The sequence below is a fragment of the Phoenix dactylifera genome, chromosome 4 (assembly GCF_051530095.1).
Source record: "Phoenix dactylifera cultivar Ajwa chromosome 4, Ajwa_hap1_PhDact_Kaust_v1.1, whole genome shotgun sequence".
Taxonomy (NCBI): domain Eukaryota; kingdom Viridiplantae; phylum Streptophyta; class Magnoliopsida; order Arecales; family Arecaceae; genus Phoenix; species Phoenix dactylifera.
Genome location: NC_143193.1, coordinates 26,381,916 through 26,454,004, shown reverse-complemented (window position 1 = coordinate 26,454,004; position 72,089 = coordinate 26,381,916). Strand labels below are relative to the sequence as shown.

Here is a 72,089-nt window from a genome sequence, read left to right as displayed (position 1 = left end):
GGGTTTAATAATTTTTTTTTTGAACCCATGTTGCCCATTTTCTTCTTTGAGCTCTCACCAACAAGAAGGATCGGACCCTTGTCCTTCTTGATGTGAAATTCTGCTGTTTTCAGCATATTTAGAAGCTCAGGCAGGGAGAAATTCAGTTTGTTCATGTGATAATTCACAACAAACTGTGAGAATGAGTCGGGTAGTGATTGCAGGATCAAATCCTGACTGAGCTCACTGTCCATAGCAAAGCCAAGTTGACTCAATCGAGTGATCAAGTCTATAACCTTTAAACAGTGGTCTTGCACAGATGATCCCTCGATCATTCTAGCACGGAACAACTGCTTAGATATCTCATATCTAGCAGTTCTGCTCTGCTCACCATATAACTCCTTCAAGTTAAGGAGTATGGAGTGAGTATCCATGCTATCATGCTGTCTCTGCAATTCATTATTCATAGAAGCAAGCATGATACATTTGACAGTCAAACTGTCATTTTTCCACATACGATATGTGGCCAATTCCTCCTCAGTTGCATCTTCCCCTGCTGACCCTAGGTCAAGGGTTTCAAGAATGTAGGAAAGTTTTTCTTGTGTGAGAACAATCTTTAAATTCCTCAACCAGTCCACATAGTTGGGACCAGTCAATTTGTTTGTATCTAAGATACCTCTAAGTGAGAGTGAAGATGCCATTTTTGTAGAATTAATCTATAATTACAAAGAACACTAACATAAGCAGACCAATCATGATGACATGTATTCAATCAGACAAGGACTTTTATCTAATTGTTACTCCCACTATTTTTATCGAATATCATAACCCTCAAGTATGATGAACGAGAAAATACTAATTTTCTTAGTGGGGTTGAGATCCAAATTCCTTATAAAAGACCTTGTGGGAATCACAACAAGCCCTTATAAGTTCAAAGGTAGGAAACTCTTTCCAATTGCATCCCATGCAATTCCCAAATTTATTCTGTCCTCTAGCACACATATAGTCTTGTGGGAATCACAACAAACTATTGTGTCTAGTTAAGTCAAACCCTTCATTTTTATACAGTCATATTTGAATAATGCTGCCCTTGTGGGAATCACAACAAGGCAACATATTAAAATATGCCATATGCATCATATGCACCAAGATATTACAATATCAATCCCTAATACTAGCCTTGTGGGAATCACAACAAGCTAGCGTAGATATTTACATAATAATATCTAAGCATGAAGGAAGGACCTTTATAGTGTTATATCAGCAATTAGCTTTTCCATGGAGGTCAATCAAATAGTTGGCCAGGTAAGCAGATGGGAGGCTCTCCTTACTTAGTAAGGTCCTAATTAAATAACCACCTGTAGCCTCTTTCCTAGACACCAACTTAGTCAATTGATTCAGAATGGCTCAGCTTAAAGCAATTAACACTATGACTTAATTATGAATTTAGTGAGGGCTTTCAAATAGTAGTATCTTACTAACATTAAGCTCAACCATAAAGGACAATCAAATAATTGGCCAGGAAAGCAGGTGGGAGGCACCCCTCACTCAGAGAGTGAGGTCCTAATTAAGTAACCACCTGTGGCTTCCTTCCTAGACACCAACTGAGTCGATTGTTCCAGAATGGGTCAGCCCAAAGTTTTCATACTACTATATTGGTCTCATTGCACATTCTATAATTTAGTACTAGCAATTATACTGTGCTACAACATGAATATAACACTATCTCATAGCATAAACTAATCATGCATACAAACAACCTAGCTATCTCATAGCATCAAGATAATAGCATGTATTATCATTTGGTTAAACTGATTAAGGGTGGCTCTGATACCACTGTTAGGGTTTCCCAGTGCCCTAGGGCGTAGCGGAAGATAAGGGATTATAAAATTTTCTTATAAAACCCATTATATGAAACCCTAATAAGCCAAGATCGTCTTAATAGTATAACCAAATAATGTAGAAAATATAATCTTGGTATAGAAGAATACCTATCACGCTATATCCAATATATCTGAAGATGTCCTAAGGTGCCCAAATGTTCACCCTCCGATGTTGATCCACACAGGAATGGGTTCAAGACTCTAGCTCCACCAAAACTTGATTCTAATTGTTCAATCCTTCCAAAGGATTTAATTGGCTGATTTTTCTTCACTTCCTTCTTCCTTTCTACCTCTAAAACATTCACTAGCCTTTTTGTCCTAAAGCAGACCCTCTTATCTTGGGTTAGGACAAAAGAGAGAGGCTTGTAAGAAAGAAAGGATAAGGGAGAGAGAAGGAGAGACTTTTTCTTTTATATCTTTAGAACCCCAAGGCACCTCCTTATTTATAAGAGATGGAGGGATGCATCATAAAGGGATGCATCCCATCCACACACCTCATCATGATGAGGCATGTGCCAAGAGAGGCATCCCATCATGATGGGGTGCTAAGGAGAAGGGTGTATCAACTTCTTTCTCATGTCTCCCTCTTAAATCCTGATGATCCAAGGGCCCAAATGCAGTGAACCAAAGCCAATGGTCCAGATCTAGGCACCATCTAATGGTCCAGATCAAGGCATCATCATCCAAGGTGCCATCCAATGGTCCAGAAGCAAGATGCCATCACCGATGGTCCAGATTCAGGCGCTGAGCAACGGTCCAGATCTTTCATCCAGAGAGACATCCAGTGGTCCAGATTCAGGCGCTGACCAATGGTCCAGATCCTTCATCCAGAAATCCATCCAATGGTCCAGATGAAGGCGCCAACCAGTGGACCAGATCCTTCATCCAGGAAACCATCCAATGGTCCAGATGAAGGCGCCAACCAGTGGACCAGATCCTTTATCCAGGGAGTGATCCAATGGTCCAGAAGTGAAGGCCCTATCAAACCCAATCCAATTGGGTTTAACCAACTTAAAGAAAATATTAAACCTAATCAAATCAGGTCTAATTAAAGCCAAATGGGTTCCAACTCCTGGCTAACCCATATTAGGTCATGATCTAATCATATTAGATCAACCTAACCTAAGAATCAAATTCGAATTTAATTTGAATCAGGAGCTAGGGTTTGCAACACGTGCTAGCATGTTCATCTTGCAAACATGATCTAATCCAATTAGACCCTTGATCAATTCCCTTGTGTGTGACCCATTGGGTTCCTTATCTTAGCCAGCAGTAGGTGCAGGTGCAAGTTGACCTAACCTGATTAGAATACCTCTAATCCAATTTAGATTCAATTTAGTGCTAAACCTGACTTAGCAATCAGAACCTTTCTGATGCTTTGATCTAATCAAACTCTTTGATCCGATCAACCCACAAGACATGATTGACGTCTAGCAACGTATCATGTCTACCCGAAATATGAGGAATGTATTGGACAAATCCAAACATACCCTTCAATGGCAAGTTACTGTGCAATTCAATCCCTCAGTCATACTACATCCTGAATAAGTGCATGAGTATGGATCAATATCAAACTCAATCACTTATTCATGTCTCTCTCAATCTTTTATATGATAATTCAAACAATGAAACATTAGAAACTCTTTCTAATATTCATTTTGCTTTGATCAAAGGCTTCTTGAATCATCATAAGATTAGAGTAAGTAGGATATTACCTTCTCTTACTAAAAGTGACTGATTCCTTGTTGACCTACTCACAACCTTCGTACAAAATCCACCATATCCAGAATACCCCGTACACAACGCAATGTCGTGAATGAGGGTAAACCGAAACATAGCTTCAAGTGCACAAGGTACCATGGTGATCTCAGGTCTAAGGATCACTTGCACAACTCCCACTATGAGAACCATCTTTTGATAATTAAGTAAGAATCCATCAGATGTTCTCATGGCTGGTCATTTCAGTGAACTCATTCCTCTAATGAGCACCCACATCTTTGTATTAGTGTCTCACACAAGTGATTGTGAGATCAATCACCCTCTACATTGAGCATACATAAGATGTGTCAGTCTTTCCGGTAATATTGATCCCCGACTCAATATACCAATTTGACTGGAAATATTCTAAATTAGGATTTTAGAATTTTAGGTCTCACTGGTATGATCTCATTATAACCCTAAAACCAATGTCCTAATTTATGGGGTTCATCATCCAATAATAAAATAGATAAGCAGCAAATGATGAAACACAATGCCTTTATTGATATATATCGAGTGTCAAAGTACATGATTTAGAGGATTACAAAGAGAAACCCATCAAATGATTGGCTTATAGGGCATCTACTCTTTCACGAACCACTATAAATTAGTTTGTGTTTCTATTGGCCGCTGACCTCTCTCTCTCGTCATTCACTTCATCTAGTAACTTAACCAATTTGCTTGCAATAGATTTAGTTAATTACTAATCATAGTTTTTAATTGGTCGAGAATTAATCCAAACCCAATTCACCCTCCCCTCTTGGGTTGTCTTCTTGGGCAACAAGTGGTATCAGAGCCGGAGATCTTATATTAAAAGAGTAAAAGATCAAAATGACAACCCCTTTTGGATCTTCTCTTAGTGAAGGGCAATCCACCAATAGGCCTCCATTCTTCAATGGAACTAACTACACCTATTGGAAGGCTAGAATGAGGATATTTATCCAAGCCCAAGACTATGATGTTTGGAGTATCATAGTTAATGGACCATATGTTCCTTCTATCTGTGTAGATAACATTTTTATACCCAAGCTTGAAAAAGATTGGGATGATAGTGATAGAAGGAAGGCACAACTAAATGCCAAAGCAATGAATGTACTATTTTGTGCCTTAGACCCTAATGAATTCAATAGAATCTCTACTTGCAATTCTGCAAAAGAGATATGGGATAGACATAGACTTGAAGTGACTCACGAGGGCACGAATCAAGTCAAGGAATCCAAAATAAACATGCTAGTTCATAAGTATGAATTATTTAAAATGGAATCTAATGAAACTATCACTTGCACGTTTACTAGATTTACTGATATTGTCAATGGTCTAAAAAGCCTTGGCAAAAGTTATACTAACAGTGACCTTGTCAGGAAAGTTCTTCGATCTTTACCAAGGTCATGGGAAGCCAAGATAACGGCGATCCAAGAAGCCAAAGACTTGAACAAGCTGGCACTCGAAGAGCTCCTTGGATCTTTGATGACACATGAGCTCACAATGAAGCAACACAGTGAAGAAGAGTCCTCCCACAAGAAAAAGGTAATTTTCCTTAAGTCTACTTCTTCTAACAAGAATCCCTCTTGCAGTAGCAGCAGTGAAGAAGAAGACAATGAGGGAGATGAAGATGAGGCTCTTCTTGTGCGAAAGTTTAGAAGATTCATCAACCGAAAGAAGTCCTTTCATCAGAAGAGAGGTTCCTCAATTTTCTACAACAAGGACAAAGGTAAGAAAAGGGAAAGTGAGGGAATCGGTTGCTATGAATGCAAGAAGCCGGGACATTTCAGAATCGACTGTCCCTTGCTGAAGAAGGGCAGCAAATACAAGAAGAAGAAAGCTCTTGTCTCCACCTTGACAGACTCCGATCAATCTTCATCATCATCGGATGAGGAACAAGAGAAAAAAGCAAATTTTTGCTTCATAGCAAATGATAATGAGGTAATATCTGAAACACATTTAGATTTTACCTTTGATGAATTATATGATGATTTTAATGAACTAATGGATGAATATAAGACAATAAACCTTAAAAACAAAGAATTGAAAGTAACTAATCAATCTTACACTCATAAGTACGATAAATTAATTAAGGATAAGGACTCTATCATCAAAGAAAACTTAGAACTTAAAACAAGCAACCAATTGCTAACTTAAAAAACTAATACCTTAATTAAAGATAACGAAAGACTAACTAAGGAAGTAACAAAACTTAAAAACAGTAACCAAACTATAAAAGATAATCTTACACAAGACTTAAACTTACTAAAAATAGAAAAACTAAAGTTAACAAAAGAACTTGAAAAATACAAACCTATTGTAGAAAAGTTTATATATAGTTCTGAAAAATTGGAGATGATTCTTAATAGTCAACGAGCTGTATTTAATAGAGCTGGTTTAGGGTATAAGCCTAAGAATAAGCAAAAGTTTCTTAAAATTTTTTTTGTAAAAGCTGAGGAAAGTAAAACTAAAAATATAACCTGTTTTTGCTATGAAAAAGTAGGACAAAAAGCTAATGTGTGTGACCATAGGAAAATAGAAGCTAAAAGAAAAATTAAAAAGATTTGGGTTCCAAAAGGAACCAACATAGCTAACCTTGAAGGATCCAAAAAAACTTGGGTATCTAAAATTGTATGATTTCCTTGTGTAGGAGTGTCTTGCAGCCAAGGTCGACAAAAACTGTTGGTACTTGGATAATGGCTGCTCAAGACACATGACGGGTGACAAGGAGCAATTTTTCATCCTAGAGCCTAAAAAGAGAGGTGCTGTGACTTTTGGAGACGATAACTAAGATCACATCGTTGGCATAGGTAAAGTACAAATTACCTCTTCAACCTTCATTGATAATGTACGATTTGTAGATGGTCTTAAGCATAACTTACTTAGCGTTAGTCAATTATATGATAGAGGTTTTGATGTTCTGTTTAAGCCATCTCTATGAATCATAACCAACTCAATTGACAATAGCTTAGTATTCAAAGGAATAAAACGTGGCAATGTTTATATAGTAGATCTTAAAGATCTCGCCAATAATAGCCGTTGCCTTGTAGCTAGTGATTCTAAAGTCAATGATGCAAGTTGGTTATGGCACCGTAAATTAGGTCATGCAAGTATGGATACAATATCAAAATTAGTTAAAAGAGATTCTGTGATTGGTTTGCTAAAGCTAAAATTTGAGAAAAATAAAATTTGTGAAGCATGTCAATATGACAAACAATCTAGAAGTTCCTTTAAATCCATAAATTGTGTCTCTACTGCTAGACCCCTTGAACTACTTCACATGGAAACAAGTATGGTATTGTCATTGTAGATGATTTTTCTAGATACATATGGGTCATATTTTTAGCTCATAAAGATGAAGCATTTTCAGTATTTAAGAAATTTCATAAGAAAGTAACTAACTCAAGAAATGCTTCAGCTATAGCTATTAGGAGTGATCATGGAACGGAATTTGAAAATCATCTATTTGATGAATTCTGTAGTAAAAAGGAAATAACTCATAATTTCTCTGCACCTAGGACACCACAACAAAATAGAGTTGTGGAAAGAAAGAATAGAACCCTAGAGAAAATGGATAGAACCATATTGTGTGAAAGTAACCTCCCTAAGTATTTTTGGGGAGAAGCCATTAACACATCATGTCATATAGTAAATAGAGTTTTATTGAGACCAATTATAAAGAAAATACCTTATGAACTTTGGAGAGATAGAAAGCCCAGAGTAAACTATTTTCATGTTTTTGGGTGTAGGTGTTTCATTCATAATAATGGCAAAGATAACTTAGGCAAATTTGATTCCAAATCTGATGAAGGTATCTTTTTGGGATATTCTACATCAAGTAAAGTTTATAGAGTCTTCAACAAAAGAACCCTTATTATTGAAGAGTCTATACATGTTGTTTTTGATGATACTAATGATGTCTCTTCTAGCAAGAGAGTAGCTCTTGATGATGATGCAGGGATACTTGAGGAAAAGATGAATGACATGACATTACAAGAAAATGAACCGAAACAAATTGGAGATACATCAACAAACCAAGAGGTAATTGTTGATCATGGGCTTACTAAGGCTTGGAGGTATGCTTATGGTCATCCTAAAGAATTAATCTTAGATGATCCATCTCAACCTATTAGAACTAGAGCCTCTCTTAGGAACTTAAATAATCATCTTGCATTTGTTTCATATTTAGAACCTAAAAACATAGAAGAAGTTGAAAGTGATGTAAATTGGATGAATGCTATGCAAGAGGAACTTAACCAATTTACAAGAAATAAAGTATGGAACTTAGTTGAAAGACCCACTGAATACTTAATAATAGGAACTAAATGGATATACAAAAATAAACTTGATGAAAATGGAATTGTGATTAGGAACAAGGCTAGACTAGGAGCAAAGGGCTATAATCAAGAAGAAGGTATAGATTTTGATGAGACTTTTGCTCCTGTAGTTAGACTTGAGGCAATTAGATTGTTACTAGCATTTGCATGCAATAAAGATTTCAAATTATTCCAAATGGATGTAAAAAGTACCTTCTTGAATGGGTATATTAATGAGGAAGTTTATGTAGAACAATCTTCTGGTTTTGAGAATCATCAATACCCCAATCATGTTTATAAACTAAACAAAGCATGATGCAGGAGCACCACCCTCATTCTAATGGCGTGGGACATTGGGTGAGGGGTGAAGAGAATTTGAGTCCAAGAACAGTTGAGTCCAAGCTGAAATTAGATTGAGTTCCTGCAATAAGTGATTTGATTCACAATGGGTTAGCCTCTTCAGTGTCAATTAGATTGAGTCCAAGGCATGAATGGGTCCATGGCTAATTAGAAGTGGTCACATGTCAAAATAAAGAGAAGTTCAACCATGAAGACCTCTCACATGTGGAAGAAATTCAGAGTTCAGATCCAGTTGAAATCCATGACAGATTGAACACTGTATGGTATTTTGAAGACTTTGGGAGCTACAGAAGTCTGATTAAGTTGATTCAAATTTTGTTGAAAAGTAGACATCCTTAGCTTTCCAATGACTATAAGAACATGAAATTTTGATATCAGATGACATTTTAGGAGTCTCCCGAACTTCATGCTGATGTTGGTACCCGAGAAGGAGTTCCACCTAGATAAATATTCATGGCATGCGGCTGAATTCCTTTTGATGGGTTTCAATCCACACGCCATAGATATGGATCTTAGGTGTCTAGGCTTAGGTGTCAAGGCCTTTGATTGGTCAATTAGAAAATTTAAATTTTGAATTGAGTCCACATGTAATTAGGAGTCCAATTTAAAATTCTGTGTAGTCCTTATCCTTATCCTTTGCCAACCTTTTCTTCTATATAAAGGAAGGTATGATGAATGAAGTTAGTTTTTTTTGGATTTCGAAATTATGATTTGTTTGTGTGAAGAGAGGCTACTCCTCTTGCTGGTGCGATGCCAAAGGGGCTGAGGGAAGGTGGGACGCCTCCCCTTCACGCCATTTGAAATTGGGTTGGTTTTGGATGAGATTTCCCTAACCAACTCAAGTTTATCCTTATCCCTTCCTTTGTTCTCACGCCTCCACCCCTTGTGTGCACCCTCCTTGAGTGCCACATCAGCATTTCAGCGCCTCCCTCATGCCCAAGACTCCTTTCCCACGTCCTCCTCTAAGTCCTATTGACATTAGGACTCCACAAAACCCAATTCAGCCTAATCAATTGGTCTAGCCAATTTCAGCCCCCACTAAAATTGGTGTCCAATTTGGTCCATTGGCTGACCCTCCTTGAACCCAATCTCGCCATCCAGCAACCCATCTTCTTCCTCCTTCCTTCCACCACAAAGAACCCTAGCCTCCATTGCCATTGCTTTGAAAAAAAGAAGAAGAAAGATTCAGCCATCCTCAAAGAAGAAAAAAAATCTGCAGCCCATCCCGATTGCGTCAATTGGTATCAAAGCGAATCCTTGTCGCCATGAGTACCAGAAGTGGTCGCCCCTACAACAATGAACGACAACGTGCTGAGATGATGGCCGAGCTCATCCGGCAAGTGGCGGCCTTGAATCAGAAGGTGGAAGTTGTTTGGGATCGTCTCTTCCCTGAGCCAAACAATCTTGAAGATGAACATGCTGTCCTCGTGCAACCTGAAAATTCAGAAGTGCCATTTGGAGGAGACCCCGACGTTGAAGCATTCTCCCCTGGGGGTCTATCACCCTAAAGGCCACCTAGGGATCAGCGGATGCCCCCTCCAAACATTTCTTGTATGGGGAATAATTTTCAGAAACCCCTATGTTCATCAAAATCAGCGGGAGCGCAATGATCTCGACGATGTCATGAAGCGGGTTCGTGTAGAAGTTGCTGATTACAGTGGAAGCATGGACCCAACCCACTTCCAGGATTGGCTGATGTCTCTCGAAGACTACTTCGAATGGTTCAGCATGCCCAATGAAACCAAGGTGCGATTCGTGAAGATGAAGCTCAAGGGCCAAGCACGCATATGGTGGCATAGCGTTGAAGAGAAGCTTCATCGACTTCGACAGCCCCCTATCAATGATTGGGAAGAGATGAAACTTCGTTTGAAGAAAAAGTTTCTTCCCCTTGATTATGAGGAGACACTCTTCGAAGAACTTCTGAAACTTCGTCAAGGGAGCTCTTCCGTAGAGGAGTATACGGCCCGATTCCATGAGTTGATGATCCGCAGCAACCTCATGGAGACGGATCGTCAGTCCCTAACTCGGTACCGATCCGGGCTGAGGGATGACATCAAGAGGGAGCTAATGACGACGCGCATCTTCAGCCTAGAGGAGGCATACCAACTCGCCATTTGAGTTGAATCACAGCTACGACAAAGACACCCTGCGCAAGCACCGGTTGCACGAAGATTTCCCGAGCGCAGCACCAACCGAGGAGTTCCATTTCCTCGAGGTAACGCCCCTGCTTTCAGATCTGAAACCTCTGTAAATAGAAGCACATATCAGGAAAGGGGTGCTCCAAGGGCTAATGAAAAGGGTAAAGATCCTATGCCACAATCCACACCGCAAGGGAAGAATCCTGTTGAATGTTACAAGTGCAGTGGGCGAGGCCATTTCGCCGTTGTTTGTCCTACCCGAGACCAACGATTTGCATTGGTATGTGAAGAGGATGAGATCCTAGGACCCTCTGAAGTCACTCCTCCCTCTCAGCCCGCTGATGAAGAGGGAAATGAAGGGAATGAAGAACATGATGAAGAAGTTCCTGCGGTGGAACTAGAAGCTTCAGATCTACCTGTGTGCGTCGTGCGGCGGGTTCTTACGGGTTGCAAGCAGGAGGAGAACGTGGAGAAAGATTGGAGGCGCACCAATATCTTCCACACTCGCGTCGAGCATGCCAACAAGTTTCTAAACCTCATCATTGACAATGGAAGCTGCATGAACATCATTTCTGAAGAAGTGCTGAAAAAGTTGAATCTGAAACCGGTACCGCATCCAAAGCCGTATCGGGTAAGTTGGATCGAAGACTCCTCCATCCCTGTTAAACAAAGATGCTTGATCAGTTTTTCACTTGGTAAGGACTTCCGAGATGAAGTATGGTGCGATGTTCTGCCCATGAAAGCGTGCCATCTTCTTCTAGGAAGACCTTGGTTGTATGATCGTAGTGTCGAGTATGATAGTCGATCCAATTGTTATTCTCTATATTGTGCCAACAAAAGAGTTGTGTTAAAGCCCCTTCGGATCACTGATTTTACCTCTGAAAATCTGATAATCCAACGGGTTTTAACCATGAGAAAGTTTGAAGCTTGTAGCCGAGAGATTGGAGTCATGTATGCACTAGTATCTAGGGAAGTTGGGGCTGAAATTTTAGAAGTTGTTCCTCTTGATTTCAAGTCTATATTGGATAATTTTTCTGATGTAACCCCTGAGGACCTTCCCAAGGAGCTTCCACCGATGAGGGACATCCAACATGCCATAGATTTGGTGCCCGGTTCAAGCTTACCGAATCTTCCCGCATACCGGCTGAATCCGAGAGAACATGAGGAGCTTCATCGCCAAGTCCAAGAACTTTTGGATAAGGGATTCATCCGAGAGAGCCTCAGTCCATGTGCCATCCCGGCTCTACTTACTCCCAAGAAGGATGGTTCATGGAGAATGTGCGTGGACAGTGATAGTCAACTTTAAAGACCACGCAATAGCACGTATCTAGTAGGATAGTGATTACGGGTATCGATCCACAGGGATTGGGGTATAGTTATTTTTCTTAAAAATAAAAATATTTAAAATGATGAATTTGTGAAGACTATTAAACTAAGCAATTAAATAAAAAAATGTAATTAAAATGATATCAATTTGGGAGAACCTAGGGCATGGAATTCACCACTAACATCGGAACAAGGGTTATTTATATTTTAATTTATTCTTGGATTAACATGCAAATTGGCTACAAGCCTAATAAGCATTCAAATAAAATTTCACAGAAGTAATTTAGGCATAATCCATCTTTAGTTTAGCATGAAATGTCTACCCTAATCTAGGGTGGTAGCACATCGCATCTTCCTTAAGCATGAACTATCTTATTTTTACTTCAATGATCATGAAGAGCATTGTATAAACTTCATATTTAAAATCACAGAAATTAAATATGAGATGAAATAAAATATTCATTAGAAGCAGAATAAGGTTTATACAACTCCAAGAATAGAAATTAAAAATATAAAAACCCTTGGCCCTTTGTTAGGGCTACATCCGGCCCTGGAGAAGAGATCAGCCCTGCATGGAGTTGGAGACGGCAGCAGCAGCACAGCAGCAGGCTCCCATCTCTTCCTTCATGATTTCTTTCTTTGAAATATTCCCAAAATAACAAAACTCTTCTCTCTCCTCTTATTTTTTTATTCTCTCATGTTCCCGTGGCTCACTCCCTCCCCTGTTTCCTCTTCTTCTTCCCGTGGGACTTGCCTCTGAGAGATTGATGCCATGGGATCCGTCTCCTCCTCCTTTTATAGCCTTCACCAGCCGCTGTTATCTCATCACGTCATGGGAAGATAAAGATGACAGGAAGTAGGATAAGGCTCACGAGTGGTTAATCGTTGGGAGATAATCCGTGATGCGAGAGAGGTTGGTTTCGTTCATGGGATACAGGAGGAAAGGAAGACGGTTGGGATGCTGGGTTTATCCGTGGGAGGATGGAGGAGATACGTGGGGTGCTGGGATGCGTTCACGGATCGGGGAAAGATGATATGAAGTTGGCTTTGAATGACTTGGGAGATGAAATGCGAGCGTGGACTGAGAGGATCTGTGAGCAGGGGATGAGCTGGGAGATCCGTGGGATGAGGTTGGCAGTTGGGATATAACGGAGGATAAGCTCGGGAAGAAGCTATCGTGGAGAGGATGGAGTTGTTCCGAAAGCTTTGGAATCGGTTGTATCTTGGATGATGGAATGATCCGGAAGAAGATGGATAGAGTTCATCCAGAATGACGCAGGAAACAGGGGATTCGGAAGAAGATTGATGCTGTGAACAGATGCCTTGGAACTATCCCATGTATGCTGGATGCTTCTCACGAACAGGATGAACTGCAAGATCTTGGAGAAGGTTGGGAGGAAAGCTGCAATCGTGGGAAGATGCGGAGTAGATCTCGGCTGGATGGTTGAGAGGTAATCCGAAAGCAGAGGAGATGAAGATGAATCGGTTGAAGCTGGGAGCTAATCCGGATGAGGTTGAAGAAGCTGGGAGGTGACGTGGAACAGGGGAGAAGAACTGGTTCGGATTTGGAAGCTGGGGAAGATGGAGCTAATCCGCGAGGGAAATCTGGGAAGATGATCCACGGGATTCGGCAGCTCGGGCGTTGGATAAAAATCAGGGAGTGAAGTTCGGATGGTTATGATGATGAACTCCTTGATTTATTTTGCTGAGGGAAGATCTCAGAAGCCCGTGGATTATGCGGAGGATTTGGTTCTGTTTCTTAACAGAGCCCTGTTTGCTGGAACTAGGTGCTTGGGACTCATCCGGAAGGGAAGAAGCTGGGAATCCGGTTGGAGGTTGGGATGCACGGGATGGCGTTCGAAGAAGAAATCTCGGAGGATGTTCGGTTCGGTTGAAATGGAATGTGGGATGAAGAGAAGTTGAGAGAGAGGGCAACCATGGTCTTTGAATTTTGGGGCAATCTGTTGTTGAATGAGAGATGAGGCTTGTGTAGCCATAACAGCTTGCCAAGGAATACTGGTTTTTCTTTTGACCGTGGTGAAGTCTTTCAAGAATTTTGTATAGGAGGGAATTTGTCTTATGGCATCGAGAAAAGGTATATTTATTTGAACAGTTTTAAAGACTTCCATTATTTCATCAAAGTTAGATTGTTTCTTGGAGTCCTGAAGTCTACTAGGAAAGAGAACCTTAGGTTTGTATGTTTCTATGAGTTCTTCCTTTTTGTCTGATTTATCCTGTTCTTGACCCCTCTTCTGAATAGGATTCTTATCGGATTCATTTTATTTTCTTTTCCATGTTCAGAAAGTTGGACTTTATTGTCCACTTGCTTGCCAGACCTTAAAGTGGTAATTGCCTGGACTTCATAGGTCGGATTTTCATTAGAATCGATTTGATACTGACCTCTCTAACCTTGATTTTGTTGTCTACTAGGGTTAGGCACTGGTTGACTAGGTAGTTCACATTTCTTTCTATCCCCCTAGAGAGTTTGCTATTTGGCTTAGACTAACCTCAAGTTTTGCAATTGCTTGCGCATGAAATTGGTTAGTCTGGGCTTGGGCTGTATTGATCTGTTATTGTTGCTTGATAAAATCTTGTTGTTGTTTCATCATATTAGCCATCATGGTTTCTAATTGTGAAGATTGCTGTGGGATAAGGGCATTATAAGGAGGTACAGATGGAACCAATGGTTGGTTCATTTGTGATGGACCTATCCTGGGAAAGTTGTTCTGAAAACCTGATGGACCACCTTGATGCTGAATAGGTTCATTCTGCTTGTATGAGAAATTTGGGTGGAACCTATTATCAGGGTGGTAAACTGGGCTGAACGAGTTGGGAGTGGGCTTCTTAAAGGCACTATATGAATTTAGAGCATTTGCTTGCTCGGCCTTTATGGCGGGCAGATTAAGGCAGCACTCCACTAGATGCTCCGGACTGTTACACAAGACACACAAACTATATGACTCGTGATCCACTTTCATGACGGAATTTGACTCTTTGTATGAACTCGAACTAGTGAAAACAGTGAAAGCATCAAACTTTTTACTTAAGTTATTCATTCCAGTCACCAGATTGGACATGACATTTTTGAGTTCTGGATCTATTTTCATTTCATAATTACCTAGTTTTCTAGATCCGAACTCATCTCTATTTACTTCCTCACCATAGCTACTCCAATTTTGGGCATTTTCAGCTAAGTCAACAAGAAATTCATAGGCTTGATCTGGTGTTTGGTTCATGAACCTACCCTTGTGCATGGACTCAATCATGTTTCTATGTGTCGGAGTTAGTCCTTTATAAAAGAAGTGGACCAGATCAGCCTTATCAAGCCCATGGTGCGGGCACTTGACCAAAAGATCGTGGAATCATTTCTAAAGTTGGAAAAATTCCTCCTCAGATTTTTCTCTAAAAGTTCTGATGGCATCCTTAATTTTTTCAGTTTTTACCATGGGATAGAACTTAGCCATGAACTTCCTAGATAGTTGTTCCCATGATGTGATGGAATTTGAAGCAAGGGAATACAGCCATGCAGCAGCACGATCCTCTAAAGTCATGGGAAACAACCTTAATTTAATACCCTCTTCATCTAAGTTTTGATTTCTAAACGTTTGACAGATTGTCAAAAGTTTATTTAGATGAATGTAGGGTTGTTCACTCTCGAACCCATGAAACTTGGGTAACATGTTTATTGTTGCAGCCCGAATCTCGAATTAGGCTGCATTATTAATTGGTAATACTATGCAAGTAGGGGGACTAGCGGATGTGGGTGCGAACAACTCATTCAAAGTTCTAATATGTTCACCCATTGTAGAGATTGACGGTTGGTTTATAGTTCGCAGGTTGTGATGAAAAGTTCTGTCAATCTCAGGATCAAATGGGGTTAACTTATCCCTTAATGACCTTCTACCATGCATACATTATCAACAATTCATTAGATTTGACTCCTAAAATAAACGAAATCCTAAGAAAAGAAAAGGGCTAGACACAGATGACCACAACCAATACCACACAACAATTTGACCCTATTAGTCTTAGAATTAAGTGAGGTTTAGTAGCTTCTTAAATCTAGTTGCACAGAGATTTATCAGGTTAAAAAGTTTCTGAAATTCTCTCTAGATTAGACAACTCCTAATCTCCCTTTCAGATTAAGCTTGAGCTTACCAGTTAAGCAATCCAGTAATCAGTGACCAGAAAAGTTCCAGAGTGTGTGGTGGTGCCAGAAGGGATACACCGATACCACAATACCCGTAACAGTTCTCACTGTTGTAAAACTTTCCTAGACATCACCAATTACTAAATCCTCACTGGAGTGGCTTTCAGCCGCTTCTCTCCAAGAGCCTAATTGAGCTCGAAAATTCTAAGGCCAACGTCTAATTGATTTTAATTTAATTTGGCTTAGGATATGTATGCAAGGTGGTGATTTTTGGGCTAAGGACAGGTAATGACTTTCCGACCTTATCTTTTTAATGGGTTTTGCCCTTAAATTATTTTATGCAAATGCTTGATGCAACAAATAATCAATGATTTTTTTAAAGTTTATGCAATGTCATTAGGTTGTACTGATTAAATGAGCAAGCAATTTTTTTAAAAAAAATTTACTATTTTTTTATTATTTTTATTTTTTTAATTAATTTTTTTAATTTTTATATAGCAATAACTTGAATGTAAACTAGACACAATCCTTATGCGTCAGTCAATCTCCGAATGCCCGTTGAATAAGCTCTAGAGATTACTCCATGAGGAGTCCCAATAGAGGTATGATAACCTCGGGGGATTGCACCTTATCAATTACTAGCAAAAATAATATTTTTTTATTTAATTAATTTTTTTAAACTTTTTTAAATTTAAATTTCAAATCTCAGAATTCAAATTTTGAATTTAAATTTTTGAATTTTTTGAATTTTGGAAATTTTTTCAATTTTTTTTTAATTATCTCTTTTTTTGAATTTTAAATTTCGAATTTCAAATTTCAGAATTTAATAACTACAAAATTATTAACTAGAAATTATCAAAATAAGAAAAATTAATAAAAATAAAAGTAAAAACTTACTACCGGAGTGCGTTCACTCCAGGCATCCAAAATTCGATTTGATCTTCGTGATCGTTCTTACTTCTCGATTTGCCTCCCCGGCAACGGCGCCAAAATTTTGTTCGTCCGATTCCTGTTTACCTAAAAATATGCTAGACAGATCGTTGTTAGAACCGACAAACAAAGTTTAATTTAATTTTACTCTTACCTTTCCTACTTGAAGAATAGTGGTTGTAAGAGGTCGATCCACAGGGAGGTGGTTGGAGTTGCATAAAAATTAGAACATTCACTCGGATTCAAAATCGATTTTTGAATGATAAAGAAAAAACATTATTTCGGGGATGTGGAATGATTCTCGAGTCTATTAGAGAATGGTTTCTATTTGAAAATAAACAAAGGAAAGAAAGAAAACTTGCAATTGAAATTTGATGCAGAGTAGGATTTGATTTCTAAAGATAGAATATAAATCAAAATCGTCAATCGAACTGCAAAGATTCATTCCAAGGTTAAGAATTCTAGAATGCATATAATAAATTGTAGAATATTAAATTAAAACTTAGACATGTATTGCATAAAAGAAATTAAAAGATTGCATAAAAAGCAGAAATTAACTTGAACCTAGAACAAGAATTGCATAAAAGAAAATTTATTGATTGCATAAAAAGGACAATTACAAAAGAAATAAAATGAAGTTTGGAAGCCTAGTGCCTCCTCCTTCTACAAAATAAAACATAAAAATCAAAGGAAGAAAAACAAAACAAAACAAAACAACTCCTCTTTCTTCTCTCCCCCTAATTTTTTATTCTTCTCTTCTTCAAAACAGAGTGTGCTCTGTTTTTTCTGGGCGTCCATCCCCCATTGCAACCTATGGCCTTGCCTCCCTTAAATAGGTCGCGCACCCCCCTGATTGCATGGAGAGGGGGGGTATGCACGCTCGTGTGCCGGATCGCAGGGAGGAGGATGCCGCGATAGATGATTTTTGAAACGGTGAAAGAGGTGGACGCGGGATCTTTGGCATGATGCTGGAGGGCAGATCGCGGAGGAGGGGCTGCATCGCGGGATCTTTGGATCGGTATTGCTACTGGGGACTCTCGAATCCGAAAGGGAGACGCGTGATTGCTGGGGCGCCGGATTGATTGCAGATGGCTGGATCAATGGAGCTGGCCGCTGGGATTCCGGGAGGTTGACGTGCGGACAGAAGAAAATGGCTACAATGGGGGGCTGATTTGGAGGCTTGGATGCAGTGAGATGCTGGGGTTCTAATCGCGTAAGGAAGGAGACGCGGAAGAGATGAAGGAAAAATTTCCCGAGTTGTCCGATAAAATCGAACGCCAGGCATGAAAAATCAGTTTTAAATTTTTTTTTTATTTTATTTATAACAATTATAAATATTAAATTTAACTTTTATGTAAAATTACCTCAAGCCCGTAGCGGAAGTTGGTCGAGGTAATTTGAATCTGGATCTGGATCTAGATCCCTTAAGGTAGCTCTGCAAGGCCTGGATCTGCAAGCCCTCTACTTCGCACGCACGTCAAGCTTCGCAAGAAGGTTGGATGATGTCTTTACTCGTGCAAAACAATCTTTTGCAAAAGGACCCTTGGAAGAAAGAAAATCTAGAAAAAGGACCTTCCTATTTTTTTCTTTCTTCTCTTTCTTTCTTTCTTCGGTTTCTTTCCTCCCGTTTCTTCACAATACGCCTGAGCCGAACTCTTGATCTTGATCACAGAGGGAATGGAAGGAAGGAGAGGACACCGGCCCTAGACCGTACTCCAAACCACCAGAGGGAATGGAAGGGAGGAGAAAGGACTCCCTCTCTCTCTTCTTCTTCTTCACAGAAGCAAATCTCCCCTTCTGTCTGACAATTTTCTTCTCAAGAAAATTCTCATCCTCACATCTTCAAGATGATACGGTGGCCTCAAATAGGCCAACGCTAAGAGGAGTTAAGAGGCGTTATTGACCGAGCATTAAAGAATTCATTTATGGATGAATTTCATAACGCTTGTTTCAAAACAAATGGTGGGAAAAAACTAGTGAATCCATGAAAACGTGCCAGATTTCAAAAATCTAAATGAACCGGAATGTAGCCAGTTCAAAATCGAACATTCTGGTCCAGACGGCAAGCCGAACGGAGGCTAGACGGTGGCACGGTGTGGAGACGAAGCTGGGAGGAAGAAGGCTCTATTTTCTCCTCCCAGCATTTCTCCATCGCGGCTCACAAAGAAAAGTGTTAAGGGTCCATGAGGGAAAGTGGTCCACGGGTCCATGGGATTTAAAAACCAAGTCAGCCGTTAACCATTGAAATGGGTTTAGCCAAATAGGAAATGGGTTAGCCCATTTTGTAATAAAGCAAGCCTATTTGGTTCTAATCCAAATTGACAGCCGATTTAAATGATTTTTGACTCAGAAAAAATTTCACATGAGTCCGACTCATGGAGAATTCAATTGGGTCCAGTTTCGGCTCGATCCAAATCCGACTTAGATCAGAACAAATACGAAATTAAATCCCACTTAAATCATGATCAAGCCCAATTACACTAATTTAGACCCAATCAAATCCAATCTCAACAATTGAGTCCTGATCAAGTTCCATTACATTAATTGAAACTTGATTGACTCGAAATACGGACTTAATTAGTTGTTCATCCATGAAATTTAGCATGTACCTCATGTTCAGTGCTAGCGGAACATAGACAGAACTAAATTCCAAATGACCCATAATTTAATTCTTAATTAAATTGGGTCAAGACCTTCCTACTTGGTTTGTCTAATGTGCGTGACTCCGATAGGTTCGAACACTAAGCCGGTAGTACATGGATTACTCCATGCACTAATCGAGGTGACCATCTAGCAATGATACCCGATGTCCGGATAGGTCGAATAAGCAACATTCAAGAACCTAAACGTATGGTTATTGCATAATTCATCCCTATGACCATCGATGCTCAAGATGACCTCAGAGTGGACTGTCGAACTCTGGGTCCGGTCATCCATAGTGTATTTCAATTAATCAAATCAAGTGACCATCACTTGGTTTACCCTAGCCAAGGTTTTACTGAATTGAAATACAGCGAGACATCAACTCCTATAATCTGGAGCGGTCAATCCCATCTTGACTCGTACACAGACTTCGCGAGTACTTGCTCGCACCCAGCATCCTTCCGATCCCTGAATTAGAAATTTAGGTCATCCAGTGCCTAAGTACAGTGAGTTGCTTGCAAGTCACCGTGACAGTCTCAGGTCTAAGGGGTACTTATGCCCATACGCTTTGCAAGCTAACTCCTGACAGTAGAGTGCTATGCAGGTGAGTCACTGTTCAGTGACGATGTACTCCTACATCTCACCTGTATGCCATACAGTGTCTCCACACTCCTTGATTTAAGAGGACAACCAACTAAATGGCACACAACGACCTATACTTAACATAGTTATCGTCCAATTGATAGCTCATCATTTGGTCGCGAACTGGTTTAAGGACTAAATGATAAAACCTCTTTTATCCACTAAATTAGTCCTAAGGACTTCATCACAATACACAGGAGTTCAATTTGAAGATGCAACACTTGTGATGAATAGAAAATTGCCAGAATAAATTTTTATTCATTTTAATAAAACATATACATAATTCAATTTTTTACAACTAAAAAATTGGCTTTGGGACACAATTCCCAACAACTCCCACTTGGACTAAAGCCAATTTGTACAGTATCTTATACCCATCTTCGATTTATGATAATCAAACTCCTTTACAGAAAGGGCTTTAGTGAATGGGTCAGCTAGGTTCTGCTTTCCATCGATCTTTTGAAGATTGACGTCACCTCGTTCCACGATCTCTCGTACAAGGTGGTAGCGACGCAGAATGTGCTTGGTTCTATGGTGGAACTTTGGCTCCTTTGCTTGTGCAATGGCTCCAGTATTGTCACAATACAAAAGAACTGAACCGTTGATTGAGGGAGCAACACCAAGTTGATTTACAAACTTCTTGATCCAAACAGCTTCCTTTGCCGCATCTGATGCAGCAACATACTCTGCTTCGCATACGGAATCGGCTACTGAATGCTACTTGGAACTTTTCCAGCAGATTGCTCCTCCATTCAGGGTAAACACAAATTCTGACATACTCTTACTGTCATCATGGTCTGACTGAAAACTAGAGTCTGTAAACCCCACAAGTTTTAAGTCAGATTCTCCATAGATTAACCATTGGTCCTTAGTATTTCTTAAATACTTAAAGATGGTTTTCACCACCTTCCAATGGTTCTCACCCGGATCAGACTGATACCTACTCGCTACTGCTAGTGAGTAAGCAACATCTGGTCTTGTACATGTCATGGCGTACATAATAGAACCTATTGCTGAAGCATATGGGATTCTACTCATACGCTCTCTCTCTTCGGAAGTTGTCGGACAATCTTTCTTAGAGAGAGAAATTCCTTGGCCTATCGGAAGATATCCCTTTTTGGAATTCTCCATGTTGAACCGCTTCAACATAGTGTCAATGTACGTGGATTGGGACAATCCAAGCAACCTCTTAGATCTATCTCTATAGATTTTCATCCCTAGGATGTAGGATGCTTCTCCCAGATCCTTCATGGAGAACTGTGATGACAGCCAGAGTTTCACATTTTGTAATGCAGGAATGTCATTCCCAATTAAGAGAATGTCATCCACATACAACACAAGAAATGTGATCACTGAACCGTTAACCCACTTGTAGACACAAGGTTCTTCTTCGTTCTTAACGAAGCCATATGTTTTGATAGTTTTATCGAAACGTATGTTCCAACTTCGAGAAGCTTGCTTAAGTCAATAAATGGACTTTTGTAGCTTGCATACTTTGGACTCGTCTATGGATGTGAAACCCTCAGGTTGTATCATATACACCTCTTCTTCCAGCTCTCCATTTAGAAAAGCTGTTTTCACATCCATTTGCCAGATTTCATAATCCATATATGCTGCTATAGCTAGCATGATCCGAATAGATTTTAGCATTGCCACAGGAAAAAAAGTCTCATCATAATCGATACCATAACGTTGACGATACCCCTTAGCAACCAGACGGGCTTTATAGGTCTCCACCTTTCCGTCTGCGCCTCTCTTTCTCTTGAAGACCCATTTACACCCTATGGATTTTATCCCTTCGGGTGGATCAACTAGTGTCCATACACTATTGATTTCTATGGATTCCATTTCGGATCTCATGGCATTAAGCCATAACTCAGAGTCGGACCTCTGCATAGCATCCATATAGGTAATCGGATCCTCATTGTTCTCATCAAGCTCAATGGGATCTGCATCTTGGACCAAGAAACCATAGTATCTGTCCACTTGACGCGGTACTCTACCTGATCGTCTTCATGGTGCTTCTACATTGGGCTCCGGGTTTGATCTAATTGAATTCGGTTCTGTGGGTTCAGTAGTTTGTGTTAAATCTTCCATCTGCTGAGCTTCACTAAGTTCAACCTTAGAGGCAACAATTCCTTCACTAAGGAATTCCTTTTCCAAAAAGGTTGCTTTAAGTCCTACGAACACCTTTTGTTCATTAGGAAGGTAGAAGTAATAACCCCTAGTTTCCTTGGGGTACCCTACAAAATAACACTTATCGGATCTAGGACCAAGTTTGTCAGTTTGAGAACATTTAACATAAGCCGGACATCCCCAAACCCTAAGGTATGAAAGTGTCGGCTTACGCCCAGTCCATATCTCATATGGAGTCTTCTCAACAGACTTACTTGGAACCTTATTTAGTATTATACATGCAGACTCTAAAGCATAATCCCAAAAAGATATAGGCAGACTAGTAAACCCCATCATGGATCGAACCATGTCTAACAGAGTTCGATTCCTCCTTTCGGATACACCATTGTGCTGAGGTGTTCCTGGAGGGGTCCATTGTGAGAGAATCCCATTCTCCTCTAGATAAGTCAAGAAATCACCGGAAAGGTATTCTTCTCCTCGATCTGACCGAAGGATCTTAATACTCTTTCCAGTCTGTTTTTCTACTTCACTATGAAATCGTTTGAACATTTCAAATGATTCCGACTTATGCTTCATCAGATAGACATACCCATACCTGGATAGGTCATCTGTGAAGGTTATGAAGTAGTGATAGTCAACTTTAAAGACCACGCAATAGCACGTATCTGGTAGGATAGTGATTACGGGTATCGATCCACAGGGATTGGGGTATAGTTGTTTTCTTAAAAATAAAAATATTTAAAAGGAAGAGTTTGTGAAGAAAATTAAACTAAGGAATTTAATAAAAAATGCAATTGATAATGATATCAGTTGGGAGAAACCTAGGGCAAGGAATTCACCACTAACATCGGAATAAGGATTAATTATATTTTTAATTTATTCTTAGATAAACATGCAAATTGGCTACAAGCCTAATAAGCATTCGAATAAAATTTCACAAAAGTAATTTGGGCATAATCCATCTTCAGTTGGCATGAAATGTCTACCCTAATCTAAGGTGGCAGCACATCGCATCTTCCCTAAGCATGGACTATCTTATATTTACTTAGTGATCATGAAGAACAGTTGTATAAACGTCATATTTAAAATCACAGAAATTAAATATGATTCAAAAGAAGATATCCATTAGAAACAATAAGTTCATACAACCCCAAGAATATAAAATAAAATATAAAACCCGTGTCCCTTTGTTAGGGTTGCATCCGGCCCTAGTGGAAAGTTTAGCCCTCCATGAAAAGTTGAACAATGGCAGCACCGAGAGCTTCCATTTCTTCTTGTCTTCCTCCGGCCTCTGGTTCCCTCCTTCCTCTTTTATCTCCTGTGGGAATTCCTCCGAAGGATGAATGGGATTAGTCGGCTCCCAAGAATACCGTTCTCTGTTCACGCTTGGATCTTATATAGGCTGCATACTTCCCTCTCTCTTCTCCTCTGTGGTTGATCCAAATGGGAGGATAAGGTTGTGGAAGTTGATCTGATCCGGACGTTGGGAAGATGAACTCGATCGCAGTGCTGTGGAAGACGTGATCTGTCAATACGGGAGGAAAGGAAGTGCTCTGTTTTGTTTCCGTAAAGTGGAGCGATTGGGAAGATTGGTTGATTTGCATCGCGGGATAAGATTTGTTCCGCGGAGAAGACGTGTGAACGAGAGAATAGGAAATCTGGGAGGAACTCGGATCAAGCTTTGGAGCGGATGTTTTGGGAGGATATGGCTCACGGTTGAGATGCAGACCGGATCAACATGGATGTGAAACAATGGCTGGGACGTTGGGAGATTAAGCCGAAAGATGGGATTTTGAAACAGGGGATTTTGTTTAGACTTGGTTCGTGGAGGCTAAAGGAAATGAAGACACGGAAGGGAAGAAGTTTGGATACGCTCGAGATGTTCATTCGGCTCCGATGAAGATGGGGATGCTGGGATTTGGATTCGGAATGTGGAGTTGGGAGGTTGGTTGTGCTTCCATTGGCTGGAGATCTGGAAGATGGGCGTTAGATAAGGATAAACTTGGAACAAGATGAGAGCTGGGAGATGTGATCCGAGAAGATAAACTTGGGAAAGAATAGGAATAGAAACAGGGGAAGTGGAACGGCTGGGAAGTTGAGTTCCTGGGATTCTTTTTGATATGGATGAAGGGAAGAAATGATTCGTGAGCTGGGAGTTTGGTTGGATTTGTGAGGTGTGGAGAGATCACAAGTGGTCGCTGTGATGTGGAGCAATGTATTCGAATGGGAAGGAAGCAGAGGAGGCTGTGAATGGTGGATAAGAACTGAAGTTGGTTGGGAGATGATGAGGTTTCGGATGCTGGATTTGTTCCGAAGAAGGGATAAGAGAGGCTTTGATTTGCGGTTGGCTTGGTTCTGACTAGGACACGGAGCAGGGGAAGACATGGAAGCTTGATCTCTAAGCACTAAAAAGGGTGACGTGGATACGGGTTCAGCTGTAAACGCGACCTGCACACATTAGTTCAGACATCATCCCAATTAATTCGACTTGACCTGCACACATTAGACTTAACCAATAAAATCAAGCGAAATCGAATTATTTTTAATAATGCAATGATGAAGGGGAACACATTTTCTTATGTTAAATTTAAAATATGTGCAAGAAAAATAATGATAAGTGCGGTATAAAATAGTAAATATATATATTATTTAGCACTTATCACACCCCCCAACCTACATTTTGCTAGTCCTCAAGCAAAATAAAAACTAACTCACTTTCGCAGGAATCGCGATTGCATTTACCGTATGCAATAAGGCTTTAAAACCCTAGGTGGCCCTAGTGGACGAGTTTTGTCTCGTGAGGGTTTCCGGCTCAAATACCCACAAACTGTTTGTCTCTACTCAAAGAGTTATTGTTTTATAAAATCTAATTTCAAATACATAAATGCCAAGAATTTCAAAAGCACACAAAGTTTTAATTACTAAGTCAGCCCGAATCCTAAGTCAGTATGCAACTTAAGTTGAAATTATTAAGCTTCCGTTAGAGAGTTGTAAGACTTCTTTATACTTGGATGCTCGGTGATATCTGGACCATACACAAGCTAAGGCTTTAGATCCCCAAAATATTGCTAAAGCTAGTAGTTTTCAAGAATTGGTCAGATAAGACCTAATCACTGATTCAAAATCATCCTACCTTGCAGGATTTCGAAAGTTGTGGATGTTTACTTTAATACCTCATGGGCTTTATCTGTAATATTCCAGTTTACTCGAATTTTTACAACGACGGCTTTCACACTATCGTCTTTTTCAAGATCAATATTATTTTCTCTTTTTCTCTTTTTTTTATTTTTTATTATTTTTTATTTTTTTTATTTTTTATTTTATATTTATTACGCACTTTTACTCTTGTAATGATTCCTCCATGTAACGAGCATTCAGTCAACACTCCCACACCAGATGGCATAAGGTGTTAGGCATCAAGACTCCCCTACGGACCTATGCTCGGATTCATTATTGCAAGCCCGCTGACCTTTGACAATAGGTAGCCCTTTTCGATGTGCCTGACTAAATTCGCTTCTTCTTTTTTTTTTTTTAATAGCGAATTAGATAGGTATGATTCATCAGGACTCAAGGTTGCTACCAGACTTAACAACATCATGTTAAACCTAACCCTTAGAAGTGCAGGCCATACGTGTTGTGAAATTTCAAAGTAAAAATTATCTTACAACTCGCTAAAAGAATTTTTAATGAAAAGAACTCAAATTGACTTATTCCTGACTAATCATTGGGCTTTTTAGATTTTATATACTTTGTGTGATTATCATTTCAGCACTAAGGCATAGAAATTAGGTTTTTTTTTTTAAATTCACTTTTTTTTTGAAATTCACTTAAAAATATGAAAATGCGAAAAATTCCTTCAAAAATTTGAATCCTATGCCCCCCAACCTAGATCAGACATTGTCCTCAATATTTTTTTTTTGAATATTATATTATTATTTTTGTTGTTTTATATATTTTTTATTTTGGACGAAAATATGATGCATATGGAGGATAGAAGCATTTTACCGTAGTTGCATCAGTAATATGAGGGATCCTGTTAAGAAAATAAAAAAATGCGACAAGAAAATATGCAAAAATAACCTACGAGAATTGGGTTGCCTCCCAACAAGCGCTAAGTTTAACGTCTTCAGCCAGACGCAGTGCATCCTTATCAAATCATACCGGGTTCATGCCGCGTTCTCCAAGGAAGAAAATTTGTGGAAGACTGATTGTCGGGCAAGGAGTTGACGGCTTCTATGGCCTTGTCTATATCAAAGTCAAAATAGGCCAAGTATGTTTTCAGAGGATTATCTGCCAAAATATAGGGAAGGGTTTCTTCTACAAGATCGTCCATTTTGTCTATTAGGAAGCACTCAACTTCCTTTGCAGGTTGATCAGAGGCACGAAATACATTTAACCTGACCTTCATATTTCCAAAAGATATATTCATCACCCCAGTTCTACAATTTATACTTGCATTGGCTGTAGCTAGAAAGGGATGACCTAGAATCATAGGGATCTGTTTCTTAAGATTAGGCACAGGTTCCATATCAAGGACGATAAAATCGACCGGGAAATAGAATTTGTCTACCTTGACTAGGATGTCTTCAATTGTTCCTCGTGGTATTTTTACAGATCGATCAGCCAATTGAAGGGATACCGAGGTTGGTTTTAACTCACCTAACCCAAGTTTCTCATAAACTGAGTAAGGTAAAATGTTGACACTTGCCCCTAGATCTAAGAGTGCTCGATCAATGAAATTATTTCCTAAGACACAGGAGATGGTGGGAGCACCAGGATCTTTGAATTTCGGAGGGGTGTTGTGTTGGAGAATAGAACTCACTTGCTCAGTTAGGAAGACTTTTTTAGGCACATGTGTCCTAGATTTTCGCTTTTGGGTACAAAGGTCTTTGAGAAATTTGGCATAGGAGGGAACTTGTCTAATAGCATCAAGAAGCGGAAGGTTGATTTTGACTTGTTTAAAAACCTCCATCATCTCCTCTAGTGAAGTTCCCTTTTTGCTAAAGGGAGAGGGTGAATTAAGAGCTTCAGGAAATGGGGCCTTTGGGATATGAGTTTTGGCAGAAGGTGGACTAGCTGAAGAAGAAGAAGAAGGTTTTAGATTTTTATTTGACACATTTCTATCCTCTTCTTTACCTTCCTTATTGTTATCCTCCCCAATCTTATTGTCCACTACACGTCCACTCCTTAGGGTAGTCAAAGCATTGGCTTGTTCATGATGAATTATATTTAGTTGATTTTCTTGAGCCATGTATTGTCCCCTAGGATTACTCACTGGTTGGCTTGGAAGCTTTCCTTCCTCTCGCTTGTTCAGTGCATTAGCTAGTTGCCCCATTTGGGATTCTAGCTTGGTGATGGATTGCGTATGAGAGTGCACCAATTGTGTAATGGTTTCCAAACCTTGAAGAGAGGTCAACACTTTCTCCTCAAAGGCTGTGTTTCTTTGGGGTGCTGGAGGAGGGACACGTTGAAATTGTGAATAGTGAGTAGGAGGACGGTTTGGATGAACACTTTGGAACGGTTGAAAGTTTTGGGAATAAGGTTGGGAAGTATTGGGAGTATGCTGCTTCCAAGAGAAGTTTGGATGGTTGCGCCATCCCGGGTTATAAGTGTTAGAATACGGATCATTACCCGATCTAGGCTGTGTTTGAGCAGCGTTGACTTGTTCTTGCACAAATTCAGGGAATTGAGCTGCCGAAGGGCATTCATGTATAGGGTGAGACGGGCTAGAACAAAGAGCACAGACTTGTGCTTGGAAAAAATTTGGAAGCTGTTCTCTAGACATTAGCTGGTCCAACTTGCGGGACAGTGCATCTACTTTGTCAGATAGACCTATGGACTGGCTAACTTCATATATGGTCCCTTTTTGTTGACCCCCTAATGGATTTTGATGAATACAAAACACTAGAGTATAATTTCCTTTATCTTAACAATTTAATTGAGGATTTCATGTGTTTAATTAAGAATATTGTTAAGAAATGTCTAGGCATGTCTCCATATTTTTCAAGGATTTATTGAAGAATTTTTGAGATGAAGAAAACAGATCAGGGACAGCCGAGACGTCTCCGGTTTGTCCCAGAGACGTCTCTGGCACGAACAGGAAGAATTGGCATGCTTGGAGACGTCCCCGGCACCTGGCGAGGCATCTCGCAGGGTCGGAGTCGACTCCCGACTCTGCGGAGTCGACTCTCTCAGAGGCGGCAGAAAGGCCGATTTCAAGGGATGCGCGCGAGTCGTCTCCAAAGGACGCGGAGTCGTCCCCGCGAGTAAAAACCAGACTTCCCGAGTCGTCCCCAGAGAGCGCGGAGTCGTCCCCTAGGTAGCGGAGTCGACTCTCTCAGAGAATTCCAGAGAATTTGTTTTTCGGAGATAAAGCAGCGGAGTCGTCCCCGAGGCAGCGGAGTCGTCTCCATGCAAAAAGCACAAACATCCCGAGACGTCCCCGTAAAGGGCCAAGGCGACTCTCTCAGAAAAACAGAAAAACAAGCATTCAAACTGTTCATCCTCATAGTCGCCCCCGTAAAGCACCGAGTCGACTCCCAACATCGTCAAAAGTAAATTCATACAGCCGAAACGTCTCGCGTTGAAGCGGAGACGTCTCCGGAGCGCCTGGGATGCGACTGACACACTTTTGCAGGTTTGTTTGAATTTCAAACTTCCATATCTTTGTGTCTAACAGATCTATTTGCTTTTTGGGCTACAAAAGGGAGCTCTTAAGTGCCTTCCAACATCTTCTCACCAACCCAACACAAGATCATTCAAGAGAGAAGAAAGAGAAAGAGGTTCAAGGGAGTTAGAGCTTTCAAGAGAAGAAATCAAGTGCATCCAAGCTTTTCCATCTGATTTCGTGCTCAACTACTCTCTCCCACTCGGCATTCAAAGCTCACATTCAAGCCAACGTGATCCACATCGGAAGAACCACCATTTCCCACGCTTCCAACGGCTAAAAGGGTTCTTTCGGGTTTTATTATTTCTCATTGTTATATTTGCTTCTTAAGAGCTTTCAAATCTTTTGTAAAACATTGATTATTGTGCTTGTTCCAGTCAAGGAACTTGGAACAAGGGATAGGCGTCCCAAGCCTAGGTTAAATTGGGGGATTGTAGGGTTCGTTGTTAGCCCGGTGTAAAACAACGAGTTGGGTAGTGCACTCGCAAAACTACCGTACTGTAATCGTTGATTATAGTGGAAATTCCCAAAGGTGTTTGGGGAGTGGATGTAGGAGCAGTGGAAGCTCCGAACCACTATAAAACCTTGTGTTTGCGATTGACTATTCTTATACCTCTATCTTTACTTTATCACATACACTTGTGTGTTTTATTTTTAATTAGACAAAAAATCTTAAAACACCCAATTCACCCCCCTCTTGGGTGACCATCTCTGGGCAACAAGTGGTATCAGAGCGGGTGCTCTGTGTATTTCTTGAAGACCTAACCGTCTTAGCCAAAGATCTAGATGGCAACACCCTTCAACAATGTTCCTGCTGAGGGGCAGGCAACCAATAGACCTCCACTCTTCAATGGGACAAATTATACCTATTGGAAGACTAGAATGAGGATTTTTATTCAAGCACAAGATTATGCCTTGTGGAGGGTTATAATCAAGGGACCACACGAACCATCTCACATGGTTAATGGCATTCAAGTTTCCAAACCTGAGGAGGATTGGGATGAGAATGATAATAGGATAGTTCAACTCAATGCTAGAGCCATGAACTCATTATTCTGTGCTCTAGATGTGAATGAGTTCAATAGAGTTTCCACCTGTAGTTCCACCAAGGAAATATGGGATAGGCTTGAAGTTACCCACGAGGGTACAAATCAAGTCAAAGAGTCTAAAGTGAACATTCTAGTTCACAAATATGAGTTATTTAAGATGGAACCCAATGAAACCATCTCATGCATGTTCACACGCTTCACCGATATAATAAATGGTCTAAAGAGTTTGGATAAATCTTACACTAATCCAGAACTTGTGAGTAAAATTCTCAGGTCTTTGCCGAAAGCATGGGAAGCGAAGGTCACGGCGATCGTAGAAGCCAAAGACCTCAACACATTGGGACTTGAACAACTATTGGGCTCATTGATGACGCATGAGCTCACAATGAAGCAACATGAAGAAGATTTGCCAAAGAAGAAGACAATCGCACTCAAGGCTACTTCGAGTGTGTGTGAAGAAGAAAGTAGTGAGAGTGAAGAAGAAAGCGAAGATGAGGACTTGGGTTTAATAGTAAGGAAGTTTAAGAAATTCATGAGAAGAAAGAAACCCTTCCCAAGAAAGAAGTTTGGAGGGAGAAATGATTGGAAAAAGGAAAAAGAAAAGGAAAGAGACCCAATCATATGTTATGATTGCAAGAGACCGGGACACATCCGTTCCGAATGCCCTCAACAGAAGAAGCACTTTGGAAAGAAGAAGAAGAAGGCGTTGAAAGCAACGTGGGATGATAGTGACACATCCTCCTCCGAGGAAGAGAAGGAAGAGACCACCAACTTGTGCTTCATGGCATTCGAAGACGATGAGGTATGTCAAAGCTCAACTACAAATTTTACTTTAGAAGAATTATATGAAGCTTTTCAAGAACTCATGAGTGATTGTAGTATGTTAGGAGCAAAGAATAAAGAATTAAAGGCCTCCAATCAAAAACTAAAGGATGATATTAAAAACCTATTGATTGAGAAGGAGAGCGTTAAAAATGTTAACACCATTGACCTAGAAAATAAAAATTCAATACTTAGCATTAAAAATGAAACGGCAAAAATACTAATTAAGGAATTAAATCTAAAAGTTAAATCCCTACTCAATAGTAATACCTCACTTGTACAAAATGTTGAATCCCTTAAAAATGATAAGGAAGAATTGGCTAAAGAAAATTTGGTTCTTAAAAATGAGGTACATAAGTACAAACCAATTGTGGAGAAATTTACACAAAGCTCTGAAAAATTAAATCTTATTCTATCCAATCAAAGAGCTGTTTTTAATAAAGCCGGATTAGGATATAAAACTAGCAAACAACAAAAGTATCTAAAAAATTTCTTTGTGAAAGCAAAAGATGTCAAAACTGAAAAACCTACATGCTTTCATTGTGGAAAAAGTGGACATAAAGCCTATTCTTGCATTCAAAGAAAGATTCAAACTAACAAGAATACATTTGTAAAGGGTAAAAACACAACTAAAGTATGGGTGCCTAAGGGAACCAACTACACTAACCAAGAAGGACCCAAGAAAACTTGGGTACCTAAGAGCTTCACATGATTATTTTGCAGGTATGCCTTGCAGCCGGCAGTAAAAAGAGAATGTGGTATCTTGATAGTGGTTGCTCAAGGCATATGACCGGTGACAAGAGTCTCTTCGTCACCTTGAAATCAAAAGAAGGAGGAGTAGTCACATTTGGAGACAATGCTAAAGGTCAAATCATTGGTGTTGGTAAAATCTCCATATCACCCTCCTCATTTATTGACAATGTATTGTTAGTTAATGGACTAAAACATAATTTATTAAGTATAAATCAATTTTGTGACAAGGGCTTTAAAGTGTCATTTGAATCTTCACTATGCATAATTAGTAGTCCAGTTGACAATGAGATCATACTTACAGGACATAGGCATGGAAATGTTTACATGGTAGATCTTGATGATCTCACCATGAAGGATGGCCAATGTCTTGTAGCCATGGATCCCAAAGTCAATGAGACTAGTTGGTTATGGCATCGTAGGTTAGGGCATGCTAGCATGGATTTAATCTCTAAATTGATTACAAAAGATCTAGTCAAAGGACTACCAAAAATAGACTTTGAAAAGAACAAAATTTGTGCTGCATGTCAATTAGGGAAACAAACGAGAAGCTCTTTCAAGTCTAAGAACATAGGATCAACATCAAAACCCCTAGAACTAATTCACATGGATTTGTTTGGACCCACTAGAACTGCTAGTCTAGGGGGTAAGAAATTTGGTCTTGTAATTGTTGATGATTTTTCACATTTTACATGGGTTTCATTTCTTGCACACAAAGATGAGTCCTTTCCCGCTTTTATCAAGTTTCATAATAGGGTTTCGAATGAACTCAATCTTAAACTAAAAGCAATTAGGAGTGATCATGGTACCGAGTTTGAAAATCAGCATTTTGAAAAATTTTGTGAAGAAAATGGTATCAATCACAATTTCTCGGCACCTAGGACACCCCAACAAAATGGGGTGGTAGAAAGGAAGAATCGCACACTAGCAGATATGGCTCGTACCATGTTGTGCGAATCGGATCTACCAAAGTACTTTTGGGCTGAAGCAATAAATACTTCATGTCATATTTTAAACCGTGCTTTAGTTAGATCCATCTTAAAGAAAACACCTTATGAGTTGATGAAAAGTAAGAAACCAAATATAAGCTATTTTCATGTTTTCGGTTGTCGCTGCTTTATTTTAAATAATGGAAAGGACAATCTAAGTAAATTTAGTGCTAAATCAGATGAGGGGATCTTCTTAGGTTATTCCTCATCTAGTAGAGCATACAGGGTCTTCAACAAGAGAACTCTCGTTGTTGAAGAATCCATTCATGTTGTTTTTGATGAAGCTAATGGAGATTCTTCTAGAAAAGAAGAAGATGGTGATGCAGGTATACTTGAAGATAGAATGAAGGAATTCTTCATACAAGACAAACAACATGAGGATGAGATCAAAGAAGATTCAATTCAACAAGGTGAAGAAGATCAACCTCCAACAAGAAATCAAGATCTTCCTAAGAAATGGAGGTATGCACATGGTCATCCAAGGGATCTAATCCTTGGTGATCCTTCACAAGGGATAAGGACAAGATCCTCTTTAAGAAACACTAGTAATTATCTTGCATTTGTTTCACAGATAGAACCTAAATCACTAGAAGAAGCCGAAAAAGATGAAAATTGGATAAATGCCATGCAAGAAGAATTAAACCAATTTGAAAGAAATCAAGTTTGGACTCTAATAAAAAGACCCCCTAATGTTTCAATTATAGGCACCAAATGGGTATATAGAAATAAACTAGATGAAGATGGAATAGTAATAAGAAACAAAGCTAGGCTAGTAGCCAAAGGATATAATCAGGAGGAAGGGATAGATTTTGATGAAACTTTTGCTCCTGTTGCTAGGTTAGAGGCTATTAGACTTCTTTTGGCATATGCATGCTTTATAGATTTCAAACTCTATCAAATGGATGTAAAAAGTGCCTTTTTAAATGGTTATATAATGGAGGAAGTTTATGTAAGACAACCTCCAGGTTTTGAGAACCACTTACATCCAGATTATGTTTTAAATTGCATAAAGCATTATATGGACTTAAGCAAGCCCCTAGGGCATGGTATGAAAGATTAAGTAATTTTCTAATTGAAAATAAGTTTAAGAGAGGAAATGTAGACAAAACCCTCTTCATTAAAAGAAAAGGAAATGACTTATTGCTTGTGCAAATTTATGTGGATGATATAATTTTTGGTGCTACTAATGATAGTCTTTGTCAAGAGTTTGCTAAGCTTATGCAGGGAAAATTTGAAATGAGCATGATGGGTGAGCTCAACTTCTTCCTTGGGCTACAAATAAAACAATCAGAGGAAGGCATCTTCATCAGTCAGTCCAAATACATCAAGGAAATGTTGGAAAAATTCAAGATGAAGGATGCAAAGAAAATCAGCACACCCATGGGCTCAAGTTGCAAGCTTGACAAAGATGAAAAAGGTAAAAGTATAGACTGCAAATTATACAGAGGTATGATAGGTTCTTTGCTTTACCTTACTGCTAGTAGGCCAGACATATTATTCAGTATTTGCATGTGTGCTAGATACCAAGCATGTCCTAAGGAATCACACTTGCAAGCTGTTAAAAGAATATTCAGATATCTAGTAGGGACATCTAATGTTGGATTATGGTATTCTAAACAATCTGACATAAATTTAATTGCTTATTCCGATGCTGATTTTGCCGGGTGCAAACTCGACAGAAAAAGCACTAGTGGCACATGTCAATTCTTGGGTGCTAATTTGGTTTCTTGGTTTAGCAAGAAATAGAATTCAGTTGCCTTATCCACAGCTGAGGCTGAGTACATTGCAGCTGGAAGCTGTTGTGCCCAAGTTCTTTGGATTAAGCAACAACTTGAAGACTTCGGTATCAAAATGGACAACATACCAATTAGATGTGATAATACAAGTGCAATTAATTTAACAAAAAATTCTGTCCAACACTCTAAATCAAAACACATAGAGATTAGGCATCACTTTATAAGGGATCATGTGCTGAAAAATGATGTGATGATTGAATATGTATGTACTGAAAATCAATTGGCCGATATCTTTACAAAGCACCTTTGTAAAGATAGGTTCAACTTCTTAAGGAATGCTTTGAGCTTGTATGATCCTAGCAAATAAATTGAACTTGTATTGCAATGGTTTGCTACTCAAACTAGTAATCCACCTCAAGGTCACAAATAGCAAACCTAGTATCTATTAAGTGAAAGCATGAATCTATCTAAGTTAAATAACGAATTGTTTGACTTTCCGGAGGATGGTTACCCTTCCTTGGACTCTTCATGGAGATATTTTCAGAGCCTATTTCATAGGTATTCGAAACTTGGTCAAACATTCCTCATTTCAATATTGATAAATTTTTTTTTAAAAAAAAAAACATTATAAAAACTTTTGTAGGATGTATTATTGAAGGGAAGGATCACAAGCAAACTCACTCTATATTCACCAAAAGAAATCACGTTGATTATTGTGGTTGAATAAAATAAATTGGGAAAAGATAGAAATCATTCTGAAATTTTTCAGTGCCGGAGACGTCTCTGGCAAATCGCAGAGACGTCCCCCCAGCGAGACGTCTCGCGTTAGTCGTGGAGACGTCTCGGGGACCGAACGAAGGTTTTTAAATTAGGTGAAACAGCTCGAGCCGACCCGAGCTATCTTCATTCGTCCCCGACAAAAACAAAAAACCCTAGCCTCCATTTGCTCTCCACCACAAACCCTAGCCTCCATTTGCTCTCCACCACAAACCCTAGCCTCCATTCCAAACCATGGCACCTAAGAGAGCTAGACGAACGGGTGGGAGGCGTCCTAGGGTAGCGACCGACGACGAGGAACGGAGGGAAGAGCCTTCCGCGCCGTCTCCTCCGGTTGCTCCGCCAACCACGACCCTTTTCTGTGCAAATCGCACAGTAACCACGGGTAGGCACATTGACTTCCAATTTCTAGATAGTGAGGGGTTCTCTATTGGAGAGAGACTCCGTGCCCAAGGTTGGGAATACCTTTGTACCCTAAATACATCAACCTATCCCGGCCTAGTTAGAGAAATGTTTAGCAATATGGCCTTAGGGGACTCGGGGTACACTGGATATGTCCGAGGGACATTGATAGAAATCAATGAAGATATTCTATCAAGTGTATTACAAATTCCTAAATACGGTGAGGCTCCGACCTCACATCCCCAAAGGGAGATTGCCCTAAACCTAGTTTTAGGACGAGAGGACTGCGGCCCTCTTGACGTAGTTAACTCCCAAGACCTCAATGCCGAGATGAGACTGCTTTTGAGCATTGTTAACCGGGTCTTGTTTCCAAAAACCGGTCGCTTCGATTTCGTTTCAGAGCGAGATTTAGTCATCATGCACCACATCTTACTAGGGATTCCCCTAAACCTCCCTAGACTTATGTTGAACTACATTTCCATATGTCATAGGTATTCTAGGTTTAGCATACCATATGGGATGATCTTTACCCTACTGTTCAAACATTTCAAGGTTCCAATCCCAGAAAATGAGCCGGCAAAACATTTAAGAAACACCGACTACTACAATGAAAGCACAATGCGTAGAATGGAGTTTCACAAGGTAGATGGATCATGGGTTAAGGTACCTAAAAGAAAATCTCAAACCCTAGAGCCTGAGATCCCACATCAGGAGCCTGACCACCACTCTCCTCCACATAGCCATATGGCCTTCCCTGATGTACCTTCCAGCTCGGCTGGACCATCCACATCTATGCCTCCTCCTCCTTCAGTCAGTGGATCCTTCTCCCTATCAGATGAATAGATGCACACTCTAGCATCTATGATATGCCAGCAGATGAGGGAGGAGATGAGATCGATGATCACTGCTGAGTTGGCCCCCATCCGTACCTCACATGAAGCTCTCCTCCAAGAATTGAAGGAAGTCAAAGTTCAGATAGAAGCTGCAACATCAGAATTGTTTCATGTGGGTACAACTCAAACTTTAAGATCAATTGAGTTACAGGCTGACTTGAAGAACATATCAGATAGTCTTCAAGAATTGACGAGCCCTGGAGGCAATGTGGGCAGTGTGGCTGCCCAACTTAGAGGGAAGATTGACAGGGCATCCCGGGAGTTCGAAGCATTAGTGGCTGCTTTCAATCAATCTCAGGGAGATCAGTTTAGAACCCTAATGGATTCAATTAATGCATTTATAGAGGCAGCTGCTAGGGCTATTGAGCAACGTCGCCGTTGAAGGACAGTTTGTAAACATCTAGGGTTCATCTTTTTGTAAAGCCCTAGGCTAATTTTGAAACTTCTTTTGTATTAGGAATCAATACTTGTAATGATTTCCTTTTCTTTTAACCTTGTAATGACTTCAAATGATTGCAATGATATATGAATGTCATACAATTTCTTTGAAATTTTGTATATGTTTCTAATCCTGTGGAATCAAATCTTGTGTATGTAAATCTGTGATGTGCCATAAAAATCTCATAACATACCTTAAGTGTTCAAATTTGACACAACTTATCAATGCATATGAAACAGGGGGAGTACAACTACTTTTAAAAGGTCTGAAATGAATTCCAAAACAAAGGAAGAGTGAAATGAATGCTGAATTCATTAATAAACAAAAACTTGGACAGAGGGAGCATAACTTGAATATCCTTGAGTGATTCATAGTAATATGCTGAATTCCACTAGGAATTGTGTCTTAAGTACCCAAGGATAATTTGTCCCCTTCATTGTTGATGACAAAAAGGGGGAGTAGAACCTATATATGGAGTGTATGGAGTAGAACCTGTTGGGAACCCGCCCATGCCGCTGATATTTCAAAAATTTTTCAGATGGCAGCGGAATCGGCATGCACGGGTTCGACGTTCATCGCATGAACGTTGTTTCGAGACCTTTCGTAATTAGGTAAGAATTAAAACTTTTAAAACTATTAGGAAGATCAAATCTTCACCTTGCGCGGGTAGATGATCACCGCAAATCTGAATTCGTGGTTTTGGAAGAGGGTTCGCTTGAAGCCGTTCAAACGTCCGGCCTCTACGGGTATCCACACGAAGCAGGATCCGATCCAAGCTTTCTATCTCACCGGGGTGCTAGCTCCCTTGCAGAGATAGCTTTGATGGCTGATGTCCTCCCTCTCAATCAACTCTTGATTGTGCTTAGAAGGAGGAAGAAGAAGGATGAAGAAGAGGAAGAAGATGATCCCCTACGCAGCCTTCTCTTGTTCCTTGTGTTGGATGAAGGAAGGGAAGGGAAGGAGGCCGCCAACACTTGGAGAGCTTTTCCCTTGCTTGCGGCTGAGAACACCAAGGAAAGGAGAGGGCCACGGCTTGGAGGAAGAGAGGTTTCAATGCCCTAGGGTGCCGGCCTCATAGTCCCTCTTATAGCCATCAAGGGCTCCTCCAAAGTTGGAGCCCTAGATAACTTTCCAAAGAGAGAAGGGGGCGCCGGCCCCTCTCTTCATGCCGCACACAAGGAGAGGAGGAGGGGCGTGATCCCTCCTTCTTGTGATGCCCTAATCCTCTTCCAAAGAGGATTGGGTGCCTCTCTTATGGTTTAATCCCAATCCAATTAGGATTAGCCAATTGGGTTCAATCTATGCTAGTCCTAATCCAACTAGGACTTGAATGAACCATGACTCAATTGAACTCTTCAATCCTAATCCAATTAGGAGTCATGTTGATTCATTAGATTATTAATTAATTTAGACTTAAGGAATCCTAATCCAATTAGGATTTGTTTAATTTTAGTCCTAATCCAATTAGGACTCTATTTGAATCCGAAGTCCTAATCTAATTAGGATTTCTAGGAATCCTACTCCAAGTAGGAATCCTATTTTAATTCAAAATTCCTAATCTCATTAGGATTGTAGGAATCCTATTCCAAGTAGGAATCCCAGTCCTACTCCAACTAGGATTTCCAGTCCTAATCCAATTAGGATTCTAGGAATCCTACCCGAAGTAGGACTCTTGTTTCAAGTCCAATTAATTAATTCCCTTGGTTCCTTCTTCAACTTCTTTATCAATCAAATTGATTACTTGTGATTCTTAATCACGATTTCAACCATCGGATCGGTCAATACTTCTAGTGTGTGTGACCCCATAGGTTCTATTCTGACTGGTAGTGAGATATATTGTGATCTCTATCTCAATATCATTGAAAACTCCTTTCAATGGGTTGGAACGATTCCAACTCAACTCATTAGGGTTTATCGATCATCGAGATAATCCCTGTGAGTCCCACCATCCACCAGTGACACCTAGCAGCATGTAGTGGCTACCCAGCAGAATGGAATGATGAACCTCTAGGTGCAGTTAACATGTGATACAGTCCTACTATCGTGGATCCCTACAGGACGGAGGTCATGGACAACTCGTCAAACCCCATCGTCTGTCATATGTCAAGATTTATTCGACTTGAGTTCGATAGTGGAAAACTCTTTTTCCACTTTATATTACTGCCCTGGCCAAGGTCTTAGAACTCAGTCTAACAAATCACATAGGATCACTCCTCTTCTATCAAGGTCGATAGATTCTTTATAGGTGCATACCCTACTCCTACAGTGAACCTACTGCAGCCAATCTATACTGCATGGACCCATATGGCTAGAGACCATGTATGTGTGCAGTCAAACTACAATAACCTCACTGTGAGTAGCCGAAGCACCGCAGGTCAAAGGACCAGTCACACTACTGCAACATCAAGCAAGTCACTGACGAGTGGATAGACATCCAAGTGACTTCTTGTCTTGGTCACGCTCAGTACCCTTGTTCTCTAACAAGCACCTGCACTATCACTTCAGTGTCCCTACACTGTGGACTCAAGTCTCGTCCATCCAGAAGAAAAGTGATCTGTGCACTGATCGGATCGATCACCGTCCTCGTGATGATCCATTGATCAGGAGCATTTAGAAATTAATCACCAATGATACATGGCTCAAATTCTCAACTCTTGAGAATATGTATCATCATCTTATTAATTTCTTGGACGATTCATAGACACATAAACAATATGAATGAAAAGATGCCTTTTATTTATTCAATAATAAATAGTCAAGTACAAAATTATGTCCCTAGAATTAATAATGTGTCAGCCAGATTGGCTTCTAGGGCATACATCTAACAATCTCCCACTTGCACTAAAGCCAATTGGTCATATATCTTAGGCCCATCTTCTCAAGGTGGGCTTCAGTCTTTTGCTGACTCAGCTGCTTAGTGAACGGGTCCGCCACGTTATCCGCGGAGTCTACTCTCTGCACCTCTACATATTTCTTCTCCACATAGTCGCGTATGAGGTGAAAGCGCCGCTCTATATGCTTAGACTTCTGATGAGACCTTGGCTCCTTAGCAAGGGCTATGGCGCCATTATTATCGCAGTAGAGTGTTATGGCATCTGATGTCATCACGTCCAACTCTGCAATGAATTTCTTGAACCAAAAGCCTTCCTTAGCAGCTTCAGAGGCGGCGATGTATTCAGCTTCCATAGTAGAATCAGCAATGATCGGTTGTTTAGAACTCTTCCAATTTACCGTACCACCATTGCACAAGAACACATATCCAGATGTTGACTTCCTGTCATCGACATCAGTCATGAAGTCTGAATCTGTGTACCCTTCTACCTTTAACTCTGATGATCCTCCAAAAACCAAGAATAAATCTTTAGTTCTTCTCAAGTACTTAAGAATATTCTTCACAGCTGTCCAGTGTTTTTCACCTGGATTCGACTGATATCTGCTTGTGACACTCACAGCAAGAGCTATATCAGGTCGTGTACATAGCATGGCATACATGAGGCTTCCTATTGCCGATGCATAAGGAATCTTGCTCATGCGTTGAATCTCTTCAGATGTGTTGGGGCACATCTTCTTGGAGAGATGAATTCCATGCCTTAGGGGTAAGAGACCCCTCTTGGAGTTTTCCATGCTGAACCTCTTCAGCACCTCCTCTATGTACATCTTCTGTGAAAGGCCAAGCATCCTTTTAGATCTATCTCTATAGACCTTTATTCTCAAAATATAGGATGCTTCCCCAAGGTCTTTCATGGAGAATTCTTTTGACAACCAGACCTTGACCGAGGTTAGCATGGGAATATCATTCCCAATCAGGAGAATGTCATCTACGTACAGTACGAGAAAAACGACAGCACTCCCACTAACCTTTTTGTAAACACACGGTTCCTCTTCGTTTTTGATGAAATCAAACGTTTTGATTGCATCATCGAAACGAGTGTTCCAACTCCGAGATGCTTGCTTTAGTCCATAGATAGACCTTTGCAGTTTGCAGACCTTGTGATCTCCATCACTGGAAGTGAAACCCAAAGGCTGTTCCATATAGATATCTTCATCAAGATATCCATTCAGGAAAGCAGTTTTCACATCCATCTGCCAGATTTCATAATCATGAAATGCTGCAATGGCAAGCAATGTTCGGATGGATTTTAGCATGGCTACAGGTGAAAAGGTCTCCTGATAGTCAATGCCTTCGCGTTGACTATACCCTTTCGCCACAAGCCTTGCCTTATAGGTCTCTACCTCTCCATCCGAACCTATCTTCCTTTTGTAGATCCATTTGCATCCAATAGGTACAATACCTTCTGGTGGATCTACTAAGGTCCAGACTTGGTTGGAATGCATGGAGTCTAACTCTGACTTCATAGCTTCCAGCCATTTCTCGGAATCGATATCAGATATCGCCTCGTTGTAGGTTTTGGGATCCTGTATGTGATCCCTATCTCCCACTAGGAACATTTCCTCGGTATCCTCTTCTAGTATACCTAAGTATCTATCGGGAGGATGGGAGACCCTACTAGATCTACGAGGTGGTTGAGGGACATCGTGTACTGGCTCTTTATGAATGGGTTCTATAGGATCCATGACTCGTTGCTTTTCAGAGACTTTCTCTTCAAGCTCAATTTTCCTCCCACTGCCTCTATCAAGGATAAACTGATTTTCCAAGAAGATGGCATGACGGCTCACAAATACATTGTGATCCTCTGAGATGTAGAAATTGTATCCTAATGACTCTTTAGGATATCCTACAAAACGAGCACTTATGGTCCTAGCCTCTAACTTGTCCGCCTGTAGTCGCTTGACGTGGGCCGGACATCCCCAAATCTTGAGATGACCCAGACTTGGTTTCTTACCATGCCATATCTCATACGGTGTGGTAGGAACGGATTTAGAGGGAACTCTATTCAATAAATAAATCGCTGTGAGTAAGGCATCGCCCCAAAAGAACATAGGTAAATCAGTGAAGCTCATCATGGACCTGACCATATCCAATAGGGTCCGATTCCTCCTCTCTGACACCCCGTTGAGTTGAGGTGTACCCGGAGGTGTCCATTGTGAGACTATGCCGTTTTCTTTGAGATAGTCCCGAAATTCTCTACTAAGGTATTCTCCTCCTTGATCTGATCGAAGAGCCTTAAGAGGTTTTTCAGTTTGTTTTTCTACTTCATTCTTAAACTCTTTGAACTTTTCAAAAGAGTCAGACTTGTGTCTCATAAGATACACATACCCATACCGTGAATAATCATCGGTAAAGGTAATGAAGTAAGAATAACGTCCCCTGGCTAGCACATCGAATGGGCCACATACATCTGTATGTATTAGGGTAAGTATTTCAGTGGTCCTCTCCCCATGTCCCACAAAGGGCAGTCTAGCCATTTTTCCTTGAAGACAGGACTCGCAAACTGGATATGACTCGAAAGTCAATGAGCCGAGAAGCCCATCTTTATCCATTTTGTTCATCCTATCCTCTCCAATATGGCCAAGTCTGAGGTGCCACAAATATCTTTGGTTTATCTCATCTCTGGATCTTTTGGATCCTTTGGCACTCACATCTTGCTCGGTAACATTCACAGATACATCCATATGTAAATGATAGAGACTGTCAATCATGAAACCACGTGCGACTATTTTATTTCTCAAATAAATAGAACAGCAGTCTTTGTCAAATGTAAAAACATGACCTTCCTGTGCTAGACATGAAACAGAAATCAAATTTCTGCTAGCAACAGGTACATAATAGCAGTCTCTAAGTATTAAACTAGATCCAGACGGTAGTCGCAGATGGTAGGTGCCCACAGCCACAGCAGCAACTTTTGCCCCGTTGCCAACCCGAAGGGTTACCGCACCTTCCGCCAGCCTTCTACTTTCCTTTAGACCCTGCATGGTAGTGCACAAATGAGCACTAGAACCAGAATCTATAATCCAACTAGAAGTAGAAGAAACCGTTAGATTAGTTTCAATTATGAGCAAGTCTATACCTTCTGAAGGTGTGTCACCTTTCTTGTTCTTCAGGCTCTCGAGGTATGAAGGACAGTTTCTCTTCCACTGGCCTTCGACATTGCAGTGGAAACATTTTCCTTTGTCGTTAGCCTTTTTCTTTTGAACTTCCTTTTTTAGCTTCTTGTCTTTCTTCTGCTTCTTAGCAGGCTTCTTTTTCTTCCAAGCAGACTTTCTCTTGGAACCAAAAGTCAACTCAGCAGCAAGGACATTGCCCCTTGAACCTTTCAAGGCTCCCTCAGCAGTTACCAACATGTTGATTAGTTCAGTCTTAGTGCATTCAATCTTATTCATGTGGTAGTTTACTATAAACTGACCAAATGAATCAGGAAGTGACTGTAGGATCAAATCCACTTGCAATTCCTTGTGCATGTCCATACCGAGCTTCTCAAGCTCCTCTAGGTCCTTGATCATGGTCAGACCGTGATCATGGACAGACTGCCCCTCGCGCATCTTCGCTTTGAAAAGCCTCTTGGACACTTCAAAACGAGCTGTGCGACTCTGCTCACCATACAACTCTTGCAGGTGTGCCAGTATGTCCCTAGCAGTCTTTATATTTTCATGCTGGCATTGGAGTTCATTAGACATGGATGCCATCATATAGCATTTTACTCTAATGTCATCATCCAACCACTTTTTATGCATTTCACGCTGAACATCAGTAGGACGTGCTGGTAGTGTGGGGATATCTGAATCGAGTATGTAGCCTATCTTCTCACAGTCTAAAACTATTTTGAGATTTCTAAGCCAGTCTTTGTAATTGGTTCCGGTCAGTCGGTTGGTCTCAAGAATACGGGTCAAAGGATTTGAAGCCGACATTGTATCTGCAGAGAGTAAAGATTCTAGTTAAACTTTTGTACTTGATCCTAATCTGTTCTAAGGTCTTTTAGAACAAATGTAACTCCCACTATTTTCTCGAATCCCTCACACTCCCCTGGTAGGGAAACGGAAATCCCACACGACTAGGGTTTCTAGTGGGTACTGCGGTCCCACCAATTTACATGCCACCTCACCTAACAGTTATTGGTGACACATAGATGGATGAGTGTACAACTCTTGTACAATGCTTCTCAAGCATGTTGCAGTGTAACTTGGTCTCTAAGCCATGAAGACCTCACCTAACAGTTATTGGTCCCATTTCTTAGTTAAGTCAGACCCACCGTATAACCGTAGGAATAAAGTCGTCATTGGGTCCTCACCTAACAGTTATTGGTGCCCAACCCCACCTTTACCCTACAACATCTCATGTCTATAAAGAGGTCCAGCCCCCCGATGCAACTTGACCACTGTGTCCAGCCGAGACAAATCAACATCAGAAAGGCCTTAGCAGCTCTACTACAGTGGAAGACCTATTGACTTAATATTGGTTAATCAGGTCTTAGTGTTTGCAACTTGAGCCCTTCATAAGAGGTAATCGAACAATTGGCCAGGTAAGCAGGTGGGAGGCTCCCCTTACTCAGAGAGTAAGGTCCTAATTAAGTAACCACCTTTCATGCTTTCCTAGACACCAATTAGATCAATTAATCTAATATGACTTGCTCATGTCGGTTCACTCTCGACTTGATTGAGGAGGTTTTGATTTAGGTCTCAATTGGGTTTGCTACATCACATGTAAACCTATCTACCCGACTCGCATTCACATCTCATGCAAACGGTACATCACAGGCAGTTATAATCGCAGCATCAAATAAAGTTAAACTTTAAATAGGTGATGATCATGGATTCTAATTAGGTCGTATTACAAGCACATGCACATCAATCGATCAAGTGGTCTTCAACTCTTGAATTGGTTCTAAGCCTCCTTGATTCGATCCTTGATCAACTCTTGATCCCATCGCCATCAACCGCTTAGATCACCTTTCATCTCATGCCTTTGCTTCAACTTGATCGTTGATGTACATCACATCACAGAAATACAACCAGATGTAAAATAAAAATAAAAATAAATTACATCTCCTTTTAGGAGGCACGCAGGCCTCTCAAAACATCAAATAAGATGCATGCAAGCATCTGAAAAATTACATGACATCGCAGATCACATCGCAGGTCATTACATTTGATACCAAAAGGGTTTGAATCCTATGATCATCACCGTATGCAACAATTATAATTTTCAGATCTGAAAACTAACTGATTATATCATGACATAGGTCGCTGATCATGCTAATCATGATTCTAAACTTTGTAATCCCATTAACAATGCAATTAGAATCATCTTTTTATCACATAAAAATCAGCATGCAAAAATCAGCACCCCTGAAAAATCTGCATGCAGAATTTTTCAGCATGCATGATCATTCAATTTTCAGATCAAATAAGCCTTTAGATATTTAATTCCTACCTTAATCTACGAAGCCTAGGCTCTGATACCACTGTTGGGAACCCGCCCATGCCGCTGATATTTCAAAAATTTTTCAGATGGCAGCGGAATCGGCATGCACGGGTTCGACGTTCATCGCATGAACGTTGTTTCGAGACCTTTCGTAATTAGGTAAGAATTAAAACTTTTAAAACTATTAGGAAGATCAAATCTTCACCTTGTGCGGGTAGATGATCACCGCAAATCTGAATTCGTGGTTTTGGAAGAGGGTTCGCTTGAAGCCGTTCAAACGTCCGGCCTCTACGGGTATCCACACGAAGCATGATCCGATCCAAGCTTTCTATCTCACCGGGGTGCCAGCTCCCTTGCAGAGATAGCTTTGATGGCTGATGTCCTCCCTCTCAATCAACTCTTGATTGTGCTTAGAAGGAGGAAGAAGAAGGATGAAGAAGAGGAAGAAGATGATCCCCTACGCAGCCTTCTCTTGTTCCTTGTGTTGGATGAAGGAAGGGAAGGGAAGGAGGCCGCCAACACTTGGAGAGCTTTTCCCTTGCTTGCGGCTGAGAACACCAAGGAAAGGAGAGGGCCACGGCTTGGAGGAAGAGAGGTTTCAATGCCCTAGGGTGCCGGCCTCATAGTCCCTCTTATAGCCATCAAGGGCTCCTCCAAAGTTGGAGCCCTAGATAACTTTCCAAAGAGAGAAGGGGGGCGCCGGCCCCTCTCTTCATGCCGCACACAAGGAGAGGAGGAGGGGCGTGATCCCTCCTTCTTGTGATGCCCTAATCCTCTTCCAAAGAGGATTGGGTGCCTCTCTTATGGTTTAATCCCAATCCAATTAGGATTAGCCAATTGGGTTCAATCTATGCTAGTCCTAATCCAACTAGGACTTGAATGAACCATGACTCAATTGAACTCTTCAATCCTAATCCAATTAGGAGTCATGTTGATTCATTAGATTATTAATTAATTTAGACTTAAGGAATCCTAATCCAATTAGGATTTGTTTAATTTTAGTCCTAATCCAATTAGGACTCTATTTGAATCCGAAGTCCTAATCTAATTAGGATTTCTAGGAATCCTACTCCAAGTAGGAATCCTATTTTAATTCAAAATTCCTAATCTCATTAGGATTGTAGGAATCCTATTCCAAGTAGGAATCCCAGTCCTACTCCAACTAGGATTTCCAGTCCTAATCCAATTAGGATTCTAGGAATCCTACCCGAAGTAGGACTCTTGTTTCAAGTCCAATTAATTAATTCCCTTGGTTCCTTCTTCAACTTCTTTATCAATCAAATTGATTACTTGTGATTCTTAATCACAATTTCAACCATCGGATCGGTCAATACTTCTAGTGTGTGTGACCCCATAGGTTCTATTCTGACTGGTAGTAAGATATATTGTGATCTCTATCTCAATATCATTGAAAACTCCTTTCAATGGGTTGGAACGATTCCAACTCAACTCATTAGGGTTTATCGATCATCGAGATAATCCCTGTGAGTCCCACCATCCCCCAGTGACACCTAGCAGCATGTAGTGGCTATCCAGCAGAATGGAATGATGAACCTCTAGGTGCAGTTAACATGTGATACAGTCCTACTATCGTGGATCCCTACAGGACGGAGGTCATGGACAACTCGTCAAACCCCATCGTCTGTCATATGTCAAGATTTATTCGACTTGAGTTCGATAGTGGAAAACTCTTTTTCCACTTTATATTACTGCCCTGGCCAAGGTCTTAGAACTCAGTCTAACAAATCACATAGGATCACTCCTCTTCTATCAAGGTCGATAGATTCCTTATAGGTGCATACCCTACTCCTACAGTGAACCTACTGCAGCCAATCTACACTGCATGGACCCATATGGCTAGAGACCATGTATGTGTGCAGTCAAACTACAATAACCTCACTGTGAGTAGCCGAAGCACCGTAGGTCAAAGGACCAGTCACACTACTGCAACATCAAGCAAGTCACTGACGAGTGGATAGACATCCAAGTGACTTCTTGTCTTGGTCACGCTCAGTACCCTTGTTCTCTAACAAGCACCTGCACTATCACTTCAGTGTCCCTACACTGTGGACTCAAGTCTCGTCCATCCAGAAGGAAAGTGATCTGTGCACTGATCGGATCGATCACCGTCCTCGTGATGATCCATTGATCAGGAGCATTTAGAAATTAATCACCAATGATACATGGCTCAAATTCTCAACTCTTGAGAATATGTATCATCATCTTATTAATTCCTTGGACGATTCATAGACACATAAACAATATGAATGAAAAGATGCCTTTTATTTATTCAATAATAAATAGTCAAGTACAAAATTATGTCCCTAGAATTAATAATGTGTCAGCCAGATTAGCTTCTAGGGCATACATCTAACAGAACCAATATATGGAGTATATGGAGTAGAACCTATATATGGAATAGAAAATTGAATTAGAAAAGATAAAATTGAAGAATATTGGCTTTAAGCATTAAGATAATTGCCCTTCTGGAAAAGAAAGGGGGAGTCAAAAAGTATTTAGCCTTCAATTGTCTTTAGCATCAATATTTCATTAATTCACATTTTAACTTGATTCAAATTCAGTTGATATGCTAAAATTGCTCAAGAGCTATTAAAATCAATACTTTTGCATTTATCTAGCTACATCTGATCAAATACTGTGTATATGTTTAAATTTCGAATTTTGCATATACTCAGTGTTTTGTCATCATCAAAAAGGGGGAGATTGTTGACCCCCTAATGGATTTTGATGAATACAAAACACTAGAGTATAATTCCCTTTATTTTAATAATTTAATTGAGGATTTCATGTGTTTAATTAAGAATATTGTTAAGAAATGTCTAGGCATGTTCCCATATTTTTCAAGGATTTATTGAAGAATTTTTGAGATGAAGAAAACAGATCAGGGACAGCCGAGACGTCTCCGGTTTGTCCCAGAGACGTCTCTAGCACGAACAGGAAGAATTGGCACGCTTGGAGACGTCCCCGGCACCTGGCGAGGCGTCTCGCAGGGTCGGAGTCGACTCCCGACTCTGCGGAGTCGACTCTCTCAGAGGCGGCAGAAAGGCCGATTTCAAGGGATGCGCGCGAGTCGTCTCCAAAGGACGCGGAGTCGTCCCCGCGAGTAAAAAGCAGACTTCCCGAGTCATCCCCAGAGAGCGCGGAGTCATCCCCTAGGTAGCGGAGTCGACTCTCTCAGAGAATTCCAGAGGATTTGTTTTTCGGAGATAAAGCAGCGGAGTCGTCCCCGAGGCAGCGGAGTCGTCCCCATGCAAAAAGCACAAACATCCCGAGACGTCCCCATAAAGGGCCGAGGCGACTCTCTCAGAAAAATAAAAAAACAAGCATTCAAACTGTTCATCCTCAGAGTCGCCCCCGTAAAGCACCGAGTCGACTCCCAACATCGTCAAAAGTAAATTCATACAGCCGAGACGTCTTGCGTTGAAGCGGAGACGTCTCCGGAGCGCCTGAGACACGACTGACACACTTTTGCAGGTTTGTTTGAATTTCAAACTTCCATATCTTTGTGTCTAACGGATCTATTTGCTTTTTGGGCTATAAAAGGGAGCTCTTAAGTGCCTTCCAACAACTTCTCACCAACCCAACACAAGATCATTCAAGAGAGAAGAAAGAGAAAGAGGTTCAAGGGAGTTAGAGCTTTCAAGAGAAGAAATCAAGTGCATCCAAGCTTTCCCATCTAATTTCGTGCTCAACTACTCTCTCCCACTCGGCATTCAAAGCTCACATTCAAGCCAACGCGATCCACATCGGAAGAACCACCATTTCCCACGCTTCCAACGGCTAAAAGGGTTCTTCTCATTGTTATATTTGCTTCTTAAGAGCTTTCAAATCTTTTGTAAAACATTGATTATTGTGCTTGTTCCAGTCAAGGGACTTGGAACAAGGGATAGGCATCCCAAACCTAGGTTAAATTGGGGGATTGTAGGGTTCGTTGTTAGCCCGGTGTAAAACAACGAGTTGGGTAGTGCACTCGCAAAACTACCGTACTGTAATCGTTGATTATAGTGGAAATTCCCAAAGATGTTTGGGGAGTGGATGTAGGAGCAGTGGAAGCTCCGACCCACTATAAAACCTTGTGTTTGCGATTGACTATTCTTATACCTCTATCTTTACTTTAGCACATACACTTGTGTGTTTTATTTTTAATTAGACAAAAAATCTTAAAACACCCAATTCACCCCCCTCTTGGGTGACCATCTCTGGGCAACACTTTTCTTTGAAAACTCGGGGGTGCTTGACGAGCGGAGGAGGCATGGTGGAGAGAATTTTCATTAAGGTTTTCAAACATCTGCCATGCCTCATGCTCACTCTTAAGCATGAAAGTACCCCCGCATGCGGCATCGATCATCTGACGGTTTCGTTTAGTCAATCCGTCATAGAAACATTGCACTAACTGCCATTTAGGTATTTGATGATGCGGGCATTTTCGGAGTAAGTCTCTAAATTTTTCCCAAGTTTCATGAAATTCTTTCCCGTCAGATTGGGAGAAGCTCGTGATCGCACGCCTAAATTGGTTCATTCTTCCTATGGAAAAATATTTTTTCAGAAATTCATGTTGCATTTGAGTCCAAGAGAGAATGGAATTGGCTTCTAATGAATGAAGCCACTGCTTAGCTCTATCTTTAAGAGAAAAAGGGAATAGCCTAAGTTTCAGAGCATCGTCAGTGAAGTTCTGAATTTTGACAGTTGTGCAGATCTCAAGAAATTCATCCAAATGTTTATATGGGTCTTCATTGTTAAGTCCATAAAAAGAGGGAAGCATTTGGATGACACTAGACTTAATTTCAAAATGTGCAGCAACGGTGGTATCAGGTAGTCGAATACAAGATGGAGAGGTATAAATGGAAGGAGTGAAGTACTCATTTAGGAGTTTGGGTTATTCTTTAGCCATCTCTATAAGTGGAGCAGATCCTATGGTTCTATAGGTACGGATTTCAGCTCGAAGGGCCCTAATAGAACGCTCTATTTCAGAATCGAAAGGTACTAATTCAGGAGATCTGGAATGACACCCTAGCATACACTAATACTCTTCTGATCAGTTAAGTACAATCAAGCATGCATTAAGAAGAAAAACACGTAAAATCCTAGTATGTCCCTAAAATCACTAGACAGTTCCTAACTGGTTTGAAGAGGGCACCTAAGCCTCCAATCCGGTATAATGAACTTAGTTGACCAGGTAAGCTCCCAGGTAAGTGGGGGGGTCACGATGCGTTCGCAAAGGTCCCACTTAAAAACCACTTGCCTCGAACAGATGAACTGTCTCCCTTGGGACAAAGCTTGCCTAGACATCAACTGAGCCACAGAGCGAAATTGGTGCAACTTTCGGTGATCTTCGTCCTATTGAGCTCGAATGTCCCTAGGGGCCAACGTCTAATTGATTTTAATTTAAAATGATGGCTATGTGAGAATTGATTCACCTAATTTGGGCAAGAATCTGGTGATAAAATCCAGTTCTTATCTTGTTGGGGTGATTGCCCTTACTATGTGCGGATTAATTTGTGTATGTGTATCAGGCATGCATTCACACTTTTGCTGAATTTAAAATCAAACAATCACCACAAAAGGGAATTTAAATAAGAAAGGTTTAGAGGATACCAAAGGAAATTTTCCCAGCAATTTTGAAAAAAAAATTTAGGCAGACCTCGACAGCATTCCTTTTCCAGCAGTTCTCTTTTTGATCGTCCCAGATTTTCTTTTCGATTCCTGATCAAGAAAAATCAAAAATTAGTAAAAGAGAAGAAGGAGATAAGGAAAGTAACAAAAATAGAAAATATTTTTATTTTATTTTAGAGATATATATATATATATAAATTTTTTTATGAAGAGAAAAATAACTATGCTAACAATTCCCGGCAACGGCGCCAAAAATTGATAGTCAACTTTAAAGACCACGCAATAGCACGTATCTGGTAGGATAGTGATTACGGGTATCGATCCACAGAGATTGGGGTATAGTTGTTTTCTTAAAAATAAAAATATTTAAAAGGAAGAGTTTGTGAAGAAAATTAAACTAAGGAATTTAATAAAAAATGCAATTGATAATGATATCAGTTGGGAGAAACCTAGGGCAAGAAATTCACCACTAACATCGGAACAAGGATTAATTATATTTTTAATTTATTCTTGGATAAACATGCAAATTGGCTACAAGCCTAATAAGCATTCGAATAAAATTTCACAAAAGTAATTTGGGCATAATCCATCTTCAGTTGGCATGAAATGTCTACCCTAATCTAAGGTGGCAGCACATCGCATCTTCCCTAAGCATGGACTATCTTATATTTACTTAGTGATCATGAAGAACAGTTGTATAAACGTCATATTTAAAATCACAGAAATTAAATATGATTCAAAAGAAGATATCCATTCGAAACAATAAGTTCATACAACCCCAAGAATATAAAATAAAATATAAAACCCGTGTCCCTTTGTTAGGGTTGCATCCGGCCCTAGTGGAAAGTTTAGCCCTCCATGAAAAGTTGAACAATGGCAGCACCGAGAGCTTCCATTTCTTCTTGTCTTCCTCCGGCCTCTGGTTCCCTCCTTCCTCTTTTATCTCCTGTGGGAATTCCTCCGAAGGATGAATGGGATTAGTCGGCTCCCAAGAATACCGTTCTCTGTTCACGCTTGGATCTTATATAGGCTGCATACTTCCCTCTCTCTTCTCCTCTGTGGTTGATCCAAATGGGAGGATAAGGTTGTGGAAGTTGATCTGATCCGGACGTTGGGAAGATGAACTCGATCGCAGTGCTGTGGAAGACGTGATCTGTCAATACGGGAGGAAACGAAGTGCTCTGTTTTGTTTCCGTAAAGTGGAGCGGTTGGGAAGATTGGTTGATTTGCATCGCGGGATAAGATTTGTTCCGCGGAGAAGACGTGTGAATGAGAGAATAGGAAATCTGGGAGGAACTCGGATCAATCTTTGGAGCGGATGTTTCGGGAGGATATGGCTCACGGCTGAGATGCAGACCGGATCAACATGGACGTGAAACAATGGCTGGGACGTTGGGAGATTAAGCCGAAAGATGGGATTTTGAAACAGGGGATTTTGTTTAGACTTGGTCCGTGGAGGCTAAAGGAAATGAAGACACGGAAGGGAAGAAGTTTGGATACGCTCGAGATGTTCATTCGGCTCCGATGAAGATGGGGATGCTGGGATTTGGATTCGGAGTGTGGAGTTGGGAGGTTGGTTGTGCTTCCGTTGGCTGGAGATCTGGAAGATGGGCGTGAGATAAGGATAAACTTGGAACAAGATGAGAGCTGGGAGATGTGATCCGAGAAGATAAACTTGGGAAAGAATGGGAATAGAAACAGGGGAAGCGGAACGGCTGGGAAGTTGAGTTCCTGGGATTCTTTTTGATATGGATGAAGGGAAGAAATGATTTGTGAGCTGGGAGTTTGGTTGGATTTGTGAGGTGCGGAGAGATCACAAGTGGTCGCTGTGATGTGGAGCAATGTATTCGGATGGGAAGGAAGCAGAGGAGGCTGTGAACAGTGGATAAGAACTGATGTCGTTTGGGAGATGATGAGGTTTCGGATGCTGGATTTGTTCCGAAGAAGGGATAAGAGAGGCTTTGATTTGCGGTTGGCTTGGTTCTGACTAGGACACGGAGCAGGGGAAGACATGGAAGCTTGATCTCTAAGCACTAAAAAGGGTGACGTGGATACGGGTTCAGCTGTAAACGCGACCTGCAGACATTAGTTCAGACATCATCCCAATTAATTCGACTTGACCTGCACACATTAGACTTAACCAATAAAATCAAGCGAAATCGAATTATTTTTAATAATGCAATGATGAAGGGGAACACATTTTCTTATGTTAAATTTAAAATATGTGCAAGAAAAATAATGATAAGTGCGGTATAAAATAGTTAAATATATATATTATTTAGCACTTATCAAGTAGGCATAACCATCTTTGGCACTTACGTTCATAGGTCCACATATATCAGTATGTATGAGGTCAAGAACATCGCTGGCTCGTTCACCTTTTCTAGAAAAAGGTGACTTGGTCATTTTACCCAGAAGACAGGATTCACAAGTTGGCAATGATTCACAATCATTGATTTCTAAAATGCCCTGTTGAGCTAACCTGTTTATACTATTTTTATTTATATGACCTAGCCGGCAATGCCATAAATAGGCTTCATTGACATTATCAACTTAGGGCGTTTATTAGAAGTGTACATTACATTCACAGGCAGTGATAGAGTATAAATGCCATATTTCAATTGTCCACGAAAAATTTTAATACCATTCAAAATGATATCACAAAAATTTTCTTTTATTGATAAACAATAACCATTTTTGGCCAAAAGGCCTACAGAGATGACATTCATTAAAAATGTTGGACAATAATGACAATCATCTAATATGACTACTCTAGATTCAAAAACAAGCTGAATGACTCCTAAAGCTAGAACTGGAACTGATCTTCCATCTCCAACGTTCAGGAATCTCTCGTCATTCTTGAATCTTCTACTAACTTGAAGTTCCTACAATGAATTGCAAATATTAATTGGACTTCCGGTATCCAATACCCAAGTGGTAGAATCATAAATTGAAAAATTACAAGGTGTTGTCATATAATTACCTTGTGCAGCAACTGTTTGCTGTTTTTTCTTCTTAGGCCTGTTTGGATCAAGGGACGCTATGTAAGCCGGACAGTTCCGCTTCCAATGACCCATCTTCTTAAAGAAGAAGCACTCTGCCTTGCTCTTATCGGCTTTACGCTTCTTAGTCTGGCTGGGCTTAGAGACCCCAGCACGAGCTTTCTGCACCTTCTTCTTCTTTCCTTTCTTAAAGGAAGAAAGTCCTGCAGAAGTCCCACCTACCATATTCACCGACTCCTTTTTGAGTTGGTGATCCTTCTCATAGGTCTGCAGTAAACCTAGCAAACCATGATAGGATACTTCAGGTTTAGTCATTCTATAATGACTAAGGAAGGTTAGGTAGGACTTGGAAAGTGAGTTTAAAATGGCGTCCTTGCCCAATTGCTCGTGCAAAGGAAAGCCAAGTTTACTTAGGCGATCGATTTGTTCGACCATGTACAATACATGATCGGTGACCGATGCCCCTTCCCTCATGCGGGCATTGAATATAGCGCAGGAGGTCTTATGTCATTCAACATCATCAGGTGTGCCGAAAGACTCCTTCAACATTTGAAGGATTTCCACTGGCTGCGCTTCCTCGAATTTACGACTAAACTCATCATTCATCGAGGCCCTCATGATGCAACGCACTGTAGTGCGATCGTTGAGCCACTCCTGATAAGCGTCTCTGATTGCACGTGGTGCATTGGCTGCAGGTTCCTCAGGTGCAGGATCCGATATCACATACAGGATCCACTCATGCTCTAATACTATTTTCATCTTTCGATACCAGCTATCGAAGTTAGGTCCATTAAGCTTATCATTGTCTAATAGTGTTCGGAGGGACAATGAGTTAGCCATATCTGAAAAATAAAGAAAAAATCCAACTAATCAGTATATGATTTATTTAATCCTAAAGACTTGGACTTTAGTCTAAAGTTTTCTCCCACTATTTTAATCGAATTAATAGCCTCTACCTTTAATTCGAGGAATTACTTTAATTTCCTAGTGGGTACTAGAATCCGCATAGACTGCATACGGGCCCAAGGAAGGCTCGGCCAACCCATGTGCATCTAAGGGTAGGTACATTACCAATTATTTCTCTAAACAATTTCTAGCAATCAATTTTGCCCCAAGTGGTAATCAGTAGGCGGAGGCCTCCACTGAAAATCCTGGTTAGGTCCAACCATTAATGAACTAACTCGATGATACTACCTAATGTATGATCAGGCCCGAGGAAGGCTTGGCCAACCTAATCACAATTAGATAGCTCAAAAAGCTATCATATAATGAAGGATAATTCCAGTATTTAAAGGAACACCAGACGGAAGCGTCCTGCATGTTCAACTGTAATATTGGACCTATTATCATTCACCTTAATGGGAGGCTATGATCTAGTTATCTATATAACTTTATCATTTTAAGGACCTAATAATTTAGAGAATTTTAAATGATATGTAACATGATCGATAATTCTAAATCCTCCTACTGATTTCACCAAATCATATAGAGAACTAGCTCTTATTGGTCTATTAGACACCTAAATCAGTCACACTGATTTCCTTAATGGCATGGGTGAGTGCCAAGTCTCAAGGTACCTTAATCAAAACTTGATCGACCAAATTGGCCAGGTAAGAGAGAGATCATGGGAGGGTTACGCCATTAACCTCTTTTCTAGACACCAACTATGTTGGCCAGGTAAGAGGTAGCCCCAATTAAAAACCATGATCAAATGCCGACTTACCTTAGACACCAATTGGTTTATCAAGTTGATTTAGGTTACCCTTAGGAACTCGGGCTCGACCACTGAGCCACAATCAGATCCAATTGAAATGTTTGGATATGATAAACTACAACTATTGAGTTTATCATTTTATAAAGCTTGATTTAGTCTAGTTCAACTATTGATTAGATTAAATCATGTTTCTTAAGTTAGTCCATTTCAATTTGATTTCATGATTAGATCTAACCTAGTCAACTAACCTGATTGTGCTAACCCATGCCCCAAAACCCATGTTCAAATTTAAATTTTAATTCGAATTTTAAATTTTGAATTTTAAATCTTTATTTGAAATTCAAATTTTAAATTTTAAATTCAACATTTAATTCTTTATTAAATGTATTATGATCATGGATTCAAGGTGTCAATTTATTCCAAATATAAACAATTTATATTTAAACTTTGTGGTCATAATAAATTTAAACTAAAATTTCATAAACATCAATTATGCATAATTTCACAAAAATAAACTATTTATTGTATGATACAAATTAATCTCAATTTTGTGCGAGGACAACCTTTTCACTATAAGAGATTAACCTTATAGCAGGACAACCTTATAATTCAGCCCAAGATTGATATTTTATCAATAAATCTAGATCTAATCTAAATTTAAAAATTAAATCATGCATAATTCTAGATGTTATAGGCCAATTCCATCGGCCAACCTGGCTCTGATACCAGTTGAAGGAAAAATTTTCCGAGTTGTCCGATAAAATCGAACGCCAGGCATGAAAAATCAGTTTTAAATTTTTTTTATTTTATTTATAACAATTATAAATATTAAATTTAACTTTTATGTAAAATTACCTCAAGCCCGTAGCGGAAGTTGGTCGAGGTAATTTGAATCTGGATCTGGATCTAGATCCCTGAAGGTAGCTCTGCAAGGCCTGGATCTGCAAGCCCTCTACTTCGCACGCACGTCAAGCTTCGCAAGAAGGTTGGATGATGTCTTTACTCGTGCAAAACAATCTTTTGCAAAAGGACCCTTGGAAGAAAGGAAATCTAGAAAAAGGACCTTCCTATTTCTTTCTTTCTTCTCTTTCTTTCTTCTCTTTCTTTCTTTCTTCGGTTTCTTTCCTCCCGTTTCTTCACAATACGCCTGAGCCGAACTCTTGATCTTGATCACAGAGGGAATGGAAGGAAGGAGAGGACACCGGCCCTAAACCGTACTCCAAACCACCAGAGGGAATGGAAGGGAGGAGAAAGGACTCCCTCTCTCTCTTCTTCTTCTTCATAGAAGCAAATCTCCCCTTCTGTCTGACAATTTTCTTCTCAAGAAAATTCTCATCCTCACATCTTCAAGATGATACGGTGGCCTCAAATAGGCCAACGCTAAGAGGAGTTAAGAGGCGTTATTGACCGAGCATTAAAAAATTCATTTATGGATGAATTTCATAACGCTTGTTTCAAAACAAACGGTGGGAAAAAACTAGTGAATCCATGAAAACGTGCCAGATTTCAAAAATCTAAATGAACCGGAATGTAGCCAGTTCAAAACCGAACATTTCGGTCCAGACGGCAAACCGAACGGAGGGTAGACGGTGGCGCGGTGTGGAGACGAAGCTGGGAGGAAGATGTTGGGAACCCGCCTATGCCGCTGATATTTCAAAACAAAAATCAGATTGCAGCGGAATCGGCATAAGTGGGATCGACGTTCATCGCATGAATGCTGTTTCTAGACCGTTCGTAGTTAGATAAGGATTAATACTTTTAAAACCTTTAGGGAGATCAAATCTTCACCTTGTGCGGGTAGATGATCACCGCAAACTGAAGCTCGTGGTTTTAGGTTGAGGGTTCGTTTGAAGCCGTTCAAACGTCCGGCCTCTACGGGTATCCACACGAAGCAGAGGACCTGATCAAAGATCTCTTGTCTTCCCGGGGTGCTAGCTCCCTTGCAAAGACTTCTTTTGATGGCTGATCTCCTCTCTTTCTTTCAACTCTTGAATATGCTTGAGAGGAGGAAGAAGAAGGATGAAGAAGAGGATGAAGAAGAATCCCCACGCAGCCTTCTTTTCTTCCTTGCGTTGGATGAAGGAAGGGAAGGGGAGGAGGCCGCCAACACTTGGATCTTCTTCTTCCCTTGCTTGCGGCTGAAACAAGGAGAGGGAGAGGGTGGCCACGGCACAAGAGGGAGAGACTTCAATGCTTCTAGGGCGCCGGCCTCATAAGCCCTTTTATAGCCATCAAGGGCTCCTCCAAAGTAGGAGCCCTAGATGACTTTCCAAAGAGGGGGCGCCGGCCCCCTCTCTTGTGCCGCACCAAGTGATCAAGGGGAGGGGCTTGCGCCCCTCCCTCTTGGTAAACCCTAGTCCACATTAGGGTTTGCATTGCCCTAATGTGGTCAAGCCCTAATCCTATTAGGCTTAGCCCAAGGGTGAACCAATGGATCCAATCTAGGTAAGTCCTAATCCAATTAGTACTTGAATCAATTTTGACTCAATTGAACTCTTCAATCCTAATCCAATTAGGAGTCTTATTGATTCATTAGATTAATAATTAATTGTGACTTAAGAAACCCTAATCCATATTAGGATGTATTTAATTTTAGTCCTAATCCAATTAGGACTCAATTTGAATCCGAAGTCCTAATCCAATTGGGACTTCTAGGAATCCTATTCTAAGTAGGAATTCACATTGAATTCAAAATCCTATTCTAAGTAGGATTGTGGGAATCCTAATCCAAGTAGGAATCCCAGTCCTACTCCAACTAGGATTCCCAGTCCTAATCCAATTAAGACTCTAGGAATCCTACTCGAAGTAGGACTCTTGTTTCAAGTCCAATTAATTAATTCCCTTTGTTCCTTCTTCAACTGAATATCAATCGAATTGATTATTTGTGATTCCTAATCACTATTCAACCATCAGATCGGTCAATACTTCTAGTGTGTGTGACCCCATAGGTTCTACTCTGACTGGTAGTGAGATATATTGTGATCTCTATCACAATATCATTGAAGACTCCTTTCAATGGGTTGGAACGATTCCAACTCAACTCATTAGGGTTTATCGATCATCAAGATAATCTCTATGAGTCCCACCATCCACCAGTGACACCTAGCAGTATGTAGTGGCTACCCAGCAGAATAGAATGGTGAACCTCTAGGTGCAGTTAATATGTGATACAGTCCTACTATCGTGGATCCCTACAGGACGGAGGTCATGGACAACTCGTCAAACCCCATCGTCTGTCATATGTGAAGATTTATTCGACTTAAGTTCGAGAGTGGAAAACTCTTTCTCCACTGTGCATACTGCCCCGGCCGAGGTCTTACGAACTCAGTCTTATAAATCACATAAGATCTCTCCTTATCTATCAAGGTCGATAGATTCCTTATAGGTGCATACTCTACTCCTACAGTGAACTTACTGCAGCCAATCTACACTGCATGGACCCATATGGCTAGAGACCATGTATGTGTGCAGTCAAACTACAATAACCTCACTGTGAGTAGCCGAAGCACCGCAGGTCAAAGGACCAGTCACACTACTGCAACATCAAGCAAGTCACTGATGAGTGGATAGACATCCAAGTGACTTCTTGTATTGGTCACGCTCGGTACCCTTGTTCTTAACAAGCACCTGCACTATTACTTCAGTGTCGCCACACTGTGGACTCGAGTCTCGTCCATCCTTAAGAAAAGTAATCTGTGCACTGATCTCATCGGATGGATCACCGTCCTCGTGATGATCCATCGATCAGGAGCATTTAGAAATTAATCACCAATGATGCATGGCTCAAATTCTTAACTCTTAAGAATATGCATCATCATCTTATTAATTCTTGGACGATTCATAGACACATAAACAATATGAATGAAAAAGTTGCCTTTTATTTATTCAATAATAATAAAGTCAAATACAAATTATGTCCCAGAATTAATAATGTGTCAGCCAAAAATTGGCTTCTAGGGCATACATCTAACAATCTTCCACTTGCACTAAAGCCAATCAGTCATATATCTTAGTCCCATCTTCTCAAGGTGGGCTTCAGTCTTTTGCTGACTTAGCTGTTTAGTGAATGGGTCTGCCACGTTGTCCGCGGAGTCTACTCTCTGCACCTCGACATACTTCTTCTCAACATAGTCGCGTATGAGGTGGAAGCGCCGCTCCATATGCTTGGACTTCTGATGAAACCTTGGCTCCTTAGCAAGGGCTATGGCGCCATTATTATCGCAGTAGAGTGTTATGGCATCTGATAACATTACATCCAATTCCGCAATGAATTTCTTGAACCAGAAGCCTTCCTTAGCAGCTTCGGAGGCGGCGATGTATTCAGCTTCCATAGTAGAATCAGCAATGATCGGTTGTTTGGAACTCTTCCAATTTACCGTACCACCATTGCACAAGAACACATATCCAGATGTTGACTTCCTATCATCGACATCAGTCATGAAGTCTGAATCTGTGTATCCTTCTACCTTCAATCTGATGATCCTCCAAAAACCAAGAATAAATCTTTAGTTCTTCTCAAGTACTTAAGAATATTCTTCACAGCTGTCCAGTGTTCTTCACCTGGATTTGACTGATATCTGCTTGTGACACTCACAGCAAGAGCTATATCAGGTCGTGTACATAGCATGGCATACATGAGGCTCCCTATTGCCGATGCATAGGGAATCTTGCTCATGCGTTGAATCTCTTCAGATGTGTTGGGGCACATCTTCTTGGAGAGATGAATTCCATGCCTAAGAGGTAAAAGACCCCTTTTGGAGTTTTCCATGTTGAACCTTTTCAGCACTTCCTCTATATACATTTTCTGTGATAGGCCAAGCATCCTTTTAGATCTATCTCTATAGACCTTTATTCCCAAAATATAGGATGCTTCTCCAAGGTCTTTCATGGAGAACTCTTTTGACAACCAGACCTTGACCGAGGTTAGCATGGGAATATCATTCCCTATCAGGAGGATGTCATCCACGTACAGTACGAGAAAAACGACAGCGCTCCCACTAACCTTTTTGTAAACACACGGTTCCTCTTCGTTTTTGATGAAATCAAACGTTTTGATTGCGTCATCGAAACGACTGTTCCAACTCCGAGATGCTTGCTTTAGTCCATAAATGGACCTTTGCAGCTTGCAGACCTTGTGATCTCCATCACTGGAAGTGAAACCCAGAGGCTGTTCCATATAGATATCTTCATCAAGATATCCATTCAGGAAAGCAGTTTTCACATCCATCTGCCAGATTTCATAATCATGAAATGCTGCAATGGCAAGCAATGTTCGGATGGATTTTAGCATGGCTACAGGTGAAAAGGTCTCCTGATAGTCAATGCCTTCGCGCTGACTATACCCTTTCGCCACAAGCCTTGCCTTATAGGTCTCTACCTCTCCATCCGAACCTATCTTCCTTTTGTAGATCCATTTACATCCAATAGGTACAATACCTTCTGGTGGGTCTACTAAGGTCCAGACTTGGTTGGAATGCATGGAGTCTAACTCTGACTTCATGGCTTCCAGCCATTTCTCGGAATCGATATCAGATATCGCCTCGTTGTAGGTTTTGGGATCTTGTGTATGATCCCTATCTCCCACTAGGAACATTTCCTCGGTATCCTCTTCTAGTATACCTAAGTATCTATCGGGAGGATGGGAGACCCTACTAGATCTACGAGGTGGTCGAGGGATATCGTGTACTGGCTCTGTATGAATGGGTTCAATAGGATCTATGACTCGTTGCTTTTCAGAGACTTTCTCTTCAAGCTCAATTTTCCTCCCACTGCCTCTATCAAGGATAAACTGATTTTCCAAGAAGATGGCATGACGGCTCACAAACACATTGTGATCCTCTGAGACGTAAAAATTGTATCCTAATGACTCTTTAGGATATCCTATAAAACGAGCACTTATAGTCCTAGCCTCTAATTTGTCAGCTTGCAGTCTTTTGACATGGGCCGGACATCCCCAAATCTTGAGATGACCAAGACTTGGTTTCTTACCATGCCATATCTCATACGGTGTGGTAGGAACGGATTTAGAGGGAACTCTATTCAGTAGATATACTGCGGTAAGTAAGGCATCTCCCCAAAGAAACATCGGTAGATCAGTGAAGCTCATCATGGACCGGACCATATCTAATAGAGTCCGATTTCTTCTCTCTGACACCGCGTTGAGTTGAGGTGTACCCGGAGGAGTCCATTGTGAGACTATGCCATTGTCCTTGAGATACTCCCGAAATTCTCCACTAAGTTATTTTCCTCCTCGATCTGATCGAAGAGTCTTAAGAGGTTTTCCAGTTTGTTTTTCTACTTCATTTCTAAACTCTTTGAACTTTTCAAAAGATTCAGATTTGTGTCTCATAAGATACACATACCCATACCGTGAATAATCATCGGTAAAGGTAATGAAGTACGAATAACGTCCCCTGGCTAGCACATCGAATGGGCCACATACATCTGTATGTACTAGGGTAAGTATTTCAGTGGTCCTCTCCCCATGTCCTATAAAGGGTAATCTGGCCATTTTTCCTTGAAGACAGGATTCGCAAACTGGATATGACTCGGAAGTCAATGAGCCAAGTGTTGGGGGCCCGCCCATGCCGCAGAAAAATTAAAAAAATTTAGATGGCAGCGGAAGGCATGCGCGAGATCCCGTTCATCGCATGAACATATTTCAAAAACCGTCGTTCGTAGATAGATTAGGATTAAAACCTTTTTCATACAATTAGGAAGATCAGATCTTCACCTTGTGCGGGTAGAAGATCGCCGCAAATCTGATGATCATGGATTTGTTGAAGGTTCGCTTGAAGCCGCACACGCGTCCGGCCTCTACGGGTATCCACACGAGGCAGAGGACCGTTTGAAGCCTTTGAATCTCCCCGGGGTGCTAGCTCCCTTGCAGAGAAGACTTTGGATGGATGAATCTCTTTCTTCTTGCAGCAAATAACTCCTTGATTGCTCTCCCTTGAACAAGAAGGATTGGAGAAAGAAGAATAAAAAGGGAGCAACAAGTTGCAGCCTTTTTATTTTGGTGGAAGAAGGAAGGGAGAAAGGAGAGCCAACGCCTCCTCCTTTTTTTCTTTTGTTGGCGGCTGCTAACAGGGATTAGAGAGAGTCTTTTCACGGCTGAAAGAGGGTTGAAAATCCCTCCTTTGGCGTGGGCCCCTTTTCCTCTTTTAATTAGCCGTGTGGAGCTCCTAAAAAATAGGAGCTCCATGTTTATCTTTTAGAAAAGAGGAGGGGCGGTACGCCCCTCCCTCTTTTCTTCACGTAAAAGGCATGGGAGGGGTGTGGGCCCCTCCCTCTTGGTCCCTCTTTAATCACACCCCACTTAATCATATTAAGTGGGGTGGTGTAGCCACATAGATAGGGTCTAATCCTCTTCTAAAGAGGATTAGGTGAACCCAATTCCTTCTTTCATTCAAATCCTAATCTAATTAGGATTCAATTGAACCATGACTCAATTGAACTCTTCAATCCTAATCTAATTAGGAGCCATCTTAATTTATTAGATTAAAATTAATTAGGACTTAAGAAATTCTAATCTAATTAGGACATATTAAATTTCAGTCCTAATCTAATTAGGACTATAGAAATCCTACTCCTAGTAGGACTCTAATTTAATTTAAAATCCTAATCTAATTAGGATTCTTAGAATCTTACTCCAAGTAGGACTCGTGTCTAATATGATCAAGTCCAATTAATTAAATCCAATTAATTAAATTAAATTACAATCAAATTGCAATTATTCCTTCTTCAACTTGCTAGTTATCAATCAAATTGATAATTATAAATTATTTGTGATTCCTAATCACAATTCAACCATCGGATCAGTCAATACCTCTAATGTGTGTGACCCCATAGGTTCTATTCTGTCTGGTAGTGAGATATATTGCGATCTCTATCACAATATCATTGAAAACTCCTTTCAATGGGTTGGAACAATTCCAACTCTTCTCATTCGGGTTCACTGATCACCAAGTGAATGCCTTTGAGTCTCACAATCCACCAGTGACACCTAGCAGCATGTAGTGGCAACCCAGCAAAATGGAATGATGAACCTCTAGGTGTAGTTAGTGTATGATACAATCCCTCTATCGTAGATCCTGACAAGACGGAGGTCATGGATAACTCGTCAAACCCCTATCGTCTGTCATATGTCAAGATTTATTCGATTTAAGTTCGAGAGTGGAAAACTCCTTTTTCACTATACATACTACCCCGGCCGAGGATTTACGAACTCAGTCTCATAAATCACATAGGATCTCTCTTAACCTATCAAGGTCGATAGATTCCATCTAGATGCACCCCTACTCCTACAATGAACCTACTGCAGCCAATCTGCACCACAAGAACCCAATTGGCTAGGGCTCATGTTTATGTGCTCGTCAAACTACAGCAACCTCACTGTGAATAGCCGAGGCATCGCAGGTCAAAGGACCAGTCATACAACTGCAGCATTAAGTAAGTCACTGACGAGTGGATAGACATCCAAGTGACTACTTGCTATGGTCACGTTCAGTACCCTTGTTCTCTAACAAGCACTTGCACAATTGCTCCAGTGTCGCCACACTGTGGACTCAAGACTCGTCCATCAAAGAAAGCGATCTGTGCACTAATCTCAGCGGATCGATCACCGTCCTCGTGATGATCCATCGATCAGGAGCAATTCAGAAATTAATCACCAATGACACATGCCTCAAATTCTCAACTCTTGAGAATATGCGTCATCATCTTATTAATTTCTTGGACGATTCATGGACACATAAGAACATGAATGAAAAGAATGCCTATTCTAATAAATTCATTATTAGGTCAAGTACAAATTTATGTCCCAGAACTAAATAATGTGTCAGTCAAATTGGCTTCTAGGGCATACTTCTAACAATCTCCCACTTGCACTAAAGCCAATCAGCCATAAATCTAAGCCTCATCTTCTCAAGATGTGCTTTAGTTTTCTGCCGACTTAGCTGCTTAGTGAATGGGTCTACCACATTGCCTGTGGAGTCACTCTCTGTACCTCTACTTATTTCTTTTTGAGGTAGTCGCATATCAGGTTAAACCGCTGCTCTATGTGCTTAGACTTCTGGTAAGAACTTGGCTCCTTAGCTAGTGCTATAGTGCCATTGTTATCGCAGTAGAGTATTATGGCATCTGATGACATTATACCTAACTTTGCAATAAACTTCTTGAACCAGAAGGTTTCACTGCACCCTTAGAGGTGGCGATACATTCAGCTTCCAAGGTAGAATCTACAATGATCGATTGTTTGGAACTCTTTCAAATTACCGAACCACCATTGCACATATTCTGATGTAGACTTTCTATCATCAATATATGTGTATCCTTCTACCTTTAACTCTAATATTCTCCCAAAGATCAAGAACATGTCCTTAGTTCTTCTCAAGTACTTAAGATTGTTCTTCACAGCTATCCAGTGCTCCTTGCCTGGATTTGACTGATATATGCTCGTGATACTCACAACATGTGCTATATTAGGTCATGTACATAGTATGGTATACATGAGGCTCCTTATAGCCAAAGCATAAGGGATCTTGCTCATCCACTGTATCTCTTCCGATGTCTTAGGGCACATCTTCTTGGAGAGATTTATCCCATGCCTAAGGGGTAATAATTCTCCTTTAAGAGGTTTCCATGCCGAACCTCTTCAGCACTTCCTCTATGTACATATCCTGTGACAGGACAAGCATCCTCTTAGATCTATCTATATAGACCTTAATCCCCAAACTATAGGATGCTTCCCCAAGGTCTTTTATGGAGAAATCCTTAGACAACCATACCTTGACCTAAGTTAGCATGGGAACACCATTCCCAATTGGAAGGATATCATCCACGTACAATACGAGGATGCAATAGCCCTCCCACTAACTTTCTTATAAACACATGGTTCCTCTTCGTTCTTGATGAAATCAAACGATTTGATTACATCGTTGAAACGAGTATTCCAACTTCGAGATGCTTGCTTTAGTCCATAGAAGGACCTTTGCAGTTTGCAGACCTTGTGATCACCACCACAATATCTCATAATTATATTATGCTGCAATAGTAAGCAATATTCGAATGAACTTCAGCATGGCTACAGGTGAAAAAGTATCTTGATAATCAGTGCCTTCGCACTGACTATAACCTTTCGCCATTAGCCTTGCCTTATAGGTCTCTACCTAGCCATCCGAACTTAATTTTCTCTTATAGATCCATTTACACTCAATAGGTACTATACCTTCTGGTGGATCTACTAAGGTTCAGACTTGGTTGGAATGCATGGAGTCCATCTCTGACTTCATTGCTTCCAGCCATCTCTCGGAATCGATGTCTAACATCGCCTCGTTGTAGGTATTGGGATCCTTACTTTGATCCCTATCTCCCATGAGGAACACTTCCTCTACATCCTCTGTAAGTATACCTAAGTACCTTTCAGGAGGATGGGAGATCCTACTATATCTACGAGGTGGAGGAGGTACAACATGTACTGGCTTAATATAAATAGGTTCTATAGGCACAATGGCTCGTTGCTGTTTTAGAGACTTTCTCTTCAAGCTCAATTTTTCTCCCACTGTTTCTGTCAAGGATAAACTATTTTCCATGAAGATAGCATCTAGGCTCACAAACACTTTGTGATCCTTTGGGACGAAAAGTCGTATCCTAATGACTCTTTAGGATATCCTATAAAACGAGCATTAATTGTCCTATCCTCTAACTTGTCCGCCTGTTGTCGCTTGAGTTGAGCTGGACATCCCCAAATCTTGAGATAACCAAGACTCAGCTTCTTACCATGTCATATCTCATATGGTGTGGTAGAAACGGACTTTAGAGGAAATTCTATTCAAAAAGTAAATAGCTGAAAATAGGGCATCTATCTAAAGAAACAAGGGTAAATTAGTGAAGTTCATCATGGTCCGGATCATATCCAATAGAGTCCGATTCCTCCTCTCTGACACTCCGTTGAGCTGGGGTGTACCAGGAGGAGTCCATTATGAAACTATACCATTCTCCTTGAGATAATCATGAAACTCTCCACTAAGGTATTCACCTCCTCGATCTGATCGAAGAACCATAATGAGTTTTTCTATTTATTTTTCTACTTCATATCTCAACTCTTTGAACCTTTCAAAAGTTTCAGATTTGTGTCTCATACACATATCCATACCGTGAGTAATCATCGGTAAATGAAGTAAAAATTACAACCCTTAGCCTGCACATCGAATGGGCCACACAAGTCAGTGTGTACTCGGGTAAGTATTTTAGTGGACCTTTTCCTATGTCCTACAAAGGGTAATTTGGCCATCTTTTCTTGAAGGCAGGATTCACAAATCGGATATGACTCGAAAGTCAATGAGCCTAGAAGCCCATGTTTCTCCAATTTGTTTATTCTGTCTTCTCCTATATGACCAAGCCTGAGGTGCCACAAATACTTTAGATTTATCTTATCTCTAGATCTTTTGGATCTTATGGTACTCACTGTTTGCTTAGATACATTCACAGATACATCCAAATGTATGTGATAGAAACCGTCAATCATAAAACCACGTGCAACCAATTTATTTCTCAAATAAATGGAATAGTAGTCTTATAAAAATCTTCCTGTGCTAAACAAGATACAGAAATCAAATTTCTGCTAGCAATAGGTAACGGTCCCTAAGTATCCTTTTAATAATGAGCATATCTGACATACCTTCTGAAGGTCTGTCACCCTTCTTGCTCTTTATGCTTCTCATGTATGTAGGACAATTCGTCTTCCAATGGCCGTCTATGATGCAATGGAAACACTTTTTCTTGCAATTGGCCTTTTTCTTGGAACTTCCTTACTTGGCGTTTTCTTGTTCTTCTGCTTCTTCGCAGGCTTCTTCTTCTTCCAGGTAGACTCTCTCTTGAAAGTAGAAGCCAACTCGACAGCAAGAATTATGCTCCTTGAACTCTTCAAGGTCCCTAAGGTAGTTACCAATTTATTTAACAATTCTGATTTTGGTGCATACAATCTTATTCATATGGTAGTTTACTATAAACTGTCCATATGAAGCTGGAAGGAATTGCGGGATCAAATCCATTTGCAATTCCTTGTGCATGGTCATGCCGAGCTTCTCAAGTTCTCTAAGTACTTTATCATGGTCAAACCATGATCATGGACAGACTGCCCATCGCGCATCTTGGCCTTGAAGAGCCTCTTGGACATTCAAACCAAGCTGCGTGACTCTGATCACTATACAACTCTTGTAGGTGATTTAATGTGTCCTTGGCAATCTTCATGTTCTCATGCTGGCATTATAATTTATTGGACATGGATGCCATTATGTAGCACCTAACTTTATTGTCATCATTCGTCCACTTGGCATGCGTCTTACGCTGATCAGTGATCGGACAGATTGGTAATACGGGGATTCCATGGTCTAGCACATACCCTAATTTCTCACAATTCAAAACTATTTTGAAATTTACTGAGCCAGTCTTTATAATTGGGTTTGGTCAAACGGTTGTTCTATAAGTTAAAAGTCTAGAAGCTGACATTATAACCCTCAGAGAGTAAAGATTCTAGTTAGAATTTTGTACTTGATCTTAATTTGTTCTAGGGTTTTTTAGAACAAATGTACCTCCCACTATTTTCTCGAATTCCTCACACTCCCCTGGTAGGAAAACGGAAATCCTACACGACTAGGGTTTCTAGTGGGTACTGCGGTCCCACCGATTTATAGGCCACCTCACCTAACAGTTATTGGTGACACATAAATGGATGAGTGTACAACTCTTGTACAATGCTTCTCAAGCATGTTGCAGTGCTACTTGGTCTCTAAGTCATGAAGACCTCACCTAACAGTTATTGGTCCCATTTCTTAGTTAAGTCAGACCCACCGTATAACCGTAGAAATAAAGTCGTCATTGGGTCCTCACCTAACAGTTATTGGTGCCCAACCCCACCTTTACCCTACAACATCTCATGTCTATAGAGAGGTCCAGCCCCCCGATGCAACTTGCCCACTGTGTCCAGCCGAGACAAATCAACATCAGAAAGACCTTAGCAGCTCTACTACAGTGGAAGACCTATTGACTTAATATTGGTTAATCAGGTCTCAGTGTTTGCAACTTGAGCTCTTCATAAGAGGTAATCGAACAATTGGCCAGGTAAGCAGGTGGGAGGCTCCCCTTACTCAGAGAGTAAGGTCCTAATTAAGTAACCACCTTTCATGCTTTCCTAGACACCAATTAGATCAATTAATCTAATATGACCCGCTCATGTTGGTTCACTCTCGACTTGATTGAGGAGGTTTTAGTTTAGGTCTCTTTCGATTGGCAACTCGCATCTTATGCACACATCCATTTACCCGCTATGCATAGGCATAAACATTAAACATCCAGGCATATATATAAAAAGTAAATGTAACTGGTGATGATCATGGATCCAGGATGGGTCATAGTACAAGCACATGCACGTCAATTGGTTTGATCGTTTTCAACTCTTGACTCAATCTTGATCCTTTAGGTTCAATTGTAATCAACTCCTTGATCCATCTTCAATCAACCTATGATCTCAATCCGCGCAAGGCTTGCTTGTAGGAGGCATACATCGATCAACCATCGACGTGCAACATACATCACAGATTACATCCCAGATAAAATTCAAAAATAAAAGAATAATTACAACCCTTTTTCATGAGACACGCAGGTCTCTAATACATGAATTTGAGATGCTCGCAGGCATCTGAAAAATTGATTTACATGTCATCACATAACATCACAGATTACATCGCAGATCATATCAGCACATTCACAAAGGGTCATCCATGATCATCACCATTCGCATCACATGCATTATAATTTACAGATCTGAAACTTAATTGATTACCTCATCTCATGAGTCGCTGATCATGTAAGGGATGATTCTAAATAATTTTAATCATATTAATTACATAACAGAATCTGTTACGGAGGGACTTAGCCACCATGCCCCACATGACCGGCACGCGCGCCCAGGAAGACTACGGCAGCCCCTTGATCCAGCAATCCGACCCCGAGTCGGACATCTTCGGCTCCGCAGCCCGACCCCGAGTCGGCTGCCCCTTGATCCAGCAATCCGACCCCGAGTCGGATATCTTCGGCTCCGCAGCCCGACCCCGAGTCGGCTGCCCCTTGATCCAGCAATCCGACCCCGAGTCGGATATCTTCGTCTCCGCAGCCCGACCCCGAGTCGGACATCTCTCGACAACGACAGGCTATTTCCCAGAGGCACGCCGCGGCCCTCTGCTCCACTACTCCCTGCAACGGTCGTATCCGGCGCTGCTCCACGATCCCCTGTAACAGCCGTACAAAGCGGAGCTCCACTATGCCCTGTCATGGCCGTACCCAGCGCTGCCCCACGACGCCCTGTAACGGCCATGTCAGTGGCAGCTCCATCGTGCTACACGATGACCAACCCCCCAAAAGGGCCCCCCAGCCTGGTATATATGCGGCTGGGGGGAGAAGGGGGAGGGTAAGCAAGAACTTCCAGAGCATTCTCCTACTTGCTACTATTATCTTTCCTTCTCCTCCAATCTCCTCTGACTTGATCGTCGGAGGGCCCCCACTACCCCAGTGGTGGTGCGAGGCTTGCTTGCAGGTTTCCCGATGGAAAGTGGAGCACAATCAACACCAACCAAGGCAACCCAAACGGAACCCCGTTCACACCGCTGTGCCAATCGTTCTCGGTTTGGACCACCAGCAACAGTTGGCGCTAGAAGGAGGGCCCAAATCTCAGAGCGATCGTAATGGCACGGCGAGGTGGTCGTGGAGCTTCCAATGCCTCCGGTCGCGGGGCCTCTCGCGCCTCCGGCCGGGAGGCCGCTGCGTCTCCAACACATTCTCAGCAACACTCCACCGTTCCACCCCCCATTCAGATGGTCGAAGCCGCTCAGTTCGACCAGTTAGCCCAGCAGGTTCGCACCCTCGCGGAGGCAGTGCAGAACCTGCAGGGCGTGATGTCTCGGGCGCCGTAGCGGGCCCAGGAGCCGCTGCTCCCTGAGCGCTCACCTGTCCTCCTCAACCCGCGCTCCTTCCTCTCCCATGGGGAGGAGCGCCGGCGCGAGGAAGATTCTCGAGCACGGTCCATTCTGCCGGGACCTTCCCATCGGAGCTGCGCGGGGTACGAGAGGCGGGCCCGGGCGCGTTCCCAGACCCCCCAGTCCTCAAGGAACCCGCGCTCCAGTCGGTCCCCCTCTCGGTGCACCTTGTCCCCCACCCGTCGGTCGCGCTCCCTGGACCGGCGGGTGGACGATCTCCACCGACAACTCCAGGTCCTGAAGGGCCACTCCAAAGATCCCTTCGCCGACTTGGAGATCTCCTCCCAGCCGGCGCTTGCCTCGAGGATCCTGCGGACCCCGAATCCGCCGGGGTTTAAAATGCCGGCGATCGAGCCCTATGACGGGGCGGCGGACCCGCGGGATCACATCGAGAGTTTCACGACCCTTATGCTCCTCCACGGAGCATCAGATCCTCTCCTCTGCAAGGCCTTCCCGGCGACCCTCCGTGGCCCGGCAAGGGCGTGGTTCGCCGGCTTGGAGGCTAACTCAATCCAGTCCTTCGACCAGTTTACTCGCCTCTTCATCACCCATTTCGCCGTCAGTAGCCGGCGGCGACTGGTCTCCGACTCCCTCTTTGATGTCCGGCAAAACGAGGGAGAAAGCTTGCGGGATTATCTTACCCGCTTCAACAAGGCTACGCTGGAAGTCCGGAACCTGAGCCAGGAAGTGGCTCTTTCAGCCCTGAAGCGTGGCTTCCGAAAGGGCAGACTCACCTTCTCCCTGGACAAACGCCTGCCGCGGAGCTTCCCGGAGCTGTTGTCCCGGGCGAACCAGTATGCGGACGCCGAGGAGGCGGCCGCCCACCGGAGCAAGGAGGCCGCCGAGATCCCTCCAAAGCTCGGGAAGAAAAGGCGAAAAGAGGCACGCCAGAGGAGGAGCCCGACGCCTCAACGTCGGCGCAGGAGCCTGTCGCCGGCGAGGAACCACGGCGCCCTACGCCCTCGTTCTCCGCCCCGACGTTTCAACCGGTACACTCCTCTCCTGACTCCCCGGGCCCAGATCCTCATGGAAATCAAGGGGCGGGAGGACCTCCCGGTCCCGAGATAGATGAAGAAGATTCCTGGGAGGAGGCCCTCTCGGGCGTACTGTGAGTACCACCGGGACCACGGCCACGACACCGAAGACTGCTTCCAGCTTCGGGACGAGATCGAGGCTCTCATCCGTCGAGGACGTCTCGGTCGATATGTGAACGACCGACGTCCCCCCGCAGACCCGCGTCCGGCCGACCCGGCCCCTCAGGAGCCTCGGGAGCAGAATCGACCCGTCGCGGGCGTGATCCACACTATCACTGGGGGCTGCCCCCGGCCCGAGAGGAACGCAGGGGGCTCGACTGAAGCGTCAGGGACAGCCGTCGCGAAGAGGCAGAGGGTCGGTAATGTAATCACTTTTTGTGATGAAGATGTAAAGGGGGTTCAGACCCCCCACGATGACGCCATGGTGATCTCCCTCACTATGGCAAACTATGATGTAAGGCGTGTTCTTGTGGATAGTGGAAGCTCAGCTGATATTTTGTTCTACGAGGCCTTCCAAAAGATGAGCTTGTCCAGACAATTGTTGCACAAAACATCCACCCCCCTCATAGGATTCACTGGTGACGCT

The 72,089-nt window shown here is 41.3% G+C and overlaps 1 long non-coding RNA gene across 1 annotated transcript; it reads right to left on the bottom strand.

Annotated features, from left to right (window-relative positions):
- Positions 1 to 23,347: 23,347 nt before the first annotated feature.
- Positions 23,348 to 53,184, bottom strand: LOC149753755 (uncharacterized). The gene is made up of 2 exons (XR_016400221.1): positions 50,704 to 53,184; positions 23,348 to 24,691 (listed from the first exon to the last, which is right to left on the bottom strand). It is a non-coding gene; the product is annotated as an uncharacterized LOC149753755 (long non-coding RNA).
- Positions 53,185 to 72,089: the final 18,905 nt, after the last annotated feature.